We start from the raw sequence: 58960 nt of genomic DNA, 5'->3' as shown, positions 1-58960 counted from the left end.
GTTTATAGTGGGGGACAGTAGTTTATAGTGGGGGATAGTAGTTTATAGTGGGGGACAGTAGTTTATAGTGATGGGACAGTAGTTTATAGTGGGGGATAGTAGTTTATAGTGGGGGACAGTAGTTTATAGTGATGGGACAGTAGTTTATAGTGGGGGGCAGTAGTTTATAGTGGGGGATAGTAGTTTATAGTGGGGGACAGTAGTTTATAGTGATGGGACAGTAGTTTATAGTGGGGGATAGTAGTTTATAGTGGGGGACAGTAGTTTATAGTGATGGGACAGTAGTTTATAGTGGGGGATAGTAGTTTATAGTGGGGGACAGTAGTTTATAGTGATGGGACAGTAGTTTATAGTGGGGGATAGTAGTTTATAGTGATGGGGGCAGTAGTTTATAGTGGGGGACTGTAGTTTATAGTGGGGGGAAGTAGTTTATAGTGGGGGGCAGTAGTTTATAGTGGGGGATAGTAGTTTATAGTGGGGGACAGTAGTTTATAGTGATGGGACAGTAGTTTATAGTGGGGGGCAGTAGTTTATAGTGGTGGGGGCAGTAGTTTATAGTGGGGGCAGTAGTTTATAGTGGTGGGACAGTAGTTTTGACTGGCGGAGCAGTAGTTTATAGTGGTTGGGCAGTAGTTTATATTGGCAGGGCAGTAGTTTATAGTGGTGGGGCAGTAGATTTGATTGGCGGGGTAGTAGTTTATAGTGGTTGGGTAGTAGTTTTGACTGGCGGAGCAGTAGTTTATAGTGGTTGGGCAGTAGTTTATATTGGCAGGGCAGTAGTTTATAGTGGTGGGGTAGTAGTTTTGACTGGCGGAGCAGTAGTTTATAGTGGCGGGGCAGTAGATTTGACTGGCGGGGCAGTAGTTTATAGTGGTTGGGTAGTAGTTTTGAGTAATGTGGCAGTAGAGTTGTGTGCGTTGGCAATAGTTTATAGTGGAGGAGTCGTAGAGTGATGGGGCAGTGGAGTTGCATGGGGGGAGAGTGGTTTATAGTGGGGGGGGGGCAGTAGTTTATAGTGGGGGGGCAGTAGTTTCAGCCCTAGAATGTGATGTCATGGCCACCAGTGAGGTGGCAGGAAGGATTCGACCACCTGACTCACCTCCACCTCAGATATTTGAACTTCCTCACTGCTTCTTCTCCTCCACTTGCCACCATCTCTACCTTCTGCTCAAACCGAGATTTTTTTTCAGGGGCAATTGAATTTTCCCCGCCGGTGAAACGACTCCAATCACCAGAGCCACGTCTGACTGCAGCAGTCTGGAGCTTGAGGGAGATAAAGTGACGACAGAGATTAAATCAACGCTCAGATATTTTCTCCAGGGGAATAATTCATCCTAACGGCGTCGCTGCTGATAAACGGACGTCGACTCAAAAGGCAACAATAAATAAAAGCGGCGGTTTTCCGAGCCCCGGTTGGCTCCGGTACGTTCCATGGTGTAATGACTGCTTGGAATGCCAGCGAGCTCACATCACCAAACCAGAGGAGGAGGAGGAGGAGGAGGAGGAGGAGGAGGAGGAGGAAGAGGAGGAGGAGGAGGAGCGCTGAGTGAGGAACAAAAGCAACCGAGATGGGGAAGGTGGAACATCATCCAGGTATGGGGACCAATATGACTGTTAGAAAGGGAATTTTCCATAATTTGGCCCCTTTAATGATTAAAGCTGTGAAATCCTTCCAATACAGTATTTTGTCAAATGTCGTTTTTGTGTTTTTAACACTCAGTCTGGTTCATTTGACCATCAACATGTCTGTCCGTCCATCCGTCCATCCGTCCACCAATTCAACACGAGGCAAAAGACGACATATCTACTATACCAGAGCAACAAATAGATGTGTAAAGAGGGTTTACATCTGGTCAAGTACAAACACTTTGACTTCATACTTTCACTTACTGAGTTCTACTGTGTTGCAGCACCTCACAGGCCTCGTCTCAAAGAGTGAAGCATAATCCTTCTTTCAAAGTGTTATTGGGCAGCGGGAGGCTGAAAACAAGCAGTTAAAAAGGTCACACTCACCTGATTATGACCTCCTGATCTCAAGATCTCTAGATCTGCTGATCTCTAGATCTCTGGATCTCCAGAGCTCCGGACCTCCGGAGCATCAAGGCCAAGATGCTCCCTCGGCAAGTTGACACTCATGAACCTGCGTCAGTGTTTGAAGTGGTTTAATTAGCATTTCTTCGGCCGTGTCTTCACATGAGTGGACATCAGGTAGGAGGAGGAGGAGCCGGAGGCGAGGAGATCAGCGGCACGTCAGGGGTGGAAACAATAAGAGGAGTTCATTTGATGAACTTGTTAAGGGAGGCTGAGGGTTAAAGAGAAAGACGTGTGAAGTCAGACCCTCGTGTAAAATGTGCGCGTGTGTGTGTGTGTGTGTGTGTGTGTGTGTGTGTGTGTGTGTGTGTGTGTGTGTGTGTGTGTGTGTGTGTGTGTGTGTGTGTGTGTGTGTGTGTGTGTGTGTGTGTGTGTGTGTGTGTGTGTGTGTGTTGATGTTACGGCCTTGTAAAGCAGCAGCTGGAGAGGGCTGTCCCCTGAGAACCACCACAACCCTGCTAGTAAACCACACACACTCACTCACTCACACACACACACACACACACACACACACATGCACACGCACACAGATGCAGCTTTTAATAAAGCCATTGCTCTGGGAGGGGGGGGGGGGGGACAGAGACCAGACTCCACCAATCCCGGGCTGTCGTTCGGGTGACAGCAACACGGTCACACTCGTGCAGATCCTCGTCAAGGCGGCAAATGGGTCGAGGCGGCACGGCCTCGTTATTCACGCTCGTCAACGCAGAAAGCAAACAGCTACCTGTGCGACGGCCGTAAGTCAAAATGACGGGCTTTAGTGAGCGCTTCCTTCACGATGTGTGCAATTAGAAGTATTGTGCCTGCATATGGCTCTACTGTAAAACTGCAAATGTACTGTTAAAGTCCTCCATCCAGATGTGGGGTTAGTAATACAAGCCGCAGCAGGGGGTGGGGTGGTGGTGGTGGAGGGGGGGGGAGGGTGCTGCTGCTGCTCTGGAGCAGTAGTTCACTGAAGCCCATTAGAAAACTGAGCACCTGGAAGAGAAGTTTCGGAGCAAGGTGCCCTTTTTTTCTGTTTTTTATCAGTTGTGTCACGGCGGAACAGGAAGTGACAAACACACTAGCAATTAACGTTTTCCTACATTATGACGAACTGGCGTTCCAGTCGAGCCTCTCAAAAGAAAATAAAAGACAAGGCGCAGTTTCGACAACGTCGGCCGCGGACAAAAGCTCAAAATTAAGTGTGCGCCGCAAGAATCTCCCAATTTAAGGAAACCGCTGGTCTTCGCACTTTCGCATGTCATCAAATATCTTCACACACACACACACACACACACACACACACACACACACTGATTGTAGGAATTATATTGGATGACGTCAGGCTGCAGCTGACGGAGAGCAAACGCTGGACTCTGTCCAGAGTGATGATATAACGCGCACCAGATGAGTCCCTCCAAGGATTGTCTCATTATCGCACACGCCACAGCTGCACACGTCTGACCTGTATATGAGTGTCGATGTGCGTGCGTGCTACACGCGCACGTATGTGTGTGTGTGTGTGTGTCTGTGACCATTTAAACTCTACTTGCAGTCAATTACCAGAAAATGACTTGCGTGGAGCGTATTCCCTCCAAAAAGGCTAATTACAGGGTTTGGGTTAAGGTTAGGATCGGGGCTGGATTGCAGGAAAGTCCTGGACTGAAGCTGGTTCCATGTGGACCGAGCCACAGAGCTGCCAGGGCGGGACTGGACACCAGACTAATCAGATGGCTCTTTTGCACCCCACAGTTTTTAGTACTTCTTTTAGATATTTTGGGTTTTCGGACCCTAAAAAAAAAAAAAAAAAAAAATTGCCTGGTTTTCGGTTCCTTCAATAACATTTGTGGTAAAGGAAAAGGAAATTCATCCCTTTGACAATGCCCTCATGTCTTATAGCCAAAATGTAATTAAAATAGGAATATACTGCCGGAGGCGCGTAATAAAACGACAACAGTTCTACCATCGATTCAGAAAGTTCACCTTCAGTTGGGGATGTTGTTCACTGAGGCCAGCATGGAGGGTATAAAAGAATAACAACACGAGTGTTTAGGAGGTGTTTACTGCCGTTTTAGTTCAAATGAAAAATGCTAATAGTTAAAAAGCCTTTCAGCAATTGCACCAAAATCCACTTTCTCAGCCACATTAATTATATCATTTTGCTCCGTCGTTGAAGCAGCCTTTGTTTTAATGACGGGAACGACGTTAAACACATTCCCATCCAAGCTTGTTTGACACGAATGAGCAGTTCCTCTCGTCTTTTAACTGGTCCAACAATTAATTTTTTGACTCAGTTGCTTTGTTCTCGGGGTCGTAGCTTTTTTTGTTTTTTTAAACCCAGAAGTCTCACAATCGTCATTCATCCATTCATAGCCACATCACAGAGCCCTGGAGCAACACAACCACTCAATTTAGAGTCAACGTTGATTTCAACTGTAGGAGAAAGGTTAACCCTTAACTATAATCACTCGATAAATAAATAATCACCTCTTTCAGGTGCTTTCAAGTGAAATTGGAAAAATGTGGTTCCATTTTGAGGTGTCCGAATACACAACCACTGAAAACACAACTTTTTGAAAACACTCCGTTTCTGTCTCTGTTGTTTCTGTCTGAGTTTTCGTTTCAATAAAGTTTGGCGTTTACACTGTAGTGAAAACAGTGTTTGTTTACATGGAAACAGCTGAAACAACGTAGTTTTCGCGCTGGGCCACTTGTGGGTGCTGTTGGTTGTTCTTGTAATGAATACACTACACATGTGCAGAGAATAATACGCTATAAGCATTACTAATGGGAGTCAATGGACATATGTATGGACGGACGACCAAGTTGGATTGTTATTGACTTTTGACTGTAAAACTATCAAGTCCCAGGACAAGATTGACTGGGGGTCACGACACCGGGAACTTCCAGGAACATGAAAGAACATGAAAATACTTCAAGGCCTTGAAAAGTAAACATGTATGAGACTAGAGCTACACTCGGTAGAGCACATTCCTTCGCCAACACCACATTTGTTTGAGTTAGCAATTGCAAGTTTGTTTACCGTTAGCTCATATCGATATTGCTAACTAGCCTATTGGGTACCATTGAGCAGGGAGCGTCTCCATGGCAACAGATCTCATTTGAGCTCCTCCGTGAGTTGCCTCTCCCATCTGCTTTGTGATGGGACATTTTGTTGACGTTTTGGGGGATTCATTTGGAAAATGTTTGCCTTTAACATCCCAAAATTTAATGGAGTGGTCCTGGGATGATGACAAATCATCCCTGAAGATTTTATGCAATTGAGGTAAATGTTTTTTGCAAAAAGTTGGTAAAATACATGCATACATACAAACCAATAAATAAATTGTTGGCAAAGGAAAAAAAAAAAAAAGAAAAGAAGATACAAATCATGTTGATGTTGATGACAGATTAACTCTTAGTACGTCTTTGTAACACTAGTTTTTGAAAAGATTTTAAAAAAAGAACAATCTCAGCGTAACTTATTGACGGCATATAGAACGTTATATGTGGTCTTCCTGTACAGTCTTGTAGACTCAAGAAGTTGAATGAGGAGGACGAGGAGGCGGTAACAGTAATAGTAGAAGGAGGGTTTCCGACAGTAGCCCAGGCCTGACAGGTTCCTTCATATCCGACTTCATTCAGTCCCACACGGACCGGCTCCACATGGTAAAGTCATCACAGAAGCACAGGGACTCCCACACACTGTCTCGCTGTGCAACACACATACAGGGGGACACACATGTTCTCTCTCAGCCCCCCCAACCCCAACCAGGAAATGGCTTCTACTCATATGTGAAAGTGCAAGAAATACGAAGCGAGAGACGGACCGACAGACTGGGAGACAGACGGAGGGTCCGCCTGGCTCTCGGTGCCACTGCACACTGAGATCACCATTCACAGCTCGGAAAGTCTGGCTCCTCTCGCCTCAGACTCCTCTCCGTGACATATCATTTTTGGGAGTGTTTAAACCCTTCGCTGGTCCTACAAATTTATTCTCATAGCAGCCAACAGTTTGATATATATTAGCAGGGCTGGATGAATTCGCCGTTGCTGGATATTAACTCTGTTATTTTACCATCTGTGTTCATGTCAGTGGGGCATTTAGTGAGAAGAGTGCAATGGCGATTTCCCTCATCTCAAATGATTTATGCCTCATACCTTGTGATAGTTTGTTAGAAACATCGCAAATGGTTATTAGTTGACTGGCTGAGTTAGATGACAAGATGAAGAGCGTTTTTTTCCTGCATGTGTGCATGCTAGTTGATTGGCTAAAAAGCAACAACACACTTATAGAACCAGAGTTTTGCGTCAAATAAAACACTTTGTCCATTTTAGTCAGTCAAGGTAAAGTTTCCGTGGTAAATTTGAAAAAGAAATGAGAGATAAGATCTTCTTTAACAGAAGCTCAATTACTAGTTTTTCACTGATTTTAAAAATCAGCTTTATCTCTGAGACTAAGGTGCAGAGAACCAACAGAGCCATAAACCTTGGAAAATGAAGCTCTTGAAGATCTTCACGCTACCTATTACATAGGCAGCGTGATTTCCACCCAAAGAAGGATGAACAGGCAAGACTCTTTAAATCTCGCTAAAGCTGCTTTTATTGCGCTAAGGCCAATGTGAGAGTGAGAAACTTAAGACCTGAAGACCAAGCTGAAGATCTTCAATAGCAGCATCAGACCCGTCGGACCTGGACGGTTACCAAAACCCTCACAGACACGGTCCAGGTGTTTGTTAATCGCTGCCTGAGTTCCATCCCCGGGATTCAGACGGCCTTTGGTTTATCCGTAACGAGGATCTGTGGGAGATTACCAACCAGGAAAGAAGGAGGTGGAGGTGGAACCGGGCGCACGCCTAGGAAATCCCAGGGCTGTGTGACGAGACGAGCGCCATCCGGGAAGCTGCAGGGAAAAGAGAAAACAGGGCCGCTGAGCTGGAAACCATCAGTGGAAACAGGAACAAACTGGGCCAGACTGGCAGAAGACGGCCACATCAGCTCAGGATGACCTATTCTCTCCTCAGGATCCACGGGGTTAAGGAAGGAACTTTATTCCTGAGCCCACGATGTAGACATTAACCGCCAAACACTTAAAAAGCTGCATTTCTTTAACTGGAGCGTACAGTCACCGCCGCACAAAGATAAAACCTGACATCATTTTATTTCTCCGCCGTTCACCAAATACTGTTTACTTGACTCATCGAGGACCCGATCCTGCAGTCAGCTCAGCTGGAAGCGGCTCAAAAAAGGATGTAATTTTGTCTGCTGCCGCTAGACGGGGTGAGATCTGGTAGGGAGGAGGAGGAGGGGTGGAGGGGGGGGGGGGAGGCCAAACGCCTGCCCATAATAACCACCAGACATGACTCATTCAGCGTGGAATACCACAGCAGCCACAGACAGGTCTCTGGCAGGCGAGGGGCAGAAATCTGAGCCTGCTGCAGAGTTTGTGAATGGGAGAAGAATGAGCAAAAGCAGGCTAAATTTTAATGGAGCCTCAATAAGTTTCAAAGGGTTTCCAGAAAGTGTTTGGCGTATTTGTTTAAGTTGAGTGAGTAAACATTGTGTTGATAATGGGAGTTTATTTAACCAAGAAGAGTCGTTCTTGTTTTGTTTTGGTTTTTTTTCTATTTTCTTGGTTTTTCCTTTTTGTTCAGTTCTCCACGGTTCAGTGATTCAACTTGGCAACAATCCCGCCCATCAAGTCCTCGTGTGAAGCTACTAAAAGACAGCGCAGGAACAACACATCACCTTGTCAGATGCGATCGTAGCTGTGATCGCGGCCGCTCGCTGCCCAGACTCTTCCCCCCGTGGAGAGCGCCACTCAACATGAAGACTAACACATGTTGGACACTCCGACCGTTATTCGCTTGCGTGGAGCCCGTCCAACGCCGGAGGGCCCGGAGAGCCAAGAGTCTAATCTGTGGGCATAAGGAATAACCCAGAAATAACATATTGTACAACTTAAAGTATGGCAGGGGGGGGGGGGGGGGGGGGAGCAAACTGCGAGCGGTCACGTTACATGAAAACAGCAGGCAGGAAGTGTTTTGCAACGGCGGAAAATCTTCAGGTCCAGTCTGACCACCAGACGGTCGCACTTCATCTGGCCTGGAGGCTGCGGTCAGCGGATGGATCCCTTCCCTACCGTGAGGGCAGGATACGCTGTCGTACATTTGTCTACGTCTCCCCCCCCCCCCCCCCCCCCCTCTCCTCCCTCGCTTTTTTTTTTTTTTTTTGCTCCACCTCCATGACAAATGTAACACTTATCTTCTACGCTGAAGCCTTTTCCGTCCTCTTTCTGCTCTCCACTTTCACCGCCTCTCTCCCTCCATCTCCACCCTCTCCTCTCGGCAACCTTACCTCATTATGTGTTTTCTGCCCCACCACCACCACCACCACCACCACCTCTCCTACCTTTCCCTTCTAACTTTTTTTTTTCTTTTTTCTCATTCCACCCACTCTCACCCTCTTTCTCTCTCTGTTTGTGGTCAGTCACACTTAATCTAGCTCCATCCATCTGTTTCTCTTCATTCGTTTAGTCTGCTCTGTTTTCGATTAAGATTACATCAGGCTTTGACCTATTAGTGGGCCGTGATCCTTTTGAAGTCATTCTGTGGTTACAGGTTAAGCTCAAAGCCCACCAATCTTCTTACTCAACATAATACAGAACTTATATGGTGGAGGCGGTTTAAAAGGGAAAAAAAAAAAAAAAAAATCAGTAAAGGTTCTTAAAAGTTTTCAGTTGGAGACCAAAATGACTTTTTTTTTTTCTCACTGGTATCCAGGATCATTAAATCATACAAGAGTTCTTGTCCTGTGGAGACCCATGAGAGGTGGGGGGGGGGTCTGCGACCCATTCTGGGTCCCAGCCCATAATCCAACGTTAGCAATCTGTGAACTGGAATATATTGTTCATTCAGCCTCATATCCTGAAGATTTTGACGTTGTTCTTGAGCTTTCGCGACCGTGCGGTCTCTGTTCCTTATTAAGCTGGCTGTTGAAAGTCGAGCTCAGCTAACCTACTAAACATAACGCAGACCCCTTGAAACAAATAATATCCCGGGACCCAGATGAGAAACATGCCGTATTAAAGCGCACTAATAAAGTGGAGTGCAAGGGGGCCCGCGCACGCTGAAATCGCCAAATATAATCAGAGAGCACGGCGCTCTCGCGTTGTCTTCTTCCATCATCTTCACTTGGCTAATGAGTAAAATGTCGGCGCTTATTTCCAGATGTGGATCAAGATTATCTCCGAAACCTTGACTCGCCCCCTCGTTCGGACGTCTGCATGTACAGACTGACTTAGACTTTAAACTGTACATCATCGTCGTCACTGGTGGGTCAGAGCTGGGGTAAGTAGCCAATTGGCCGCATCGTGACGCTAAACTGACATCGATTGGCCAAGCTGTGGCGGGGTGGGATGTTAAAGTCATTGAGACTCATCAGGCTAAGTGGACACAGTTGACTGAGAGGTCTCGAACTTCTCCCACGTCTGGCCTGCGGGAAGCGGTCCGTTGCCAGCGATTCTCAATTAGAGCCGCGGATGAGAGGACATGCGGGCTGCCGAGTCTGTTTGACTTATGGATATTAATGTTCGCCAACAGGCCTGGTTTCACTTCGCCAGTGAACCATACGCGTACGTACATCCCTCCGTCACGGCGGTCGGCGTTCCCGGGTTTGCAGCAATATTGCGACGTCGGGGGGTGGAAAGTGAAGACACAGTCGCCTTCACCACACGATCAGTCAGATCGCTGGGAGGTCTGTATAAACATCTAATCAGAGGCCCGTCCAGACAATAGCTCGAACAATAGCAATAACTGTGTAAAGTGACTGAGACGGACAATTCACAGAGATTCGCTCTTGCTCTGACGTTATTGGTGAGATTTGCATGTTCTTCATGTGCCTGCCAGGTTCCCTCTCCCGAAAATCCAAAGACCTGCTTGCTGGTTCTTTAAACGCTACCTTAGTTATTGAATTGCTATTGTGTTTGATTGAAGTGTTTATATCAGGTGAAGGGACCACGACAACATCCCAGGATGGTAAATTGCAAACACTGTGTAAGAAGCGAACAACAACACAACTTAATCCTCAGCTATTAATCATTTTCTATTCTGTGAGACGTCGACTTCGTTGCAGCAGTCCCATCCTTTATTTTCCGTAGATGTCCCCGAAGCAAAGAGTCGATACTCCCATTCCTCACACGTCCAGGTCTGCTTTACATTCTGGAAAGCATCTTGTGTTTTCTTTGACATGTGCAAATCTACTTTTGTTGAAATCTTACCTGTTTATCTCCAGAGAGCCATAAAAGGTCAGAAGCCGTTTCAGATGAAACTCTAAATCCCTCCAATGCATTGTGATCAGTCTCGTGTGATTTTTTTTTAATCAGAACTTGAAGGAAACTTCTTCTGACAACAGACCCAGAAGGGGCATGCAGAGTGATTAAAGACGGTTGTGTTAAATCAATCAAACTTAAAGTCTTTATAAAACACAACATATCAAACTCCGGCCCCGGGTCGGAACTGAAGAAAAGTTCACGATGATGATGATGGTACCTTTGCTTTAGTAGTAAGACCTTCAAAACAAACAAAGAGACTCTGATGATGTGCAATTCTCTGCATCTGCTTGGTTTTGTCTCCATCTTTCTCTTTTCTTTCCTATTTGTTTAACAATTAAAATCCACTGGGATGCACACAGAATTAATATAAAACCTCTGATAATCTACTACGTTATAAAAACAAGCGGTGATTTCGTTGACATGTCTATAAAACAGGATTCGAAAGATAAAAAAAAGAGGCAAACTGATTTCAAGGCACTCATTTTGGCTTTATTTTCAAAAGCTACTCTATGAGACGAGATCGAGTGTAGTATAAGTTATTTTAACCCTCAGCGAGATCTTTTTCTAAACCTGACCAGACTGTTTGACTTTGGTTGTCATGTGTTTGTTCTTGTTGCCATGACGGCGACGGTCTGCCAAACCTTTCGCTGGTACTTTCCCTCTGTGGCTGTAAACAATCGGATATCGTTTTGGGAGTCATTTTTGAACAGACCCGCTCCGGCGTTACAGTGTGAGGAAGTGTTGGTCCTTCAGGATTAATTCATTAATCAAATAAAGCTGCACCGAATCCTCAGAGTTTATAGTTTGTGTTACAGCTCGTCTTTTTTTAAATTTAGACAAAGCAACAGCTCTATCATGACTGTCACGGGGGAAAACCACACCGAGTATATCTGTAACAAATATATCAACTCCTGTTTTATTATCACACTGATGTACTATAGTTTACTTACATATTGTAATATTGTCTGGGCAACACCTCACATCCTTCTCAACTTCATCAAATACTTCTATAAAAACATTTTTTTTAAGAATGACCTCAAGGCTCAACTCTGTTTAGAAACGTTCAGCAATGTTAATTCATGTTAATGTTAATTAATACTATAGACATGTATTTTTATGACTAAACAAATTATTAATAAACATAATAACATCATAAAAGCATTTCACAACTACTACCTTTTATCATCAGACGTTCATGATAACCCACAGACTTTACCTTATCTCCGAATATCAACTTTTCCAACTCTGGAACTCGATGGACAAATAATTTAAATTACCTTTTGTATTAGCTTTTTTTTTTTGTTTTTTTTTCTCTGCTAGTTGTTCATTCATCCTATATTTTTATTTTTCATTGATTCGTTTAGCTCCCTGGGTTTCTTTTCTTTGATTTTATCGTCTTGTGATTCTGTAATATATTCATATTTTGTGCAAATAAAGAAAACAAATCATACATTGAAGAAGTGCTACACAAATTAAAACAAAAACAAAAACCAAAAAACATTACGAACAGGTTATTGAGTTGCACAAATGATCAGTTTGACAAGTGAAGGTATGAAAGGAGCAATCCCAAAATCTGATGAAAAAGACAGGTGAGGCTCAAGACCAGAAGTAGAAATAAGGCAGCGTGTGCACCAACTCAAGGAAGAAACAAACACTAAATGGCACAACAATCACCATAGATAAACCAGAAACAAATCAACAAGCCAAACGCACGACTGTGAATTGCAATTCAAGTTTATTCCCTCAGATTGTACTTTTAATGATTAAATGCCACGTGCTGTTGTTTAATTTAATTTAATTTAATTTAATTTAATTTAATTTAATTTAATTTAATTTAATTTAATTTAATTTAATTTAATTTAATTTAATTTAATTTAATTTAATTTATTAAAAATCGTTTTGTTTTATTTTATTTTATTTTATTTTATTTTATTTTATTTTATTTTATTTTATTTTATTTTATTTTATTTTATTTTTAGATAGGGGGATTTTTTCTTTTTTCTTCCTTATTTTGCCTTTTTTCTTTTTATTTACTATAGATTAATAACGTTTGACCTTCCATCAGTGGCGTGGCTCAGTGAGCAGAGGTCACGAGGAGATCACATTTTCATTATTGCACAAAAAAGAAATTCTCGTCACAAGTGCAGTGACCTTAGGAATACTTTCGATGGGCAGAAAAGTTAAAATAGAAAGCGGTGGCTGAGCTTCCTTTAAAAATGAGCCCATGAACTTCCTCCTCATCATCCTCCTCCTCCTCCTCCTCCTCCTCCTCCTCCTCTTCCTCCCCCCATCAACACACATTGATCACGGTGCGTCCTCCGTTGTGTTAAAGCTCACAGCTGGAGGTGGAGGTGCCGCCACATGCCTGACTGTTTGAGGGTGAATACAGAGACTCCATACGGTGAGTAGTTTGTATTTAAGCGGCTGGATGGAGGCAAATGTGGACGAGGAGACGAGCTCTGAGTCTTTCTCCTTCTTGCCCGGGCGGCATTACAGAGCTGGCGTCAGCGGAGATGTTGGCAGGTGTGTTCATCCTGGGTATCATCCTCGCAGCTTTACCCGGTAAGAAAACACACTTCATAATTTTTGTACTCAACATATGAATTGAGCTCAATGGAAGGGCAGCCTTTGAATCCTTTAAGGCGGTTTTACATTTGACCGTTGTATTTTGCTCCTTATTTCAGTGCGATATCGTTCTGCAAATTCTTGTCAAAGTGAATAAAATAAAATAAACTGGTCGGAACACTTATAAAGAGGAATTTTCTGGGATCCTTCATGCACAGAAGGTCCTGCTGCCAGGTGCCCTTTACGCTCAGGTTTATTTATAAGTATTGATTGCCTTTTGTGCAAGGTAGTCAGCCAGGCAGGCAGTCAGCAGCGCAGGATGACACCCCGGGCTGCACATCGCGGCCCGTTAACGCCGCCTCGCTTCTCTGCGTCGCTGTCTGCAGCCAGCTCTGAGAACTGTGGTTTGACAAGTTCCCCTCCGAGGAGTCGAGGGAGAGGAAAACTTTCACTTGTGGCTTATTGAAATTTACACTTCCTGAAGTTTCCGAGCAGTTTTATGTGACACAGGCCGCGGAGGTGCTGATTCGTTTTTTGACTGGAAAGCAGAAATGATTTTACAAACTTGTGCATGTGATTTTAAATGATCATTCACGTGTGTGTGTGTGTGTGTGTGTGTGTGTGTGTGTGTGTGTGTGTGTGTGTGTGTGTGTGTGTGTGTGTGTGTGTGTGTGTGTGTGTGTGTGTGTGTGTGTGTGTGTGTGTGTGTGTGTGTGTGTGTGTGTGTGTCCTGCAGGTACTGAGAGCAGGTGGAGTGTGTCGTTCTCCAGGAGGGACATCTGTGTGTGGGCAGGGACCACGGTCACTCTGCCCTGCCGTTATGACTACCCATCAGGTATGACAGCGAATCAATTCAATTCAATTCAATTCAATTCAATTGAATTCAATTTTATTCAATGTTATTTATATAGAACCTCATTTCAAGGCACTTTTACAAAGAAAAACAACGATTTTGCGTGAGCAGACGAGACGGTGGCAAGAGAAACAAGAGGAACGAACCTGCAGAACCAGACTGAGAGACAAAGATTTCCTGCAGAACCAGACTGAGAGATAAAGACTTCCTGCAGAACCAGACTGAGAGATAAAGACTTCCTGCAGAACCAGACAGAGATAAAGACTTCCTGCAGAACCAGACAGAGATAAAGACTTCCTGCAGAACCAGACTGAGATAAAGACTTCCTGCAGAACCAGACAGAGATAAAGACTTCCTGCAGAACCTGCAGAACCAGACAGAGATAAAGACTTCCTGCAGAACCAGACAGAGATAAAGACTTCCTGCAGAACCTGCAGAACCAGACAGAGATAAAGACTTCCTGCAGAACCAGACAGAGATAAAGACTTCCTGCAGAACCAGACAGAGATAAAGACTTCCTGCAGAACCTGCAGAACCAGACAGAGATAAAGACTTCCTGCAGAACCAGACTGGGAGATAAAGACTTCCTGCAGAACCAGACAGAGATAAAGACTTCCTGCTCTTCGGCTTGTGGTCCCGAGAGAAAAGGATCGGCGGGGCAGACCCATTGTGAGGGGTTGGGATTCAAACCATCAACTAGTTGCATTCTTTTCTGGTTGGGCTTTGGTTTCAGTTTTTGCGAAGGCAAAGCTTCAGACTGAGTTTGTTTATTTGACACAGTATGAATGATCTGACAGGTCACCAGTCTAAACAAGGAGACAACCATCACACACGTAGAGTCACCAAGTAACTTATTTATTCTATTTCTCATCCACTTCTTAAAGGCTGACTATCGTCTATTTGTTCATCTCTCATGTGCTTTAAACTGCCCTTCATGGGACGGAGTTCGGACTCTTATGACTTTAATGTGATTTATTCTCGTGTTTACCGGACGTAAGATTTCACATGTTGACTGAATTTGAAGGCTGGTCTGTCTCCTCCCCGCCCCTCCAGGCCACACGGTGAAGAGAGTCATGTGGTTCCGAGTGTCTGCCGAGGGCCGCCGGGAGTTCACCCACCACACCGACCCCAGCCACGTCAGCCCGTCGTACCGCGGACGCACACGGTGGGGTGGGGGGGTGGGGGCAGACGCTAAGGGTAAAACATGGTGCCTCCTGAAGTCTGGTGAATTTACACGATGTGACTCGCAGGTACATCGGCGGCGGCTACTCCGGCTGCTCCGTCCAGATCCGGGGCGTGAAGCTGAGCGACGCCGGCCAGTACCACTTCAGGTTTGAGACGGACCAGCCGCTGGGGAGGTGGACTTCTCCCGACACCGTCACGCTGGCCGTCACAGGTCAGGGCAGCGCAAACTGAAGCGGCGGCAATAAGGAACCCTGCTGACTCAGTGTGTGTGTGGGTGTGTGTGGGTGTGTGATTCAGACCTGCAGGTGTACGTGCATCCAGCCAGGACCGCCAACATGTTTGGCCCCGGAGAGACGGTGTTCGTCGGCTGCCAGGCCAGAGGATGCGCCGCTCCGGGGAGGAGCCTCGCCCTCTACAGGTGTGTCGGCAGAACACGACGTATTCCAACCCTTTAAAGGCCTAGTGAAATGTAAAACACTACTTTGCAAAAAACGATAGTTGGGGTACTACTTATAAGGTTTCTCCGACTCTGCCCCACCACTGTTGTCGCATAACAAAGTTATTTGAATTTTGAATCTCCAGCCAACGAAATCGGGGGAATCCTTCTTCGTGGGCGTGACGTCAAGAGTTGTGCAGATCTCAATCTGTTGTGTTTATATCGGCTTGTTTCCCTCTTAAATATCAAAGTTTTAACAGTGTTTTGAAGTTATAGTCGGCATTTTATGAGCCTTGATGAAAGATTGAGCCTGGAAGATACCGAGAGATGAGAAAAGGAGCTTCTGTGTCTTCTTCATCAATCACTGGGTTTGAAATGATGATGATGATGAAATATCGTTAAATTCAGCCTCTTCGTCATCAAAACTCTGATCCTCCATAATGTAAACACAACTTGGGCGTGTGCACAACTCATGATGTCACTCTATTATTGTCAGAAGCTCCGCCCAGCAGTGAAAATACCGCTGTTTATCGGCTTTTTTCCCGCAGATTGCCGTGTTTTAACATTTTACCCTTGGGCCAGTTGGCATAAAAAATGTCCCTAGAAGCGACAGCCAGGGTGTTTTGGAGGTGGAATTTTTATTTCACTCGGACTTTAAAAACGGCCTTGTCGTCTTTTCGCTGTCCTTGTGGCGTCACACATCCAGAAATGGACTGAACCTCGGATCCTACGAAAAGTGGATGATTATCAATCGCTTCGATCGGCAACACATCGGAGGGTACGCCTGCCGGCCGATCCCGCCGCAGAACGTACAGTCGCCGTCGCTCTCGCTGGCGCTGGGACGTGAGTAGAACATCGGAACGTTTAAAATCTTAACAACTTTTCTTTGTTGTGGCACAAATGTGGCAAAATGTCTATATTTTCACAGAACTATTACTAAAAAAATCTCAACATAAAATCAATTTTAATGAAACCATCTGGTGCAAAAATGACGGAGCCCCCGAAGGGACATGGAGAAAAAAAAAAAAAAGAAGAGGGTGGGTGCCCTCCATTAGCTTTAGCTTCTCTCAACAACAGTGGGGGGTACGGTGTCTCTGAAAGGACAAACTTAGTCGATCACATACATGATGCGCATATATAACAATATAGTTTTGCGAGATAGTTGGAGAGTTGGTTTTTTTTTCTCTTTTTTTTTTTTCTCCATGTCCCTTCAGGGGCTCCGTACAAAATACAATGACGTGTCCAAAAAAAAAAAAAGTCTCCTCCAGCTGTTGCATTATGGGTATTTTAACAAACTCATTATTTAATGATGCTCAGAGAAGTTCAGTTTTGATGTTAAGCAATTAAGCATCTCAAAAGTTTAAAAACAAAAATGTATACAGCTTAAATTTTTGTTTTTTCTTCTTGTACATTAATGTGCGAACGCGGATTGCACTGACATGAAAAAATTAAAATGTACTATTTATTATATTATGAGATAATTATCTAAAAAAAAAATAGGCTGTCTTTCTGAATTTATGAGATAATGGTTTTCAGAAAAAAATAACACATCGGTTCTGTTTATCTGAATTCATGCTATAATTATTTCATAATTCAGAGGTAATTATCTCATAATAAAAAATTAATTATGAAAACAAATTGGCTGTCATTCTGCATTAATGGGACAGTGGTGTGTGTTATTCCAAGCAGAGTCTCTGCTGGACCGTTGTGGGAAACAGCTCTCAAGCTTAATCCAGTTTTATTTCATTTGGTTTTGAGACGTTTGGAGATTCACTCTTATGTTTCAGTATTGTTGGTGGTTTTGTTATTAGTTTGTCAACTTTGCACAGCCGGTTTTTAGCTCCAAACCGTAGTTGGGAGACACGGTTTTGTCATAGTTATGAGATAATTATATCATACATTCAGAAATTTGATTTTCTTCAGAAAACCAGTATCTCATAAATTCCTAAAATCAGCAGTACGTTTGGTGTGGGAGGATGTGAGCCTGTTATTCCTCTGACCTTGACACGCTGACCTGCTCACACATGACGGATGCCTCGTCAGCTCGTTTCTCTCCTCCTCCTCCTCTTCTTCTCCTCCTTCATTCCCCCCCCAGACGCTCCTCGCTCCACCGTGATCTCAGCCTTTCCCTCAGTGGCGGCGGCGGAGGGCGGCTCCGTCACCCTGACCTGCAGCAGCGACGCGGCTCCGCCCGTGGAGAGCTTCGCCTGGTTCAAAGGTGCAGGAGAAGAAGATCTGAGATTTCTAGTCTTTTTTTTTCTTTTTCTTTTTTTAAAAAGAATATCTAATAATTTCCCGCCATATTTTTTTGGTACGCCGTTGTCCCGGAGACGTCGTCGTGTGTGCGCCGGCCTTTAGCTCTGCGTGTTCCGCAGACATGGAGAGCGGCAGCATCCCGGACAGCTTCAGGCCTCAGCTCCACCTGCCTCACCTCCGCCACACCGACAGAGGGCAGTACTTCTGCGTGGCGCGGAACTCGCTGGGGACGGATCGCTCCACGCCGCTTCTCCTCAACGTCACATGTGAGTTCGTCTTTCACAAGTAGTAACAACAATAATAATAATAATAATAATAATAACAATAATTGATTGCAGGGATAAATAAATATTTAAACTAACTAATTGTTCACATTTACGCATATATTTCACTCACTCTCCTTAATACACAAAGCGCAGCATATTTAGTCTTTACAGACTTACATCTTTAAGTTACTGGCTCTTTTTAACTATTTTTTTAAGCTACTTTCTTTTAATATATTTTTTTTATCAAATTTTTATTTTGCACTGTGTGATTTTCTTCTACGATTCTGCTTTGCTGCTTTAACGCAAAATCTAATCTTATCTTGTCTTGTCTTGTCTTGTCTTGTTTATTTGTTTATTTACAATGTAGCATAAATATCACATAATAGATTGATTGTGTTTGTTCTTGCTACTTTTTCCCTCAAAGGTTTGATATTTCCTGGTTTCCTCCAAACACATAAATACATTAATATAAAGACAAATTAAACTTGATTGTTTTGAGTTGAATCCGTAAATCTACTGTGAGTTTATTCTTAACCTCAGATTAAACTGCTCGTATTCCAGACCGTTCTGGTTTTAACTAACTCCCTATTTTTTTATTAATTCCCTTGAGGAAGTTCAACCATATTTCTAGGATTTGATGGGAAACCAACTGGGGTCAAAGGTCATCCTCAGGGAACCACAGTGGTGACCTCTCTGCAGTGGGAATTGAACCCGTCCTCCTCCAGACCGCCACTGTACCAAACATTTAGTTCCAGTTTGTTTGTCAGTTGGACGAACTTGTATTATTAACGGCTGTCGCTCCTACCGTCTTTCTTTCCTTGTCATCAGACGCTCCAAAGGACACCCGGGTGCTGGTGCGTCCCCCCGGTGACATCAGAGAGGGCTCCTTCGTGAACCTGAGCTGCGTCAGCCATGCCCATCCTGCTCCCAGCAGGTAGGGAAGCTCAACAGGAACAAATGAAACCAAACGTGACGACGTCACTGAATGCCTGTTGTTGTTTTTTCTGGTTGTCATCAGTACACTCATACATACATCATCCATTATACCTCAGAGATAAAGACAGAGAGGAAACACCTACATGTCTTTCTTTTTTTTTTTTTTTTTTTTACACATTCTCATCAAAAACCATCGTCGTCGTCATCGTCAGCTGTCTCCCGCAGGTATGCTTGGTATCGTATCCTGGGTGACCAGGTGATTTCTAAAGGGGCCTTTCAGAGCCTGACCTTCCTGTCGGTGCGAGCTCACCATGCGGGGCAGTACTACTGCACCGTGTCCAACCCGCTGGGATACCAGAGCTCCCCCGTCGCTACGCTCAATGTGCTGTGTGAGTACTGTGTGTGTGTGTTTGTGTGTGTGTGTGTGTGTGTGTCTGTAGGTCACGGGTCTGCAACCTTCATGGACAAAAGAGCCCTGTTCAGGATTATCCCACAAATAAAATGTCTCTGGAGCCACAAAATATTCAAATTATCTGAAATTAAGAAGAAATTTTTTTTTAAAAACATTCATGACGTTTCCAATTGATATATACAGTATTGTGTTACATTTTTACATTTTGTGGGATTTCCTCTTCTTCTTTTTTTTTCATGGGATTTCTTACTTTAGCGATTTAACTGCTTTATAGCCTCTGTGCACTGAAAAAATATAATAGTTGGAAAAAGTTCGACCAACTTAATTGAACTGCTTCAGTTGGGAACATCCACATGATTGAAGTTCTACAAACTTCATCTAATTCATTAATTGAAGTTTGAAGATTAATTTTTTGATGTTTCAAATTAAAGCAATTCAATGAAGTTCGTCCAACTATTTAGAAATATTACAATTTTTCAGTGTGTGCTTCTAATTGAAAGAGCATAATAGCAATTTTTCTTAATTTCTTTCTTTTTTAAATATTTTTTTCAGTTTTTTTTATCATCCTTTTCCTTGTTTCCATTTTTGCTTAATTATTTTTACATTCTAATTTTCCCCATTTTATTTTATTTTTTTAATTTTTTTATATTTTTTCCGTTTTCTTTTTCTTCTTTTTTTTTCTTCATTTAAATTTTGCCATTTTAAAGCCTTTTTTATCCTTTGCCTTTCTTTCTTTTCCTTAAAAAAAACAACAACAATCCCAGCAATCATAATCATCTTAGTTTGATCTCAGTTTGTTTTGTGTCGTTTTACTTTTTATTTTTTTATTTTTTTCAATTTTAACAAATCTATCTATTGAGGCTGTTTTCGCTTGGAGATTCAGCTTTCTTTTGAAAATCAGTGTTGAATTCAAGTAAAACAAAATGTTTATTTCTTAAAAAAAAAACACCATGGAAGCTTGAGGGAGCCGCTGCAGAGGAGCTGGAGAGCCATGTGAGGTTGCAGCCGCCCCCCCGGTGTAGGAGCTTCTATTCAAAGTCAGTGAACGCCTCACTTCTTTCTTCTCTCCAGACCCTCCTAAGAACACGTCGGTCCTGGCGCGGCCCTCCAGCGTGGTGGAGGCCGGCCAGCCTCTCACCCTGACCTGCAGCAGTCAGGCCTACCCGGCCGTGGACAACTTCACGTGGCACCGCTTAGCTCTGGACGGAGGCTCTGTACAATGTTAGCATCCGCAAAAAAAAAAAAAAAATGTGTTTCCACTCAAGGCTACCAGTGCTTAACTGTCTCAGTGTGTAAATGTTCCCTGTCGGCGCGGCGCTCCACTTTGTGTAGCGGCCATTAGCAGTGATGGTGTCCTGTGCTCCGCCCCCCCCCCCCCCGCCCCCCCTGCAGCGTGGGGCTCCAAGTCGGGCCCGGTCTTCAGCTTCTCCGAGGTGGGGCCTGGTGAGAGCGGTCAGTACTACTGTGAAGCCAGGAACCGGATCGGCGCCCACAGCTCCCCGGTCCTCACCGTCAGGGTCCGAGGTACGAGCTCGTTGGCCCGCGGGACTTTCTGGTGGAACGTAATGAAACCTTCCGCCCCTGCGCGGGTTTCATTGTTGTTCGAGCCACGAGAGCTTCACACTCCTGCGCTTTTACCACGACATTGTTTCGGTTATTTTTTTTTCTGCTAATCTCGTGAAAATTTGAATTTCTACTGAATCTTTACAATTGAAAATAGTTTGGAATGTGGTTTCAAAGTGTAATTGCTCTTCTCGCAACCTATCAAACCAATTATGTGAAACGTCTTGTGGAAATTGTCTGCAAACAGTAGAATGAGAGTCCAGTGTGGCTGATGGGAGGTCTGGAGATGAAGCAAGAGGAGGGTTGAAGCAGGGAGGAACAACCGGGGAGACGTGAGGGTGTTGGACACATCGGGGAAGACATGAGGGTAATGGACACATCGGGGAAGACGTGGTGACCTCTTCACTGAAATTGGCTTCTGCCACATGATGTGGATAAATCCTGTACAGAAGAAGAACCGATGGAGTGATGGAGGGATGAGGGATGGAGGGATGGTTAATCTCCAAGGTGGACATCTGACAGTCCAAAGTATGTAACCCGCCACCAGACGGTGAAACTATAGCGTACATACAAGCATATCGTCCCCAATCGGGTCACCGTTAGATAATTACGTTGTCCGATCGACGCTGACGTCGAACATTTATTTCTCACGGATAGAACACGGGGAATGTGGTTTGTCTTTGTCGCCCTCATGTGACGCATCCAGTAGAGGGCGCTCCGACATGCCACGCCCCCCCAGTCCCCCCCCCCCCCACACACAGCAAAATGAAGAGTAAAACGTCAACAGTCCAAAACAGGATCTACCGGTTCCATTATTTTTTTCCCCCCAATACGACTGTCCTGAAGCCACTCGGGTCTTCTGAGCGACATCAGTGTGTGGCGAGAGCGCCGGCGGCAAGGCCGTCGTGTGGTTTCTTCTCCAACCGGCGATGAAGCAGCGCCGTCACTATCGCGGCGCTCCGGGCCTCCTGGCTCTCGTTTGTGTACGGCCTCATGATTTGCGACTGTTTTTCTATGAGTCACTTGTGAGTCATGTGAGGCGGGAGGTGACGAGGCGCCGTGGAAAACTACTATTTGAGTCTAGACAGCTGAAGAAGTGAGGAGTTGGGTTTGGAAACGGCCACTGGAAACACAAGACTCGGAGGGCCAGACGGGCCGCCGCTTGATGCGCCGGTCTTTTCCTCCCGGATCACTTTCTGCTTCTATTTTAAAATGCGCGGTGATCTATTTTAGCTCCGACACTTCTGGCTTTTCCCTCCGTCTGATGTGTTCTCACGTCCACCGCTTTGGTCTCGCCTCCACTGTACAGGTCGTCTGAAGGTCATCGCCTTGGCCTCGGCCGTGGGCGTGTCCGCTGCCCTCATCACCCTGACGGTGGCCGTCATGATCAGGTGCCTCATCTTACCCTGGCTCACCGTCACGGTCCAGCCTCGGTTTGCCTGCTGACGCCTGTGTTTGATCCCACAGTAAAAACATGCACAGGGTGGACATGGAGTCAGTGGAAGCATCAACCAAGGTACCGCGGTCCGTCTGTGCTTCGTGTTTGATCTGCGATCCCGACCGGACGGTTTACGGTTTGCGTGTGACTCCCGCAGCGTCCGTCGGTGACGGCCGACACCCTCTTCTACGAGTCGGCGCCGCAGCCGCAGACCTTCCCAGTGAGACAGAGCAAGATGGCCGACATCCCGGTGAGCGACTCGTTAAGGTCTGTTGTCTCTCAGCCTACCTGCACGGTTGGGATCCGTCGTTCCAAAGGACATGAACAAGCCTCGAGGCTCTATTGCAGGGGTGTCAAACATGCGGCCCGGGGGCCAGAACCGGCCCGCCAGACGATCTAATCCGGCCCACCGTGTGATTTTTGAAGTGTGAAGTATAAAAATGAAAACTGACAGAGGCTGATCTTAAAACATTGGCAAAAATGACATTCAAAACCACCGTTGGTCAGAATTTGACCCCCGACATTAATGTGGAGGTCGCATAACACAACACCTTTCACAATAAAGGTGTCCAATTTATGTGAAGTGACACTTTAGACACGTAAACTCAAAACTATTTCCAGATGATGACAAATTGTTTTAATCCTGAATAAAAAATATGATATCCAGATACAGGTGACAGAGGGTTTTTTTTTGCAAATATAATAATATCTCATTTCCTTTAATATGTATATTTCAGAATAGACTGGCAAATTCTTGCGGTTACAAAAGAATCAAAAGATGGAAAGACTTTGCATTTGTCCATATCTGCAGTTTAATATGTTACGTTTGACTTGTTCGGCCCTCCAGAGGTCACATTAGGTTGATGTGGCCCCTCAACTGAAATGAGTTTGACACCCCTGATCTATTGATTGACCCCAGTTGTGATTGGTGGGTTCACCATGTCCAGTGTTTTCACCTGGAGAAGGTGTGATACCTGAGCTTAGCTTATAATAATAACTTCCCTTCATCATATTGAGATCATATTGCAGGAATGAACACATTGAATGTTTCATTTGGCCACTTTTGTGTAAAGTTTTGCAGAAAGAGTTTGGAATATTCAGACGTGTGGAAACAGGTGAATTCAGTTTTTGGTTACGGGTACATGTGTGTGAGCTTTTGGGAATGATGAAAAGGTTTTGGGTTTTTGTGCTACAGGAACGAGGTTTTGTGTTTTAGCAATCGGGGGGGAAAAGTTTAATCACAATCATCACGCGTCCGTCATCAAAATAGTCCGTCTGCTGCGCACTTCCATTGTGGAATTCTGTTCTTGGGGCTTTTAGCTGTAGTGTTGTGGCTTCATGGGTTAGATGTAGAAATTGTAGAGACATTTTTGGAATCTGACAAGTCATGCTGATCATAACATGACCTTTTTAAGTTCCAGCTTCACGTGACCAAATGTTTAAATGTTATTATAATATAAAAAAAAAAAAGAAATCCACTGTGATCTGAGTTCTAGTTCCGAGTTGTAGTTATTTATAGATTATAATGTTGTTATTCCCTGGCCCAGTCCACTTGTACTGTATGTGAACTCCCTGGTGGTCAGCGATGTGATGTTTGGATTGTTTGTCCAGGAGGAGCTGGAGGATTTGAGCGAGCGCTCCCATCCCGCCATCGTCCCTCTGAACGACGCTCCTCCTGTCGAGAGTCGCAGCTCTAAATACCTCACCGTCCACTACTCCAAGTTGTCCAGGTACCTTCAGTTTACTTTCTAATCCACTGACTCGCCGTCAAGAGGAATTCACACATATTTGATTTGCTTTTGATCTAAAACGAAGACAAGATGCTCTTCTGTGGCTTTACCTTCCAGCACGGATCAGGTGCAGATACACCACCTGCCACCAGGGGGCGATAGGAAACCCAAGGACTCGTCCAGAGTTGTTTACACTTTACTGCCCCAGCATCAAAACTGACTGAAGGTGCTTCAGGTAAAACACATTGAAACACTCTGCTCTGTGATTAAAGAACAATCATGTTCATATAATAATAATAAGAAGAAGAAGAAGAAGAAGAAGAAGAAGAAGAAGAAGAAGAAGAAGAAAAAGAAGAAGACAAAGAAGAAGAAGACCAAGAATAATAATAAGAAGAAGAAGAAGAAGAAGAAGACCAAGAATAATAATAATAATAATAATAATAATAATAATAATAAGAAGAAGAAGAAGAAGAAGAAGAAGAAGAAGAAGAAGAAGAAGAAGAAGAAGAAGAAGAAGAAGAAGAAGAAGAAAAATTACATAGACGACTTGTTCTATTTTAAAGTTATTTGCCGAGGTTTTGCGTTTAGATCTCAAAGTTGCCCGACCTCAAATCTTCATGTTTCATTTTTTTGCTTTCCCAGTTTGTTCCTGAAGGAGACGTCGGCCATCCCCTGTGTGATCCAGGTCACTTTTGCTTCCCGGCGGACAGGAAGTGGATCCAGTGGGGGGGGTTGGTTCCTGGAGTCCCCTGATGACGCTCCAGCTGACGAGCTGTGCTGCATGACCTTCTCTTTTCTTTCTCTGCATCAAAAAAAAACACTTCATGGTGTCTTCAAGTCAAGGAGAGGAAAAACATCCACACTGCATCCACGGCGCAGGTCATATATTACATATACGCGTTATCCTGGATAATTCCCAATCCGCCGGCTCATCCAGACTGTTGCTGTAACATTTATTCAGGTGACAGCCAGCCTGCTTTTAAACAAATAGAGCCGTCCACTTTTATGAAGAGTAAATTATCTGACTGCTGTTGTTAAATAAACCAAACCACTGTCACTGTGTGTGAAACTGCATCCGGCCTCCGTGTGGGCAGAGAGAAAAAAAGTCACTCTTCTGATAATCTACTCTATTTATTCATAAACGGACTGAATGTTGATAACTGTGGGCTGCACCTTTTGATGGTTGTTGATGTGACAACAAGACAACAACCTCGCTGGATTTTTAAAAAATCACTTTCTGCTCCATTACTAACATGCTCTCTTTGCCCTGCTTCCTTTCCTTAATTAAAAAAAAAAAAAAAAGCTGCACGAGAAGAAGGGAAGTGTTTAACTTTTCAGTGCAACAATCTGCTTTAATACACAGTAAAAATGCACGCGTGGACCGAAATACAACTTATGCTATTAAGTACAATGGGAGCACATGTAGCAACACTTCCACCGTTTTGACACGTGAAGTTTGATCCAGACGTCAGCGCGCGGGGGTAAAAATAGTCCGTTTAAAGACAACAAATAAAAGCCATCTGTTTAAGGGTGGAGTTTGGAGAGTCAGACGTTGGTCTCCGGCCTGGCGCAGCTCGGTCCAGTGGCGCCACCCAGTGGACGGAGGAGGCGAGGGACGCTTTCCTCAACAACACAGCCACGAGAGGAAAGCGTCTCTTTCGCAAATATGAAGCGTTTTGACATGTTTACGGTCATTTTGGATCACTTTGTCTCTGTTCACACGACTTTTGTTGACCCTGTCCTCTTGTGACTCTCAGGATGGAGTTGTTTTTGTTTTTTTGAGTTATTTAATATCCCCTTCACGTTATTTGATGCGTTTTTGTTGTGTGTTATTTGCTGGTATTGTTGTTTTTTTTGCGTGTAATGGCAATATTTTAATGTCTCAATGTGATGCAAGTACAGTACATAACACAAATCGCATTATTGTCATTCAAAGCGAATTATTCTGTTCTTGACGAACAGATATTGAACCGTTCCTTTTAATTTTAATTAAATTATTCTGATATTAATGTCACCTTGAAATGTGAGCTGAGAACATTTGGAAGATTGTATGAAAATCAGAATTATGTGAAACTTTTCCACAGCCGTTGGAAACCTTTGACCACAACAATCCCCCCCCCCTGAAAAGTTTTTTCAGTTAATTAATTTGCAGTTTTGGATGATCAGTTTCATTTCCATCTTTTTCTTGGTTCTTCAGCTTGACGCTTCAAGACGTAACTCGTCATTTGTGAAGTTGCCACAGGAGGGCGCTGTCGCACTGCTTCAATCATGTGTCACGTGAAAAGGAGCGCCGGTGCCAGAGAAGTAAATATTTAAATGTTTAAATCTCCAGTAATCACATCATGTGTCAGATGAATATTCAGATAGGAACTTGTTTCATTAAACACAACAGCAACCATGTCTACTGTAAGAACTTCCAGCCAAGGCGTAAACTAAATTCTTTTTTTTTTTTAATGAAATTTACAATAGGAAAATGTTTGCATGATTAAAAAAAGAAAAGCATTTTCAGCCAGTTTCATTCAGTTTGTTTATTTTTCAATCCTGCAGTGAAGCACTTCACAAAAAATGAGAAAGGAGCTTATTAATTTAAGTTAATAGACGTTTTCCTGGAGCACATTTTTATGTTCACTGGAAACACAAACTGTCACAAAGAAACCAACAAACAAACAAACAAACCAACAAACAAACCAGGGCTCCGTCTTCAACAGGAAGTAATGAAGTCATGAAGTCGATCCACTGGTGAACAACGAGTCCTTGAAACTGCTCAAAGAACCAAAATACATTTTACTGCATTTACTACGACTGATGGAGCAACTGGAACAGGTGGTGCAGGTGATGAAGAGGACGTGAAAATGATGTGAGGGGATGAAGAGGATGTGAGGTGATGAAGAGGAGGATGAAAAGGATGTGAGGTGATGAAGAGAAGGGTGTAGAGGTGATGTAGAGGTCATGGAGCTGATGAAGAGGAGGGTGTAGAGGTGGTGTAGAGGTGATGAAGAGGAGGATGTAGAGGTGATGAAGAGGAGGGTGTAGAGGTGGTGTCTTGCCAGGTGGAGGACCAGGGCTCAGATCATGCACAGGAGGCCTCCTGTACGTCCTGTGGACAAAGAGGTGGAAACAATGAAAACGACATTTGTGAGGCGGAAGGTGACCTGCTGCTCTCAGTCCTGATCCACTGACTTCCACACACACACCACCACTGGTATCATGGAGGCACCGCTTACACCAGTGTGTGTGTGTGTGTGTGTGTGTGTGTGTGTGTACCCAGGCTCCACAGGGTGGTCTTTGCAGCCAACTCTTTGGCGTCGTCCAGCAGGTGGCACAGTGCGTTGGGCATGAAGGTCCTCCGAGTGGACGATATCACCACCTGCACACACACACACACACACACACACACACACACACACACACACACACACACACACACACACACACACACACACACACACACACACAATATTTTTTTACAAAGAGAAAACTGTCCTGCGCATTATGAAATGGCTCTGTTTGGAGAAAACACCAATTTTGCTTCAGCGAACCGTACTCTGCGTGTGTGAGTGTGTGTGTGTGTGTGTGTGTGTTTGTGTGTGTGTGTGTGTGCGTGTGTGTATGCGTGTGTGTACCTTGTATATGAGCAGCAGACGCCCGTTGGGCTCCAGTGTGGAGAACAGGTAGTACTCTGGCGGAGTCCAGAACTTCTTGGCGCAGTAGTACTCCAGCAGGGAGACGGCGGAGGAGACCTGGCTGGGGCTGAGGGACCCGGGGCTGGAGGGGGACAGCGGGATGTCGGGCAGCAGGGGGACCAGGCTCTGGTCTGGGTCTATGGGGGGGTCAGAGGGGTCAGAGGGAGGGTCAGCTGGTTCCACAGATGATTCTAGAGTCGGTCTGATTAATCAGTTCTCAGTGTGAGAACCTCCATCAGCTGCTCCTGCTCCTCACCTCCTCCTCCTCCATTGTAGATGGGGCTTCCCTGGCCAGTTGGCAGGGGTGTGGATCTCCTGGAGGAGCCATGACCTCCTCCTCCTCCTCCTCCTCCTCCTCCTTCTTCTCCTGGGTGGCCCCGCCCATCGGACCCCTTCCTGGTGGCGCTCCTGTCCCTGGCCAGCCGCACCTCCACGGCGGCGCCGTCGACGTGGACGCCGTTCATGAGGCTGAGCGCCATCACGGCGTCGCTGCGGCGGCGGTAGTGGATGAAGGCGTAGCTGCCGATCTTCTTGACGCGCTCCACGCAGCCCGGACTGGAGCGGGAGAACTCCTGGTGGAGGGTCTCCTCCGTCGTGTGAGGCTGCAGGTTGCACACCTGCGGGAGGCGCCGGGGGGGGGGGAAATCGGTCATCGTGAGGTCAGACGATCTGCACCGAGAGGGACTGGCTTCGGAAGCGGTCTGGGACCGGTTCGGACCAGTTTACATCTGGGCTTAAAGACCTGCTTCTGGGGGACCAGGAGCTGGACTGACTCACATAGAGGACCTGGGCAGGCTGTGGACACTCCCGGTCCTTTAACATCTCTGACTCCGCCCACTTGACCCGGATGGACTGACCCCAGGGCTGCACTGAGGAGTAATGAGGAGTAGTGAGGAGTAATGAGGAGTAGTGAGGAGTAGTGAGGAGTACCTGTGATGAGCTTCCTCCTGGCCAGGGCTGCAGCTTTGTGGGATTCAAATTCGACGAAGGCAAATCCTCGATTTTTGCCTTCTGCATCTGAACTGCTCAGAGGTACAGCCACATCCATTACACCCTCTGTGACCTGGAACAATATAACAACAACAACACAATCACATCCACTACACCCTCTGTGACCTGGAACAATATAACAACAACAACACAATCACATCCACTACACCCTCTGTGACCTGGAACAATATAACAACAACACAATCCCATCCACTACACCCTCTGTGACCTTGAACATAACAACAACACAATCACATCCACTACACCCTCTGTGACCTGGAACAACATAGCAACAACACAATTACATCCATTACACCCTCTGGGGCCAGTGGCCTGTACTATGAAGCTGGATTTCCCCTTATTGCTCACTTCTCTCCAGGATAAATCACCATGGTAACTGACACTGAACGTCTAACCTGCTCTGGACCAGGTTATGTTCTTGATAAGCGGTCAGAGCTCCGCCTCCTGGCCAATCAGATCTCTTAGAAAATGACCAGCCCATTCTTAAGTGATGGTGAGTGGAGATGAGAAAGTAATTGAGAGCGATCTTTTGACATGATAAAATAAATCCTCGCCACTCAGGCTTTGAAGGAGGTTTTATTTACTTGTTCCAAGTCTGTTTATCTCCACGAGGGTTGATCTGTAATAATGAGATTAATGATAAACACCTGACAGAACTGCAGAAACATGAATTTATGTAACCAGAACTACTCTTGTTGTCGCGGTGATGAATTAATATTCCAACACAAAAAACCTCACACAAGAGAAACTCAGGCTCAAAACGACTGGATTGTGTTCACAAATCCAGAAAGTTCATCTTGGACACGTTTCTGCAGTAATAAAAAAGTGAAAGTGAGTGATCACAGTGCCGTCCGTTTATATCGCCGATGAATGAATATCATATAATCCCACAAACTCGCGCATTAACAAGTCAGGGGTGTTCTGGCTTCGGCTGCAGCAGCAGTGTTGCTTTTAGCCTGGTGGATGTTTTGATTCTTCACTTTATCGGAGAATAATCACTACTTCAATAATCTGTAGACTGCACTGCAGAGTGTCTCAGTGTATGTGATTGGTCAGAGCCCACAAACTCCGCCCCTTCCATATGAACACACACGTGAGTCTGGCTTGAAATTGAGAGTTGATAACCTGCTATCCTGTCTGGATAAATTAACCCAGGAAACAGAGAGCGATCCTGGATTATGTTCATACACATAATCCAGGTTGGTAGTTCAGGCCTCTGGCGTGTGTTTACCATATTCATCTCCTGCAGGATGTTGTCCCTCGTCTCGTCTCGGGGGATGGGGCTGATGAAAAGACGGCAGTTGTCCACACTCGGACACACGCCGATAAACTTCCCCGGACGAATCTCGAAGTTATCCAACATCTGGATCGCTCTGTGAGCCTCGTCTCTGACACACACACACACGCACACAAACTTCGAGATGTGATCAGAGAGAGAGAGAGAGAGAGAGAGAGAGAGAGAGAGAGAGAGAGAGAGAGAGAGAGAGAGAGAGAGAGAGAGAGAGAGAGACAATCACCTGCTGCTGAACTTGACAAAGCCATAGCCTCGGTTCTCTCCACTGAACTCCAGCATCAGTCTGAACTCGTAGACTCGTCCAGCACGCTCGAACACAGGGATCAGCTTGTCTTCGAATATGTCTCGGGGAATCTTCCCAACAAACACCTCACAGCCATGAGGGGGCGGCGGGCCGTTCCACCCTGACACACACACACACACTGGTTTGTTTTTTGGGGTTTTTTTTGCTCCTACTTTTCTGCTCTGTCTTCCCGAGGTGTCCAGTGTGTCTCACCTGGCGGCGGTCCGCCGTACGTCCTCTGTCCATTCACCTGCGTCATGCTGTAGCCCGTCCTCTCCATCAGAGCCAGCAGCGCCATGTTGGCCGTACAGGACTCCAGGATGGAGGGGTTTCTGTACGCCAGCCAGTCCACGTCCTCACCGGGGTCTGCCTTCGCCGTCATGTTGCCATCTGTCAGGAAGTTAGGGTTATTATATTTTTATACAAACCCAGCGGTTTCCTGTCCGGTCAGGTGACTCAGGAGGAGCATAAATATAAGAAACCTGCTATAAATCCTATATAACGCTTAACGGGCCGGATTGGAGCCGTTAAGCGGCCAGTTTTGGGGCGCGGGTCTTATGTTGGACTGAGTGAAACTTCCCAGCAGGTGCTGGCTGTCTGCCCATTAGTGTGTGAACACTTACAACCGCTGCGATTTCGCAAGTCCAAGGTTCGACTTTGCACATATTTTAGAGGATTTGAGCAAACCTTCCACTTTTTCGAAGATTGAAACTGGGCACTGAAATGGGTCTGCCTCTATTTAAACTGGCTTTAGCAGTCAAAATACAAGCTGTGTTCAGTCATCTATTAATTTTTTTTTCTATTTTGTGTTTAAATGTTTTATTGTTAAAAGAAGCTAACTTGCTAACCTCCTGCTAACAAACACTGTGACACTCCCAAGGACTCATTTAACAGCAGTGAGATTTTCTGAACACTAATGTGAAGCTTTCTAACGGTTTTATTCCCGTTTTTCACTTTTAATTAAAGTTTAAGGTAGAAAAAAAAATGAGCAGCTGAAGCTAATAGTTAAAGCTCTTGGAGCTAAATTACCAGAAGTCACTTCTGTGTCCCCACATGTCCGTGTATCTGCACAGATAACCAGTTAAACTCCTACCTTCTTCGTCCAGAGACATTTCTTCGGTACTGCGAAAACGATGTTTTCCAAAATTAAAACTTAAGGCCGTTGAATCACGAACTTTATTTCAATTCAATTTAATGTAAAAAAAAAAAATTAGAAAGAAACGAGCGCGGTTTTCCACAACCGACAACTCGTCCAATCACAGTGAGCCGATTCTGAGTGACGTGTGTGTCAGCCAATCAAAACGCTCAATCTTTGGTGTCACGTGATAGTCATAGTAAGGAGTTTTATTTTTTTAATCTGTAATAATCACAGCAGGATTTAAACAAAATACAAAAGACGGAAATAGATTAAATGTTAATAAGAGTTTAGAGCAGGTGCAAAAAGTTTATGGAAAATACAAAAATGAAAAAAAAACCAAGCAAAAGTTTCAGCTTGGATAAATCTATTTAAAAAAAAGACAAATGAAAGAATAAATATTTGATACATATTTATAAGAACATAATTTACAATAGCGTGACAATTTAATATGTATATATTACTATTACTCACAAGAATTTTAATTAAATCAAACAATATAAATATAAAGTAAGTTCTAAATATATGCAAAAAAAAAAGTAAGGAATAGAATTATATAGTTCATATGTGAATAAAATAAATGAGATAAAAATGATTATGAGGCCTTAAAAGCAGTTGAACAAAGCAATACAGTGGTGGAATAAAAAAAAATTTCTGGGGTGACATGAGGAGCGCACACGACATTTCATCATTCATGGTGATGGAAGAATGTCACGGAGTAATCCAGATTACAGTTACTCCTCACTCTCATCACGCCGCCATCCAGATGAGGAAAGGCAGCAGGGCGGCCAGCAGCACCGAGGACCAACTCACTGTTCCAATGGACAACAGCATGCAGGGAGACAACACCGCCATCACCTTGGCAACGCCTCTACTCAGAAGCCGCTTCCTCACTGTCTTACAGAACTGAGGAGGAGGTGGAGGAGAAGAGGAGGTGATGGAGAGGCGGACGTGATGGGGGGTTCAAGGTGGAGGTTTTTTTATTTGTCTTTTTAATCTTTCATATTGTTTTTTGGCAATTTCAATACTTTTAAACGAGTTTCTGACACTTTTAGAGTTGTATCAAGTCTTCATGTGTACATTAAAGGGTTAAAGGGAGAACACTAGACTGGATTCAATCATATTTATCACACAGCTCCTCAGCTCAGACTAAATTAATAAAATATGGAGTTCCACAGGGTTCTCTTTGAGAGCCGATGCTTTGCACATGATTAAACATGTTTCCTGTATAGAGAATATTATTAGGAAACACTCCATTAATATCAATTTTAATGCAGATTACACACTATTTAGCTATAAAACCAAATGACACTGCTCAACTGGTCAAACAAGAAGTTTGTCTTTAAGACATTAAAGAAATCAGACGAGTGGTATATTTCTACTTTATCTGGTCAGATAAAACAAGTTAATATTTTTGGCCCAAAACATCTGAAAGACAAATCATCTAATCCATAGACTTTCAGCTGCAAGACTATTGTAATTGTCTTCTTCATCGTGATTTCTGACTTCTCTGAGAGACATTTATGTTGGCTTGTGTTAATTTTGCAACCGTCTGTCGTCCCCTTGTGTCTTTTCAGAGTAAATTTGCATCCGATCATCTGGAGCATTGTTTTACACAACTGTACCATTGTCTTTGTCCTCATTTTGACTTGTTTTGCATCCCTTTCATACCCTGTATTACTCTTGTGAAAACATTATTGGAATATTATTGCAATTCTTTGTGGTCATTTGACATCTTCGTGATGTGAGTTCATGTTGATGCTTTTTCAGAGATATTTCTATACACTTTCATTAACTAGCATCCTTCACTGGTCACTTTATCTCTGTTGCCATGATTTTTGTTAAACCTGCCATTATATCGCATGTTGTCCGTCTTGATTGTAATTCTCTCCAGAATCCAATTGTTTTTGTGTGACTTTGTGGTTATTTATTTTTTTATCCTGTTGTGGTTATTTAACATGTTTTTGTATTATTGCTTGTATTGGTTGTCTTAATCTGCAATCTTTATGCAATAGTAATACTTTGATGTCTCAATGATTGTTATGTAAGAGTTTCATGAATCAGAGGGAACAACAGAGCTCTGCGCGTGCGTGCGTGTGTGTGTGTGTGTGTGTGTGTGTGTGTGTGTGTGTGTGTGTGTGTGTGTGTGTGTGTGTGTGTGTGTGTGTGTGTGTGTGTGTGTGTGTGTGTGTGTGTGTGTGTGTGTGTGTGTGTGTGTGTGTGTGTGTGTGTGTGTGTGTGTGTGTGTGTGTTGTCACCTGGAAGGATTGGAAGCTGACTGCCGTCCCGTAGCGACAGAACATAACAAAGTGCTCACAGTTCCACCACAGCAGGCTGTAAGCGACGTCGCCCTGCAGACGCTCCGCGCGCCGCGCCACCGCGTCGCCCTCCAGCGCCGCGCAGCTGCACACCTGCACGACAGCACGCTCCGTTACCACGGCCACACGAAGCTCCTCCTCCAGTGAACAGGAGTTTAGTCCAACAGCAACCGTTTAGCGTTAGCCCATCGCTGGACTAATGCTAAATGTTTGGGGTGAGTCTCCAAGTGGAGAGTTACTCACTCCTTTAAAGTAATTGTCTACTTCTATCAAAAGGAAAGAAGTTACGATATCAGAAGTTGCCAGAAGCACCGGGTCGGGGAAAGGATGGAAACACGCTAATGCTGCTAATGCTGACGCAGGTTCACAGAAGATTCAGTGGAGATGAATTCAGACCAAAACCTCCCAACTGGGCTCTTGAGGCCAGAACATGGACTTTAACACGGGTGGAACAAGTTCACAACGCCTGCAAATGCGACTGCTGCGTTACCTCATCAATAATCCAGATTAACATTTACTGAGAGAGGAAAGTATTTTATTACACCCTGATTGCAAAACCACCCACATTTTTAACCCTGGAGACTTTTATTATTTTCTTTCCAGGTTTCCTCCTTTTGCTTTTTCATTCTTAACATCTCTTCTCTTCCCCCCGTTCTCTCCTGCTTCAACGACTTTAATGTGATTCCAGTGGATTCTGTTCAGGGAGGACACAGTGTCCAGGCTCTCGTGGCACTCAATGGACTCACCCCGTCTGTGGCATTCACCAAGATCTCAGCTCCGAAGGCAAAGTCGTCCACGTGGTCCACCCTCACACTGCCACGCTGAGGACAAGACAGACAAAATGGAAAAACAATAAGAACAATATATAAACAAAAAAAACACGACGCAAACAAAAAGACATGAACAAAAACAACACAGAAAAAGAGAACAGAACGAGATCAGGATGCTGAGCTGCACTGTTCAGGATAGTAATAGACCCGTTAAACTACCAGAAGGATAAAGCAAACAAACAAATAAAAACAACTGTAGGTCAGGTCAGACAGAACTACAACACACCTTCATCAAGACGCCCAGCACGAGCCTGAAGTTCGTCACCATCTGTTTGATTCTGCAGCGATCAGACGACACCAGAGGGAGGATGTCCGGGATGAAGTGAGCCACTCTGACGGAGGAGGGACGGAGGACGGGAAACCAGAGGAAGAGGAGGATGGAAGACAAGAAAAGGTGAGAAAGGGCAAGGAAGCAATGGGATGGGAATAAAGAATAGAACTCACCTGCCTCCTCCCAGGTAGATGCCAAAATGTGTGAAAAGAGTCCGAGGGACCTCCAGAAGGTCTCCTCTCCTGAAGGTCAGGTCGTACCCACTCTCTGTCACCTCCTCCTTCATCACCTCCTCCTTCACCTCCTCCTCCTCCTCCTCCTCCTCCTGGAGACTCAGGGAGGAGATGAAGGTCAAAAGGAGGAGCTGCAGAGGAAACATGGTGCAACGAGATGCAGGAGGAACCAGAGGAGCAGCTGCTTTTATTTCCTGAGGAGGAGGAGCTGAGAGAGATTAGAGAGAGAGAGAGAGAGAGAGAGAGAGAGAGAGAGAAAGAGAGACCTTTAACCAGTCCTTTATTGTTTCAATGTCTTTGAAACATTATTTAAAATTAAAGATTTGCACCGAACAATTAAATACCAGTGAATTGAAGGTAGGTACGACATTTTATATACAATATATACACAAAACAAAAACCAACCAACCAATGTCCAAGAGAAACGCAGCATGTTCTTCCCTCAGTGTGACGACCGTCCTGTCTTTGCTCTGCAGGAAGTCCTGAGACTTACTTCCTTGGATATCGATGAGTCCATGTTAGGAATGCAGACTTTTGTTTTCAGTTGTTTACCTGGATCAGGACACCTTCGGTCCTCTTTGTCCTCTTCACAGGACTCACTTTAAAGTTTCAGCTCTGGTTGTTTTTCTGGTTGCATTTTTTATTTTTTATTTTTTGTGCACCCTGAGTGGTGGCAGTATCATAACATGTGGAGGCCTGCAGGCAATGCAGCATGAGTATACAGCAGTTGTAGCTGTTTACTGCTTTCATCATTGGCAGCGTTGCAAATGTGGACAAACTGTTGACACAATTTGCCCTTAAAGTGAAATGAAATCAATTTCAAATGTATGAAACTTTCACTTACAAGAATATCACATACCCGAAGTGTTTCAGTTTGAGGATATGCACCTATATTGTAATGTGCAACTGAACCAAACATTATGAAAACTTAAAATAGCCACTGTGCAAAAGCACGCCTTGTAAGGACTTCCCTCCATGTACCAAATGTGTCATTTTGAACAAGCAGCACAAATACAGCTTTTAAAGGTAAATCCAAATGAAACACGGAAACTACACGTTTTAATGAAAACGCAACCTCCCTACAGTCGTGGGTCACTGGCATTACTGCCCGACAGTGAGGATGCAAAGTGCTGCAAAGACAGAGCACTCACTAAGATTGCTCTTTTATCAACATGTAAACAAATACAAGCAGATAACTCAAGGTTTACAGTGAGTGTAGTTTAAAAACTGTTGGAAACTCCTGTCAGTCAGTGGGAATCAACTGATTGTGTCACTCTTGACAAAGTCCAGTTTGCACCCACGAAACGCTTACTGCTCGCTGCTGCTACGCTTACGCTCACATATTCTCTGAATATGTGAGCTTGTTGAGGGGAAGCTTTGCCTTCCCACTTCTGCTTTTCATATGAAAAATATCACATCAAGCACAGAAAGAGAGAGAGAGAGAGCAAGGAGTCGGTTTCTATCAGTCGGTGAGTTCAAACACTGTCAATGCTCTGTTTGCTCATTTCACCACAATGTCGAATAACATTTAATATGTCTTGTGTTTCAGATTCCCTTTTAAAATGGAAAGTTTGTTTCTAACGCTTCTGGTAATCCTACCAGGTAAAGAAAACCATTTGTATTTTCACAAAGTGACTATATTTCGAGAGCTAGATTTCTATGTTTTCTTCTCAATAACATTCAATCAAATATAAAATGAAAAATGTGTTCATAATTATTTTAATTGTACTTCTATAAGGGCTTCAGCAAAGAAACTCTTATTTCATTATTGCACTTGATTGATGATTTATTCACACAATAAGTCAGTATTTTTTTTTTAATAACACAGTGTATAGTGGGAAGACAGCGCTCCAAAATGTATAGATAATTCATGAAGCCCGAGAGTTTTTGTTATGTTAAAGCTCGAAATAGTCCAATCTGTGTGATTCCTTTCGGTTTGAATTTCATTCGGCTTTAAAGTTTGACATTTCCCATTTTTCATACCCAGTTTTTTGAATGAATTGTTTCCTCCGTGTCTCTTTCATATAATTGCGGAGCGGCAGTTTGCTTTGAGTGACCGTTCTTTCTTTATTTACAGTCGTCCGGTGTGGAGACTGGAGGGTCACCTTGGCAGATCAGTGTGTCTTGAAAAGGGCTACGGCACGTATAAAGTGTGGGTATGACTACCCTCTCGGCCACATAGTCACATCCACCGGCTGGTCTAAAGCACAATACGGGTCTGGCAGCAGGAGGCTGGTTCTCCTCTCCAGTCTTTATGCGGCGTCGGATCACTTTAAATACGTGGGAAACTACAGGGGGAACTGTGACCTGCAGATCACGGACGTTCAACTGGCCGACGAAGGATCGTACTTCTTCAGTTTCTGGACGACCCTCAACAGATGGACGAGCAAAAGCTCTGTTTATTTGTCTGTGAGAGGTAAACACCCGACGTGTGACATCAGTGTTGTTGGGGAGTCGAAGCAGCGCTGAGCGTGTGTGTGTGTGTGTGTGTGTGTGTGTGTGTGTGTCAGGGCTGACTGCCGTTGTGCGGCCGAGCACGGTGACCGAGGGCGATCGTGTCAGGCTGACCTGTGAGTCAGGCTGCTCCGACCCGGTGTACATCGTCTGGTTCAGAGACGGGTCGCCGGTGCCAGGTAACGAGTTCCGGGCCGGGAGAAGAGACGCCGGGAGGTACTACTGTGCCGTCGTGGGACAAGAGACGGTCAGATCTGACCCCGTGACCCTCGGTGTTCAGTGTGAGTACCGGGAAAAACTATGGAAACCCAATACATCACGACTGTTTCACGACCAAATCAGAGAACTGGCTTGTTACTTGACCTAAACCTGACGTTTCTCTCCTTCAGACGCTCCGGAGGACGTCGGTCTCTTCTTGAGTCCACAGGGAGACATAATCCAAGGAAGCTCAGTGACGTTGCTCTGCGGGAGCAAAGCCAGCCCTACTGTGAAATCAGAGGGATACAGCTTGTATAAGGACGGGCGGTTCGTCAGCTCGGGGTGGCGCCACACCATCTCTGACGTTCAGCCCGGCCACAGAGGACGCTACCACTGTCAGGCCTGGAACAACGTGAGCCGGGGGGGCGTCCACCGCTTCAACTCCTCTCAGGTTCACCTCGATGTCCAGTGTGAGTAGCCCCGGAAGTCTGGATCCATATTCTGACGCAAAATATTATTTCATCAAATAGAAAAAAAACAAAACAAAATGTCTTGGGTGCAACTTCCTCAAATGCGTCACGCCCCAGTAAGTCAGTCCGTTTCCATTCAGGACGCTGTCGTCATGGACACGTTGTGCAAGTTTCAGTTTGGCAAGAGGAAGTTCTGAAAAAAGGAGGAATGCATTTGTTTCAGCCTCTCAGAGGACAGGCACTTAAGTCCTGGGAAACGGAACATTCAAGGCTATTTCAAGACGGCTTCTCAAATTTGCTTAAATGCCAGAATTCACATGCTCCAGACTCTAAACTGACTGTAGACCTGAGGTGTGCAACCTGCAGCTCCAGAGCTCCATGTGGCTCTTTAGTTCCTCTGTAGGGGCTCTCTGAAGCTTTCTGATACTTATATGGAGAGAATTCTTCTTTTATTATTTGATTTGATTTGCAGATATTTTGTCTCCTGGCTACAAACTGCTAAAATTGCTATGAAAAAAAAGAAGAAAAAAAAGGTTTTCTTTTTAGCATTGGTGAGTCAAAAGCCATTTTGGCTAAAAAGAAGAAGAGGTAAAAAACACAAGTAACCAAAATCTTTGAAACTGTGGTTAACATGGCGAACATGACTAGAAAAAAAAAAAAAATGGTCAAAAGTCAGAAAGACCAAAACAGCCAAACTGGCTGAATCAGTTCAAACTGGCTAATAAAGTTAAAATGGCAATAAACGGCTACAAAGGCTAAAACAGCAAGATTAACTATAAATTGTACTCATGTAATTTACATTTAGCAAAACTCCATGAATAACTTATCAAGCTGTGTGATCTGCTATGATTACATGTGCTTTGTTGCTCCAGAAGAATTTTTTTGAGTGTGACAGTGTTGAGGAAGGAGCGAAAAGAAATGTTGGAATTACCAAGGTCAGTTGATGACATCCATCCATCCATCCATCCATCCATCCATCCATCCATCCATCCATCCATCCATGACACAGAGGGTCAAAATCAACCTCCCATGCATGTTTATGGCCCGTTAGAGGAAAATGGAATAACCACAGAAAAGCCATTTTGGACCACTGCTCCAACATGCAAAATTAGGTCCAAAGGAAAATCACAACTATTCTCTAACGACTGGCCTCTTGTACGGACAGAGCCGAGTGACCCGTTGCCCTCTTTATTTTCCCAGATCTTCCCAGGAACATTTCCGTGTCGGTGACTCCGCCACACGCCGTCGAGGGCGGCGCTGTGAATTTGTCCTGCAGCAGTGACGCCAACCCGCCGGCTCACAGCTACAGCTGGTACCGACCGACCGGCTCCGGCTCACTGCTCCGGGCCGGCTCTGGACCGACGCTGGCTCTTCCCTCGGTGAACGCCGACGACACCGGGCTCTACTTCTGCAAGGCCGCGAACCGTCTGGGAGAAAACAACTCCACCGAAGTGCTTCTGACGCTGGAGATAAAGCGGCCCGGTTCGTTCCAGAGTCCAATGTTTTGCCACTTTGACAAGCCGATGACCTCTGCCTTTTTACTCGTAGTCTTACTCAACTCAAAGTTGGAGAAAATGTTATTTGCAACATGAACTCACTGGGTATCGTCCCTCCTCAGGCGTCCAGACCCTCCCCGTGTTGGTTGGAATTGGAGTTTCTCTCGTTGTGATACTGGTGATTGCGTTGCTTTTGTTCTGGTGAGTCAGTGAGGAAACTTGGTGTGACTGAGTGACTTTACTGCCAGATGCTGACTTTGCCTGCAATTTTGCCGTCGTTGCATAAAGTCCACGAAGCGTCTCGCCTCGTGGGGTTGTAAGTCACTGCACTAAGAGACGGAAGGACACAAATGATCTAAATATATAACTGTAGTACTCATATTCTTCACTGAGGAGTAGTACTGATTCAACTTATTACACACATGCATGCACACAAAAAATATTAAAAGAACTTTCCTCATATAGGACGAAATGTAGGCAGGAAAATTAGATTTGCATGTTACGTACAGTCAGCATGCAGGGAATTTTCAATGTTTTTAAATAGGTTGCGATGAATAGGCTCTTTTATCTCCTTATGTTTATGCATCAGCTTTATCTTTTGGTACTATCATATAACTTCCCTAATATTTTCAAGACGAAGCAAAAAGTTTGAATTATCCATTTCAAAGTGCAAATGATGCTTCTTAATATATTTTGTCGAATGTCACTTTGGCAGGAGGAAACAGAGGAGCGTTGCCGACAAAAAAGTGAGTGCGTCCAACACGGGACTCCGGAAACCCAGCGAAGAGTTCAGATGTTCTTTTCCCTGATGCGTGATGAAAATACCAGGTGAAACGTTGCATTAAGACGCAGGCTGGTTGTGTTTCTCCCCAGAAGACCTTGTGTGACGTCACACTCGGTGCAAGAGGATCCAAGTCTCTGGCCGTCGAGGATCCCTCTGACTCGCTTTATGCCAACGTCCACGTGGCGCCATCGTCTCGTCCACCTTATTCTCCCGCACAGGAAAACCCCCACGATCAGGCAAATACTGAACACGGCAGGACGTCGCCGCTCACGGCAGGAACCACGCAAAGTGACGTCTCGACCCTCTCGCAGGCTCTGGCGTCAAATGAAGACGAGGTCACCTACTCCACGGTGACCATCAAACCCAAAACCCTCGGCGTTCCGCCTCACATCGACGACGGCAGGAGGGAAAGGAGGTAGGTTGAGGTCTGTGGGTGAAATGTGAATTATTTGATAGGGCAGATTTTGTGGTGGGACTTTCACTGATGTCTCGTTGATGAGCATTGAGCAGGTTCAGACGGTTGAATGAAGAAGAGACTTTGGATTCGACGCGAGGGACTTTACTCAAGAGAACTGTCAGAGTCTGTCAACACAGCAACTGACAGAGAACAGACTGAGGGACGTCCCCCTCCTATCGGTTCCTTGTGACACCTTCCTCACGGCAAATGCCAGCTGCAAAAGCCGATTGACTTCATGGAAGGTCACACCTTAGATCAGGGGTGTCAAAGTCATTTCAGTTGAGGGGCCACATCAACCTAATGTGACCTCTGGAGGGCAGAACAAGTCAAACGTGACATATTAAACTGCAGTTATGGACAAATGTCAAAGTCTATCCTTCTTTTGATCCTTTTGTAACTGCAAGAATTTGCCAGTCTATTCTGAAATTTACATATTAAAGTTAATCAGATAGTATTATATTTGCAAAAAAAAACCAACCCTCAGTCACCTGTATATGGATATCGTATTTTTATTCAGGATTAAAACAATTTGTCATCATCTGGAAATTTTGGGAGTTTACGTGTCTAAAGTATCATTTCACATAAATTGGACACCTTTATTGTGAAAGGTGTTGTGTTGTGTGACCTCCACAGATGTATTAATAAATTCTGACCAAGGGCGGTTTTGAATGTCATTTTTGCCAATCTAGTGTTTTTACATCGGCCTCTTTCAGTTTTCATATTTATATGAATTTATTTTTTTTTAAATGACATGGCGGGCCAGATTAGATCCTCTGGCGGGCCGGTTCTGGCCCCCGGGCCGCGTGTTTGACACCCCTGACTTAGATAGTCAATACAAGCCATTCTCTTGGTGTCACGTGAGCTACAGCAATAAGAAGATGTCTCAAGCGGTTGGAGACAGGAGACATTTTAAGAGGCCTTAAACCTCAAACAACTTACTTTCAAAGACGTCTCGCCCACTACAGATTGGACTAAAGATTAGTTGTTTGGTTTCAGAGAAAGTTTAAGGGTTAAGAAAAGGCCAGGCAGCCCAGGTATGTGATTATTTGACTAATATCTTCAATCGTGTGTTGATACTCGTCCTCAGGTCCAGCGCCGGAGAAAACAGCTCGGTGGTATATGCCACTGTGGTTCCGTCCAGCTGAACTTCTTCATCACATCTATTTCCTCTTCAGAATAAAATCCTAAGGTGTGTGTGTGTGTGTTTTAGCAGATTATGGACAGTCTGAATTAACACAACAGAGACATGAATGTGTTTATTTTGTGTGTTTTTTGTCTGTGTGTGTATATATATATATATATATATATATATATATATACATACATATCTATTTATGTGTTTCTAAGTGTTTATATTGCATGAACAATGTTGACAAGTGCTTTTTTTTTATATTAAAAAGAATATTGGAAAAACAGTTCCCTCTATTTCCATTCTGTAATGACGAGTTGATGACAATGATCGTTTTTAATTTATCTTTATTTCAGAACAACACTTGAGTCTTATTCCTCCTGACCCACTGCATTTCCTCCAAACGTAAAACACCTTCTACACTTCTATAAACAGGCACGCAGGCAGCGGTTGAAACGAGACTTTTCAGTACTTTTCCATGCATCAGTTTTTGAGTGAGCCTCATTCGACTGAACAGAATCTCCTTCACGGTTCAGATCCAGTCAATTTATTTCAAATTTTATTTAAAAAAAAAAGCTTGCTGTGTTATTGTCATCACTTTCATTGAGGCACATATACATACTGCTCAGGCACTCCTCAGAAAGAAAGCTTATGTTCACATTGTATTTTATCTTATTTTGGTATCGTAAAAAAAGAAAGAAAAGAAAAACACACATACACATCGTAAATCAAACGTTAAAAAAAAGTGCCGGTGGTTATTTTGCATCGCCATGCCACTGTAATCCGAGACATATGTAAAAATCCACACTGCTGAAATTATTGTTTGTTATTTTTCCTTATGTTTCATGTGATTATTCTTGTATGATACATCACTATAGGTGTATATATTTTTCCTTCAGAAACACAATTGTAGCCCGTATTGCACCTCCGGTTGTTATAGATTTGTGGATCATTTAGATATCTAACAATTCTAATAAAAAAAACATCTAATATTTACAAGACAACGAGAACAGGCTGATTTAAAATGAGGACGGTCGTTACCGGTTTATGTAGGCATGTACCTTGTGTGGATAATTACAAATTTGTGCTCGCTCATATAAAAAAAACATGGCATTTATCATACAAGTGTAATTATATAATGACATTTCCTTCTCATGAGCTCCCTTTAGGTCTTAGTTATCAGTATTCATGGATATTTAACAGTTAAACAAATTGCTTAGCTCCACAAGACTGTGGCAAAGTGCTTAAAGTGTCACGTTTGGACAATAATCTCTCAGCAGGCACAAGTCAGCACTAATTTGAAAATCCACAATAGTTGAAAAAAGATCCCCACTGCAGATAAAGTAAAACAAGGTAGAAAGTTCCATAAGCAATGTTTTACAAGTCGAGCAATTAAAAAGCTTTACCTCATATGTAGTCAGAATTATTTACATTTTCATGTGTAGTTGAAATATACACGCGATAGTCACCTCAGAAAAAGAGCAGTAATTCCAACAATATTTAGACTTTTTGATTCCCTCAAAGTAACAACTGGATTGTTTTTTGTTGCGGGTTTTTTTTTTTTGGCAACTTTAATACTCAAAGATGTGTTTGTCTTTTATGAATATATGAAACATGATTTGTTTGTTTCTAATTAGATCATACATGTTTTAATATCCTGGCTTTAATAATGATTTAGGCAGTAACAATCTTGATGTTAATCCATTTTCGTGTTTGTTCTTTATCCATCTATTCAGCTGATTCAAGGTGACTTTGCTTGAAGGCAACGTACAAACTGGACAGGAAGTCATGAATTATATATGCTGTTCTGCTGATTGCCTCTATAAATGTTGAAAAGATCAGGAAAACCCTCCGTAACCACGTCCTACGGCGATATTCACTAACTCCAAGTTTGATTTCCACACTGACATGCACACATGCTGCCGGCCCAGAGGAAAACATGTGTCGAGGATCTCAGCAGCTTCAAACAAGGTTTTCATGCAGTTGATGATAAGATTACTTTCCACGGATGGTCGGGATCTTGGGCAGATAAAGAAAACTCAACAAAAGCTCAGGAAGTGAACGATTCCTGGGTGCGATATTGTGGCGAGGAGGAAAGTTTGAAAGCACAAGAAGACCGGATCCTTTCCTTCTCCTCTCGGTGGCACGGGCAGGTTCACAGTGTCGCCGGCGGCTTCTATCCATACCGTCATCCACAAGTAGAGGAAGTCCAAATAGTAATGCGGGAGCCTCAAGTTCGGGCCATTTTGTGAACGCCCGGTGAGTTGTGATAGTTCTGGGAGAAGGAAAAAAAGAGGCGAAATGTGATTAACGGAGGCACTTCGGGACGCGTATTGTTTCCCCCCCCCAATCAACATGGTGTCAGTGACCCGAGTCATGCCGCCTCTCACCCTCATGGCGGTGGATATCCAGGGCAGGAATCTGGACACCCGCGTGTAAACTCCGGGTTTCTTGGCCATGGCGCAGCCGGTGCCCCAGCTCACCACCCCCAGCAGCCGGTAGCGGCTGGTCTTGGAGAGGCAGTCGTCTGCCACGAAGGGACCGCCGCTGTCGCCCTGAAACCAAGGAAACGAGTCGCGGAAGGTAAACGTCATGTGTGAGGTTCCCCGTCGGACGCGCGGCGGCTAGCGGACTCTGACCTGGCAGGCGTCCGTTCCTCCCTTCTCGAAGCCGGCACAAAACATGCTGGTGGTGATCTGGTTGTCGTAGTAATCCGGAGCGTTACAGACGGCGTCGCTGATGATCGGCACGTTCGCCTCTTGGAGAACATCTGCTAAATGGCCTGTGGGTGGGGAAACATATTGTTAAAAAAAAAAAAGAAATCAACATATGTTTGTTCAAAATGATCTTTATGAATCCTGTAATTGTGAATAAAGGAAACGCTTATGGGTTCAACCAGTAATAAAACATATATACTCACCATAGTAGCCGACATTCCCCCAGCCCGTCACCGTCCCAACCTGTCCATCTATTAGTCTCTGACCGTATGCTGGGAGACAGATAGGCTGGATGTACTCTATAAACACATAACGTTGGTGCCATTAGTGCTCATTATAACGTAGAATCTTACTGGTTCTATTCCTGATGTGGTTTCCAGTCTTTGGTTGTTTCTGAATCTTTTGTTTTGCAGATTCCTTTTCCTTCTTCTACCTTCTTCACATGCAATGTGCAATAATGTTGTATTGTGATAATGATCATGTGATCTCTGATGGATACAAAAAGTTAAACATGTGAATGTCCGTGTGCTTTGAGGCTGTTATCTGAATAATCCCAGTGTCCTTTCTCTTGCTGCTATTCAGCGGACATCGATCAGCGACAGGCCTAAAAACTTCAAATAACCAATGTTATATTTTCCAAAGTACAGTGTAGGATTATTTTGTAATTATAGACACCAAACACTAGATGTCAGACATGCTCATGTTGAACACAACTTTGCTTTCTGCCGCATGAGCAGAAAGGAAGTCTGTACATCTGTATTTTGTCTGCAGACTGCAGAATGAAGTGTTTGACAAACCTCATTCTCATATCAGTAATTCACTAATGCCGCTGGTTCAGAATTTTACCACAGCATCAACTTCAATTCCTTAATTTTTGCCGGTCACACATAAAATCTTCAGGAACTCGGTTAAAAAAAAAAAAAGACATGAGTAAATACCATAAGTAATTATTGATGAATGTTTGACACATGAACACTGTCAGCAGGATCTCATACAATCCTGAAGAACAAGAACAGGAGCCGCCATCAGTCCTCCCTCTGCCCTCCGACCCTCATCACACTAACAGAGGCGCCGCCTACCGTTGAAAGTAAGCGGCTGGGTGAGCGCCAGGACGGCGATGTCTCTGCTGTTGTCGTCAATGTTAGCGTCCACGAAGGGCAGGTAGCTGCTGTGGTAGACGATGGTCTTTACCTCCGCCACGTTGGCATTGACTGGCTTGTTGTAGATGGAGCCCAGCAGCACACGCCAGCGGTTAACGAAGCGGTATCGCCTGAGGAAAAAAAAAAGGAATGAAACACGTCAAACACTCGCAGGCACACACGTGATGACGCTGACGTGTTTTCATGTGTTCGCGGAGCAAAACGAAATGCATGTGGGAAACGCGATAAACGGACGTATATTAAAGTTGGTCAGACTTGAGGAACGCCAGGAAATGTAACACCAAACCGTGTTTCGCGTGACGTACTCTGGGAAACAGTGCGCCGCAGAAACGACCCAGCGGTTCGAGATGATGGATCCCCCGCACTGGTGAACGCCATCGTACTGCAAGCTGACCTGCCAGGGCCAGCTGCCCTGCCTGGCGTCCACGCCGCCCACTATGCGGTCGGCGGCAAAGCTTCGCCTTCCGCAGTCTGTCAAGAGGAGGACGAGACAAAATGTTAACCTGACGAGTGACAGTTAAGACAGTCGGCAATCTCACACAAATGACAAGCTGAGGGGGGGAAACAGAAGCCAAAGATGGAGGTGGGGTATAAGGTGTTTTAAAGTCCTAGTGAAATGAAAAATCGACCTCCAAAACACTCTGGCTGTCGCTTCTAGGGACATTTTTATGCTAACTGGCCCAAGGGTAAAATGTTAAAACACGGCAATCTGCGAGAAAATAGCCGATAAACAGCGCTATTTCTGCTGCTGGGCGGAGCTTCTGACAATAATAGAGTGACATCACGAGTTGTGCACACGCCCAAGTTGTGTTGACATTATGGAGGATCAGAGTTTTGACCACGAAGAGACTGAATTTAACCATATTTCATCATCATGGTCATTTCAAATCCAGTGATTGATGAAGAAGACACAGAAGGGTCGTTCTGCCATCGGTGACCCCGTCTGGAACATGTTTGAGGAAGCAGAAGACGCTTCGTCCTCCATTCGTCCTCGTCTCCTCACCAGCCAGTTTTCACCGCGGCTTTGAGGCGTCCTGACTTTTGGCAGAACGACACGGCTTCATGGATCACGTCGAATCGCTTTTTACGACTGCGTGGAATCACCGAAGATGAGTCCAGGTGTTACTTGATCGTCTACTAGCCGCCCGAGCTAGCGGCTCCCGCCACCTGTGCTCCTTTTCTCCTCTCTCGGGTCTCTTCCATGCTCAATCTTTCGTCAAGGCTCATAAAACGCCGACTACGACTTCAAAACACAGCAAAAACTTTGATATTTAAGAGGGAAACGAGCCAATGTAAACACAACAGATCGAGATCTGCACATCTCTTGACGTCGCGCTCACGAAGAAGGATTCCCCCGATTTCGTCGGCTGGAGATTCAAAATTCAAAGAACTTTGTTATGCGACAAAAGTGGTGGGGCAGAGTCGGAGGAACCTTACAAGTAGTACCCCATCGTTTTTTGCAAAGTAGTTTTTTACATTTCACTAGGCCTTGAAGTGTGTTAGAGAGAACCAGAGAGGACCTGAGGTCTTACCTTGGCACAACAGTGTGAGAACCTCCCTGCTCTCACAGTCACTGGAACAAAGAAGAAAAAAAAAACAAAAATCAATCCAAACTTTAGTAAGAGACCAGTGAGGAGCGTAAAGAGCAACAGAGAGGACAGCGCCGTGGGCGGGTGGACTGCTCGGGTGTGCGTTACCATGGGAACAGGGAGTCTTTGATTTTCTTGCCGTAGCTGAGCTCTTCCTGTCGGACGCAGAAGAACTCTCCGCCGTCGCCGCTGGCCTCTGGCACCGAGGCCACCGAGTAGTTCACCACACTGGGGGACACACGCAACGGGCTTCAGCCTGGCGTCGCACCACGTCCAGGTTTATTCGTTCACGTTGGCCTCACCTCACGAATCCCACTTCCTCACAGCTGATGCTGGCTAAAAGCTCATTGGCCGGGGAGGAGCACACCTGGCGCCACCTCCTCTGAGCCGAGTCGAAGACCCGGAGACGCTGGTCGGCTGGATTTACCTGGACTGGATGGGATAGATACAGGATTCGTTTGAAACACCGGTTTCTGGGAGAATAATCCTGAAGCTGAAGTGTCTCTTCCTCACCATCGTACAAGCCGGTGTCTTCTTCCATCGTGCAATATGTAACTACAGGGTTGTGATAAAAAAAAACACAGCAAGTCAGTTTAGTCCGTTCAAAACACTTGAAAGAAATACGACATAAAGCAAGTGAGCGTGTTGCTCATGTTTGAATAAAGTGTGTCTGTGGGAGTGCAGCGTCTGACCTACGGCCCAGACGGCGGCTCCAATGGCTCCCAGGGTCATCAGTGTTATACAAACCCCGACCACTCGGCAGGGGGTCAACACGCAGGTCAGAGAGATGCCCCTGCTCCCTGCATACACAAAGACAAACCACAAACACTCCTTACACTCACTTGACGGTTCGTGCAAGTAGACAGAAGCAGACAATCATCACGGTCGGTATTAAACAGTCGAGGGGTTGAGACGTATTCACCTGCAACGCCGAGGCTCATATTCGGGAAAGTAGAGGCTGCAGCCCGCCCGTGTTTAATTTGGACTGTTTAACTGTCATAAAAGCAAATATCAGCCAGCAAATGCCCCATTTTAGCTGACGAGCCCAAATTAAAGAAGCGTGCTGCACATTTCCTGGCACAGACTGAAATGTCCAAACGACACTGGTCAATCAATAGTCTAAAGTCGAGCGTTTCTCCACCAGGCAAGAACAAACCTTTAAACTGGGATATAGTGCCATCTCTGTCCTGCACACACACACACACACACACACACACACACACACACACACACACACACACACACACACACACACACACACACACACACGCACACGGTGTGTGCATACCCCGCATACACATGTTATTCTCAACGTGTCCCTTTCTGCCCTCAGTCTCGTCCAACTCTTCGTCAACATGAACCTCAGCGATACTGAAAACCTCCAAACTCGGATCAGTGAAGCTCTGCCAGTGTGCACCGTCCAGGACCTTTCTTGTCAGCAGTTCCTCGTCCCTACACACACTTTTATTTAACGGGAGCCAACCGCTCAGTCATCGTCGTCATCATCATTAACGCGAAGGCTGGAGCAACAGACTGGACAATAGCAGGAGGCAAGGGTTACAACCCTTCAACACAGAAACGTCAAATCAGACGCCAAGACTGTAAATCTTCATGACGGGGGGGGGAGTTTTATCAACTACCACAAAGAGAAGGTTCAATCCCGTTATCACACAATTGGTACAACTGAAATATTGTTAAGTTCAGCATCTGATGGGTATTTCTTTGATAGTTGGTTTTATGGATTCCGTTCCACAGACCAGTGTTTTTCTAACAGGGAGAGCATGTGAGCTTGACTTCCAGACTTCCACTCTGTAAAGATTAAAGAAAAAAAAAGTGTAGCCAAAGTGGAGGAGCTTCTTTAAATGTCATTTCCAAAGGCAGACGAGTTTCCTTTGGATTGCCCAAACGCTGGTGCCGCCCGGATGTTTTATGTTGAAGTTGGACGATAAAGAGAAGATTGTTCCAGTAAATGGCAGACGTCCATCCATCCATCGTCTCTCCAGCTTTGACCGGTTCAGACTCACAGGGCGTTGGAACAGATCCCAGCGAACTGAAGGTAAAGGGAAGGGTACTGGACACCCTGGACGGGGCGCCGGTCCGTCACAGGACAAACACACAGAGACAGTCGAGCCTTACAATATTAGCAGGTACAATATTACTTGACTTCAGATCAGTCGATTTAGCTGCATTCGATGTGATCCACCATGACAGTCTGAGTTCCAAACTTATTAGTTCATTTGCTGGAATGTTGAAGTCATTGGTCATTTAAAACCTGTGTTCTAAACCATTAAAACTTTTCATCAGATTAATCACGGGCTTGTGAATTAATTTCGATTAACCACTATTAAGTATAATTCATTTGTTATCTATATTAATCACGTTTAATTTTGCATGAGCAGACAGAATCAAGAAAGAAGAGAAGATATCTGCACTTAACATGTTTATTATTAAACACCTTTAATAGTTCATGATGAAAAATCTATTATCTATTAACTATTATTATTATTATTATTATTATTATCATTATTAGATATATAATAGAAATTATTATAGACATTATTAACATGTTCCAAAACACATGATTTGCTCCTTCCTACAGAGTGTGTATAATACTTTGAATCCGTCGACTGTTTTCCTTCTTTGGGGTATTTCTTTCTCAAATTTCCCATCAAAAGGACCAAACATGCTGTTTTGTCTCCGTCTTGGATCAACTGCCAGAGACGTTTAAGGGTTTTTGAGTCGTCTTGCATTGCAGATGGTTGATTGTTTTAAAACGATGATGGATTAATCTGCATTAATGCGTTCGTGAAGATATCCCTATTTCTAACACCTCAGAATAATCGTGTCTGTTCGTCAATACGAAGCTCACTTGCTCAGGTGGAATTGTTGTTTTTTTCTCTGGAAAAGTGCCTTGAAAGGACCGAGCTGTATTTGGCGCTATAGAAAGATCTGTTGACGACACTGCATAAGACCAGCAGGACTGTGGGAACACTACCTGGAGACACCGTGGGCACAGCAGCATTCCCAAATCAGAAACATGGCGTCCTGCTTCACACGCTTACCTCTCGCCTCACTCTGATTAAAAAAGTTCAATATCTGTGCTTACTTACGCGGTCGGCCTTTTATTCCGTTGGACACTTAAAACACTGCTTTTAGAAGCTTGGACAAGCCTGACTGCTGCATCTCTGGATGCACAATATGAAACCAGGTCTGTTTTTGTAGCTTACAGGACCTTCTTCTCGCTGTTTTCATTGCTTTGCATGAAGCGACCGCCGGAATGACAAGGAGGCAGTGTTTTTCCAAAACCCCGGTCGGACCGCCGGGTCCCACCGACGTTGTATTTTGAGGGCGTTATCGAGAAATCCGATAGCGGTGCGGACCTACTACTCCAGTGACCTCAACCCTTCTCACTGCTATCTCCTCACATCGACAGCGTCTCTCTGAGTCGACCGCTTTTTCCCTTTGATAACCACCTCCATTTTCTCCTCTGCACCCTCCCTTTCCCAACCTGTCTTCACCTCCTCCTCCTCCTCGGGGTTTCCCTACACGCTCTCGCGCTCAACACAATGAAGCTGTTGTTGTTCTTTTGAGATTCAATGGCGACCGGGGGCATGCCGCTCACAAGGAGGAGGACAAAATAGAGACAGAAACCTGTAAAATGGGACACGGGTGACTCAATATGAGTGAAACATCCACGTCACCTTTAATCGACGGGACATTCCAGGCTCGTCTCCGCTCCCCCCCACACTGTGCTTTGCTGGAAAAGCCGAAACCTTTCCTCCAAACCCACATGGAAAGAACCTATACGAGGATATATGCGCATATACGAAACCTATAAGCAGTTTATATGCACATATATGCGTATATATGCCACATATAGGCAAAATTGAGGTGCATATATGTGAATATACAGGCCATATAAGTCTCTTGTACTGCTTCCTTATTTCCACATATATATAGCCCATATCTCACTTTGGCAACTGTCATACATTATCAAGGCAATAACTAAGAACTAACTAAAAAACAATTATACAAGAAGAACATACAGGTGCATACATGCACACATATATAGGTGCATATATGTACCTATATAAGTGCCTGTATGCACGTATATGTGTACATATATGTGCATTTATGTACATATAATATAGGAAAATGGCCAATTTTATATATGTCACATATATTAAAAATCTATATCAAAACCTATATTAAGACATATATGTTTATATAGGTTCTTTCCATGTGGGAACCTGACTTCATTTACCGATACACACATACACCCATGCCGCTTTTTTTTGCTCAGATCCTTTCAGTCTCCTCTCTTCCTCCGCTCGTACCGACGCTGCACACGGTCCAGCCTTGCAGGGACAGAACAAGCAGTCCATTGTGTTTAAAGGTCTACCTGAGATCACCGAGTGGCCGCTTGTGTTCTGAAGGAGGGCCGGCTGGGAAGAAACATCTACGTTTTTAGAACAATCAGTCACGTGTTTTCTAGTAGATTTCTCTATGAGGTCACAGTGTTCTCATTCTTTAACCCTTTTCTTTAACCAATGGATCGAATGATGTTTCTACATTTTTAAAGTTGTGGAACAGGGATGTGAAGCGTGAGGCCTGTGGGCCGAAAACCGACCAGCAAGAGGCTCAAATCAGGACGAAACACCAAGCAAATTGGTAAATATTTCAAAGAAAACACAGAATTGTTCATTTTTTTTTCTTAGGGTTGGGCGATTTGGCCTAAAAAAAAATTCAATTCAATTTGATCTTTTTTTTTTTTTTCTCAATGCAATTAAAAATGACTGCAGCCGTCAGATATATTATCAAAAGTGTAACTTGATTGCTGCGACTGTCCTCAGAGCTAAAATGCAATCAATCCCAAAAGAAAACGTAAATGAGGCTCCGTCATTCAACAAATTCAAGCTTTAACCAGGTTTAAGCAAAAGTGCAACAGCAGCTATGGGAAACCCACAAGAAATGGTGGAATGGAATGCGAAGACTGCCAAAAAATTAGGAGGGGGGGGGGGGGTTACATTGAGATTGCAGTATAGGTTTCTGTAGTAATTATTCAGTTTTGTGAAAAGCTAGACACTCTCATCATGTTACAGTCTGGACAGTGGAAGTTTCCCCAACTCAGTTCTTCAATATTACAATGTGTATAGTAGCGAGGACTTTAGTTCAGCCTGTGATCGGACAGAAGAAGGAGAATGTGGTCATTTCAACTGCTCCATTTGTTTCCTTTCATGTGGTTGTATAATTGATTTTTAGAAAAGACAATGACTCCAGAGGTCTGGATACGTCGACCCGCCAGAGTGTGACAGGATGCTTCGTTGCTACGGTGTGCGTTACTGCGTTGCAGTAAATATATAGTAACAATGACTCAACGCACGCTGAGTGTTCCTCATCCGCACACGCAGTTTCTACATTTTAAGATGGATGATTTCTGCCTCCTTTTACATGACTCCCGTTGTCCTCGTCGTATTGGACGGCGGGAGGGAAGCCCACCGCCTCAACAGCAGCCTCGTGGAATGTGCAGCTGAACACAGTCGAAAACCCCTGAGAAGGACTGTTTCGCGTCATCAGAAGTGTATTTTCCAGGTAATATTCATTTTGTTTTGTGGAAAATCTTAAATCTGAAAATCTGACACAACTTCCAAACGTGTCTCAAAAGTTTCTCCTACAAGTGGGGGGGGGGGGGGGGGGGGGGGGGGGGGGGGGGGTAAGCTCTTCTGTTTGACCCCCTGCGACGGAGGTTGATGTTTAATAGGCCTTGTGGTGAGCTCCACGCTTCACCACAGGAGCACCTGGTGCTTTGAGATTTACAAAACTGCTCTCCAATGAGAAACATCAGGCTGAGGTGTGTGAGGGCCTTCTGAAAATGTGACACACACACACACACACACACATAGAGAGAGAGGAAGACAGAGGCTTTGACTCATTGGTTACCATGGAGAACCGGTCAAACTACAAACAACAGCAGCGTTCCGTAGATGTCGGCGTGATCATGAAGATTCCTCGCTCTGTGTCACCAGGCTGCCGTTTCCCCAACCAACTTGTTCATACATGTCAGCCTCCTGAAAATAGGCGGCCCACATAATCCCAGCTCAGACGCCAGCAGAACAACTGCCGTGCAACTCCCAAAAAACCACCCGGTGGCCCTTTATTGTGATTACACACGATTCACCGCATCTGGGACGACTCTTCTCCTCGCTCAGGAAGCAGAAGCTGACGGAGGCAAGCGTCTGCCGAGACGCAGACTGCAGCAAAAGGCGGCGAACGCGAGGACGTGGAGGCATGTGGAGGTGACGGAGATCATTGTGTTGGGAGATGTACGGTAAGAGCTGCAGCAAAACAACGTCTGAGGTGAAATGAAGATTTGAGAAGCGCTGTGTTGCACACAGCAGACACACTGGCATCATTTGCTTTCCAATGAAAGCAATGAAAAGACACGTTATCTTTTTTGCTCCTTTACAGCCGTAAACTAAATGGGAGTAATAAAGCCGCTTCATCATCACGTCGCTTTTCAGCCGATGTCAACAAACAAAACGTGTGTCAGTGTTCCTGTCCTGTAACGGAGCTGCATCAAGGCGCATTCACAGTGAGCGCTTTGTTGATAATACTTCAGGGATTGTGATATTCCTGACCCCATTAATTGTAATAAGTGACAGAAATCTTGCGTCCGGTCCAAGCCCCTCGTTCTGGAAGCCGAACAACAAGCCTTGGAACATAAATCCAGCGGACGACGGCGGGGCAGCTTGGAACAAACCGTGTTAATGGTTAACTGCAGAGTGGTCTGATGTCTGTTCTCAAACACAGAGAGCAAGGCGGCGTGCGCTGCAGCGTGACCGGCGTGGCGTTTCGAGCCGCGCACGCGGGAGTCCGGAGGAGAGAAAACAGGAATGTGTGTGCAGCATGTGCACTCGGTTCGCTCACCCATCTTCCCTTCTGTCACCACTTTTTCAGCGTACATCTGTGCACAAGAGGAAGCGGAGGGCAGCAGGAGACAATGACGATGATGATCCCGTCCTCCTTCCTGTCGTCTCGCCTCGGTCAAATTGCTCTCGGGCCTTTTCGCCTGGTGACATAACATCGAGGCACCGTGAGGCAAAACATATTTCACTGAAGGAACTGATTTTGTTTTTCGTCGCTGTCACTTTAATAGTACAAACACACTTTTATCGCTGATACATTGCTTAATAAGACATATATATTAGTTTTTCAATACATCAGCAAGTGCTGCTAGTTGTAATAATAATAATAATAATTATTATTATTATTATTATTATTATTATAAGTGTTCAAACTACTACCCTTCAGGGCAAATTGATGACAGATTGTTTTGTCTGGTAAAATAACATCAAGGCTGTTATACGTCATATTTTAATAATGTTCTCTACAACACATAAATACTTAAAATGTTGATTGCGATTTTAAAATATATTTAAAGGTGAGAGAATAAAATTGAAAAAAAAAAGATTGAAAAAGAGCTTGAAGTGAGGAAAACCATTAAAACTGAACTAGATACAAACGTAAAATACATAAATAGACTTAAGGGGGGAGTTTTATGGTTATCTTTTTAAATGAGTTCAGCTTTGCAGCCCTGCCAGTTAGAGCTTCCTCATATATGAAATGTTATAATGCGCTGAGGTGTATAGAATATAATAAAACACTTTTATTAATCCCAGAAGAAAATTCTTTCTCCCTTTTATTAATTTTTTTTACATAAACCACAGTTTAAACTACACTTATTGGCTGATACACAGCTCAGTAATGAGACAAAGACGTTTTACATTTAACCATCGACATTACAATAGTTTCCCATTACATGATTAATAATTATTTCTAAATCATAATTAGAAGAAGGCCATTTAACTCTAGACAAAGTGATGGTGGGAGTTAAGTTCAAATAAGACAAATGAGATGAAATAATGTTAAGAGAGATTCAATAATATACAATAATGTGCGTCCAAGAGGGTTTATAATGGGATGTGTCGGTTCAGGCCCTGCTGGGACAGAGATGGTTAAATGGGTTCAACAGACTGAAGGCCATGAAAAAAAAAAAAAAAAAAAACAGAAAGAAAAAAGTTCTCAACGGCAAAACTAAAATGCTCAAATGAAGTGAAACATTCAATGACTTTCAAATAATTTTCAGTGAAGTTGCATGTATTTATGAGACACAATGGCTTGTTAATAGTTACAAAATAAGAGTTTTGGGGGTTTTTTCCCCCAGAAAATGTCTCACCTGTGGAGCTCCAACTTCCAAATCAGAAAATTTTTTAAATTAAAATTAAATCCAACTTTGACAATTAGACAAAAACAAAAAAAAAACCCTGACGCGTCTGTTCAGACGCCACCTCGTCTCAACTTTAATCCACCTGTAGTGAAACTCTCTCTCTCTCTCTCTCTCTCTCTCTCTCTCTCTCTCTCTCTCTCTCTCTCTCTCTCTCTCTCTCTCTCTCTCTCTCTCTCTCTCTCTCTCTCTCTCAGGTGACGAAGTGTCCAAGTCGTTCCCGTCAACCGAAACCTCCGGTTCCCATTTCCAAGAGGAAGAGGAGGAACATCTGGACGCTGGGAGACGCAGCCGGAGGGGAGAGTGTCGCTGGCCCGTTGAGTCTCTGCTGGTCAGAGGAGCTGCGGCTCGCGACGCTCTAGGAGGGGGGCCCCTGATGACGTCAGCTGACGCAGTGGGCTAGAGCGCGACACGAGGGGCCACGCACACCTGACGCAGCTCACCCAGTTTCAACTGACAGGACGAACCCAGTGAAACAGTTATTATTATTTATTTATTTATTTTGTTTTAATTACATTTTAATCCTATAGGGACAACAACACGGTCCTTTTAAGGCACTTTTACAGAGATTAAACAAAAACAAAAAATACTATTTCACATGCGCAAGTAGAGGAGACTGTGGAAAGAAAAACCCCATCAGGAAGAAACCTGCAGAACCAGACTTCTACTTTCTCAGTCGGAGTTACAAGACACAAGGAGAGAAAAGTGTAGAACAGATGTAGGAGGGATTCAGGATTCAAACCCAGGTTGGGGGTACGACTTAGGGATCCTATCACTGCCGCTGTGATGCTTCACAGGTTTTTTTTACCCTCAAATCAAGAGCATAACAACTTGCTGGATTCACTCTCCGCCATGCACCTTCAAACACATGAAGAAACATTCTAGTGTCGTAAGTTCCCTTTACCGATGAAAAAAAAAAAATGCCTGTCGGCACCACAGTTCCTGATCGGCTGAGGACATAAAAGGGAAGCTGAGAGATCTGACCAGACTGTCTCTGCTCCGGAGGCACACGCTTCACTCACAAGCCTCGAAAGGAGCGAAGGCCAAGGACGGAGAGCGAGGTCACCATGAAGATGGGTGGCGGTGCAGCGAGGAGCCGCTGCCTGCTGCTGGCGCTTTCCCTGCAAGGCAAGTATGTGTGGAACGTCTCCAACAAAGTGCATTGTGGGAGTATAACTAATACGTGTTGCTCCTTCAGGTGTTCTTGCTGGCGATTGGTCAGTGCGTCTGCCCCCGGGCCCGATCTGTGCCGTGACTGGGTCTTCGGTGGTCCTGCCTTGTTCCTTTGACTTCCCCCGGGGCTCCAATGGGACGAGGGGAGGAGAGGGACAGCAGGTATTTCAACAAAGGAGACATTGTTAACCGTTTGCAGCTCTTCCTTCTGAGAATCTGCAAAAAAAAAACAAAAAAACGGACTTAAAGCTTTGTTTGATGAACTCTTGGTTGCGTTTTGTCAGGACGGCGGAAGAGTAGAAGACCAGATCAGAGTTTTATCGGCGATGTGGTGCCTTGGACACGGTCGGTGTATCACGCCAAGGTAAGGCTAGAGGAACGACTCACGAAACAACAAATGAAAGCTCTCATTCCTCCACCCGGTCCCGTTCCAGGTACGTGTTCCACAGCGCCGGCATTTCCCCCGAGCCGTCCTACCAGAACAGGGTGCGGTACCTGGGAGAGGCTGGAACCGACAACTGCACCCTGAGGCTCTCTGATGTGAGACGGTCGGACAGCGGGAACTACGTCTTCTACCTGGTCACCAGCCACCCCACCCAGAAGATGCCAGCACAGGGCGGGATTCAGCTGCTGGTGGCTGGTAAAGACATACTCCTAACGTACAGTTACCCCAATCCTAACCCTAACCCTAACCCCTAGCCCCTGATCCTAACCCTAACCCTAACCCCTAGCCCCTAACCCTAACCCTAACCTAACCCTAGCCCTAGCCCAATTTAACAAACGTCTTCACACACTGTGACTCTTCCACTGTTGCGACACGCCGGTCTGTTGTTCAAGTCTGAGAATTCATCTCTGCTTTGTTCCTTATTCTCTTTCTGTTCTCTGGTCAAATCTGTCTCGGGATTTTTCGTGTCCAACGTCAACCAGGTGACCGCGACCGTTCAAGAGACGAATGCAACTTTAGTTTTTAATAGATTTACGTTTCAGAATCAGCCATAAACATTAACCAGACACAGTTTCCTCTGAGAAAACCTTTGACATTTTGAGCTATTTGTGGAAAAGTAGAACTGAAACTGACCCCGGGCTTCTAAAGTATGACTTAATGTCATTTTAAACAATATTAGAGTTCCATTTTAAAGCCCTTTGACTTCGCTGGATGTGACACAGGGTCGGTTTTCAAGGTATTTCCACATGAAAAAGCAGCCAGCTCATTTTGTTTGTCAGACGTTGTTCTTCAACCACAAAGTGGTGAGTAATTACTGAAAAAACAGCATTAAGTCATTCTGTTGTTCTGCTCCTTCCTTCTTTTCTGTGTGTGATCTGTTTGCGTTCCAGTTTCGCATTAAGTACTTTAACAACAGTCGATAAATGAAACCACGCAAACTTCATATAGACACTGAGTTTTTTCCAAGGAAAATACGTTCACGACCACAAAATGACACAACAAACAGTAAACAAACGGAAATAATTATATGATTTTGAGGTCAACAATCCAACTCAAGTGTTTGGTTATACATGAATAAATAAGATTCATTTTAAGGAGTATAACATTCATTTTAAGTTTTAAAAATAAGTGAATTAGTATTTTCTTCATTTGTGACACCAAAACTACCAAGTTCAAGTATTTACATTAAAAGTCTGTCATTTATTTATTAAAAATATACCCTCTCATTCAATTCTTCAGCATGTGGTGGAGGGCTGCAAGGGTTAAAATGGTAAATAATCTGTGTCACTTGAGAAAAAAACGGATGGAGGAGCTAATAGTTGCTGGTTGGATTCCCACTGCGGGACCTCGAGCGACGCCGCTCGTCTCACACCTTGATGCTCGAGTACAAAACACTGGAAGGTTATTTGAGAAATCTCAATAAATAACCTAAAGAATATAGCGATCGAATCTATCTTGTAAAATGCATTTCTCCGTTCCACAGATTCCCCCGATGCAGTGG

General features: G+C 44.4%; 5 protein-coding genes across 5 annotated transcripts; 2 read left to right on the top strand and 3 right to left on the bottom strand.

Moving 5' to 3' along the window:
* Positions 1-12918: 12918 nt before the first annotated feature.
* LOC308133269 (B-cell receptor CD22) lies at positions 12919-24265 on the top strand (the record flags this gene model as incomplete). Its single annotated transcript, XM_080500572.1, has 17 exons — positions 12919-12967; positions 13707-13805; positions 14877-14988; positions 15074-15219; positions 15306-15426; positions 16151-16287; positions 17540-17662; positions 17820-17966; positions 18795-18900; positions 19128-19291; positions 20386-20535; positions 20707-20838; positions 22187-22268; positions 22345-22393; positions 22473-22565; positions 23927-24045; positions 24163-24265. 17 exons carry the CDS (start codon positions 12919-12921, stop codon positions 24263-24265), a joined length of 1932 nt encoding a protein of 643 aa, XP_080356698.1.
* Positions 24266-27110: 2845 nt separating this feature from the next.
* On the bottom strand, positions 27111-30614 carry LOC308133268 (putative RNA-binding protein 46; the record flags this gene model as incomplete). The annotated part of the gene is made up of 8 exons (XM_080500571.1): positions 27111-27142; positions 27310-27412; positions 27669-27865; positions 27985-28345; positions 28447-28791; positions 29971-30127; positions 30257-30437; positions 30530-30614. 8 exons carry the CDS (start codon positions 30612-30614, stop codon positions 27111-27113), a joined length of 1461 nt encoding a protein of 486 aa, XP_080356697.1.
* Positions 30615-30671: 57 nt separating this feature from the next.
* On the bottom strand, positions 30672-35158 carry LOC308133927 (lecithin retinol acyltransferase-like). The gene is made up of 5 exons (XM_080501485.1): positions 35044-35158; positions 34826-34931; positions 34516-34590; positions 33710-33862; positions 30672-30706 (listed from the first exon to the last, which is right to left on the bottom strand). The coding sequence occupies exons 1-5, from the start codon at positions 35154-35156 to the stop codon at positions 30695-30697; spliced, it is 459 nt and encodes a 152-aa protein (XP_080357611.1). The 5' UTR covers positions 35157-35158; the 3' UTR covers positions 30672-30694.
* Positions 35159-35815: 657 nt separating this feature from the next.
* Positions 35816-42158, top strand: LOC308133267 (B-cell receptor CD22-like; the record flags this gene model as incomplete). The annotated part of the gene is made up of 9 exons (XM_080500570.1): positions 35816-35819; positions 37286-37519; positions 37614-37838; positions 37947-38225; positions 39426-39707; positions 39844-39922; positions 40437-40467; positions 40595-40920; positions 42050-42158. The coding sequence occupies 9 exons, from the start codon at positions 35816-35818 to the stop codon at positions 42105-42107; spliced, it is 1518 nt and encodes a 505-aa protein (XP_080356696.1). The 3' UTR covers positions 42108-42158.
* A 2163-nt stretch (positions 42159-44321) lies between these two features.
* On the bottom strand, positions 44322-54521 carry hpn (hepsin; the record flags this gene model as incomplete). Its single annotated transcript, XM_080501610.1, has 12 exons — positions 44322-44366; positions 44482-44646; positions 44731-44873; positions 45012-45107; positions 45888-46078; positions 46274-46439; positions 47501-47541; positions 47666-47785; positions 47860-47989; positions 48071-48112; positions 48250-48357; positions 54485-54521. 12 exons carry the CDS (start codon positions 54519-54521, stop codon positions 44322-44324), a joined length of 1284 nt encoding a protein of 427 aa, XP_080357736.1.
* Positions 54522-58960: the final 4439 nt, after the last annotated feature.

The sequence above is a fragment of the Blennius ocellaris genome (genome assembly GCF_963422515.1).
Source record: "Blennius ocellaris genome assembly, chromosome: 8".
Taxonomy (NCBI): Eukaryota; Metazoa; Chordata; class Actinopteri; order Blenniiformes; family Blenniidae; genus Blennius; species Blennius ocellaris.
Note: the sequence above shows the minus strand (reverse complement) of the source record. Positions and strands in the feature narration are given on the sequence as shown.

Excerpts from the sequence above, each read along its gene's own strand:
- LOC308133927 (XM_080501485.1), bottom strand. The coding sequence starts at position 35,156 with ATGAAGGAGGAGGTGACAGAGAGTGGGTACGACCTGACCTTCAGGAGA. Across the intron at positions 34,932-35,043 it reads ATCTACCTGGGAGGAGGCAG|AGTGGCTCACTTCATCCCGG; the intron begins GTGAGTTCTATT and ends CTCCTCCGTCAG. Across the intron at positions 33,863-34,515 it reads TGGTGAATGCCACAGACGGG|GTGTGCAGCTGCGCGGCGCT; the intron begins GTGAGTCCATTG and ends GCTGTCGTGCAG.